The following is a 72,089-nucleotide window of genomic DNA, read 5'->3' on the forward strand; positions in this document are numbered from 1 at the left end:
TTTACTTGTACAAAATGTTGTGTCGATCAAAGTGGCCAAGATGAAGATATAAATGTGAGCCCTTTACCGTGCCGACTTGTGTCTTCTATTTCTTCTATAGAAATTGCCAATAGGATCAATGTTGGTCACTAGCAAACATTGAGTATATCAAAAGGAAGCTGGGTGCTAATGTAGCCTGATAGAAGAAGAAAAAGATGATCAAGCAATATATTTTTGACATCTTGGAAGGGTAAAGTGAAAGATCTTAAAACAAAGAATGAGAAGAAATCAAAAGTAGATATATTGATTCAACATGTGTACATGCACAACGAGCTTGTCTTGTTGGATCATCCAAACTATCTTACATAGCATAAACCAAATTGTAAGTGACTTCCTTGAGAATTTATATAACATAACTCAAAATTTTTACTTTATATTTGTCTAACTTCATTTATTCTTTTCCTACATGGATCCATAGGGGAATAACAATATTCAAGATCTACAATGTAGCTTTCTCACTCAGGTATCTATTTCTATGATCATTTTTACCAAATACTGGACAAGGACAACACACATGCTGTGTTGGGAAACTAGACCTCCCAACATAAAACACCATTGATTGGCCAATCCTTCAAGGTAATATGACAGAGAGCTATAGACCCAAGTTGTTTACACAACTACAACACTCCTTATAGCCAAGAATTGCAACCAGAATTGAAAAATAAATATTTTCATACCAATCACAGTCTTTGTTGGGCTGTTCAGTCATTTGGCAATTAAAATTTGTAAAACAATGCTCACTTATGAGGTCAATGGCACACAAGATATTTTAAACTTCTTGAATGATGGTTGGATAAGATAACATTTGGCTCAATATACTGTGAGGTTGTTCCTAGCTCAATACAACTAAAATACATGATTGCAACTCATAATTTTATATTTTCCTCTTACAAAAAATTGAGTAGTTTGATTCGAAATCAACTTATTCCATTAGATCAAGATCTAAACTCGTTTGGTCCTAACAACAAACCAATTGACATTATGGTTAATGAGAATGGAAACTTAGGGAGTGTTATATCCCTCAGACAAGAGTGTACACTCACACAATTGTGCCATGACATCCATATGGAGACTGAAGGAAGTGTCTCAACAGAATTTGCATTCATGCTTAACAACAAGAATATAAATTTTGGAGTGTTTATTTATGTTGGATTAATCAACTATAGTGATTTGTTAACACTTTCTGTTAATAGGTTCTTCGAAGGAAAGAAAGTACAATTTGATGCAAAGAGATCCATAATGGGATTATTGAGATAAATCAAAATTGAGAATTACAGATACTCAAGACTAATGATTTTGTACATGTAAAAGATAGACAATACTGTGTTTCTAGTCTATTTTGAAAGTCAAATACAATGTTGATTCTCTGTGCTAATTGGCTACTTCTTTTCAACAAGCAGCCCTTGAGGCAACAATTGATGCTATGGGGGTCATGAGATGGAAGCTAATTTGGGGGAATCTACTAAATAGACACTATCACTACTTGGATGCAAGGTGATAGTAGGACACAATGGACTGTTTATTCTTTGTAAACTCTAACGAAGACCAAGAATGGCAAAGATCCCACTGGCACCTGTACAATGACTTTGTTAATATATGGATTAGTTTTAAATCACTCTTTGATTGTGATCTCAGCCATTGTACAATATGTTTCCATATTCATGAGTCAACTCTCTCTCTCTCTCTCTCTCTCTCTCTCTCTCTCTCTCTCTCTCTCTCTCTCTCTGTGTCATGATTTTTTTATTTCTTTAACATATCCTAGCCTCCAAATTTTGTAATATAAGAAAGTGTGCAACAAAATGCGCTTTGGGGGGTTGAGAAGAGCCCAACCCCCCAAATCGCATTCTGTACACACTTTCTTGTATTGCAAATTTTGGAGACCATTTTCTCTTAAAACATATCTACCGCAAATTTTATCCAAACAACTCTGTGTGTGTGTGTGTGTGTGTGTGTGTGTGTGTGTGTGTGTGTGTGTGTGTGTGTGTGTGTGTGTGTGTGTGAGAACGCGCGCATTGACCCTTTCCATCCATAGCCTCCAAAATTGGTATTTAAAAAGAGTGTGCAATAGAATGCAATTTGGTGGCTTAGGAACTTCCCAACCTTCAAAGGTGCATTTGGTTGCACTCTCTGTTGTAATGTAGTTGGGAAACATAACTTGGATTGACTTGTGGGTGTGGGTGTGTGTGTGTATGTGTGTGTGTGTGTGTGTGTGTGTGTGTGTGTGTGTGTGTGTGTGTGTGTGTGTGTGTGTGTGTGTGTGTGTGTGTGTGTGTGTGTGTGTGTGTGTGTGTGTGTGTGTGTGTGTGTGAGAGAGAGAGAGAGAGAGAGGGAGATCCAAAAGCTACTAAATTTCAACACTAGGAAAGTGTGCAACAAAAGACGATTGGAAGGTTGGGAAGTTTCTAGCCTCCCAAACCGCATTCTGTTGCACATTTTGGAAGCAAATATGGAATGAATAGAGAGAGAGAGAGAGAGAGAGAGAGAGAGAGAGAGAGAGAGAGGTTAAAACAAAATGTATACTAAAATATAAAAACCAAACTCCTTTCAAAGTCATGTAACTTTTTCAGGTGTTACCCAAATTTGAAGGTATAAAGATATTTTCAAGTTGTTTTAGTGTATAGCACAATACTACTAATTTGACTAACTTTTACTCATGGCATATTGTTGAATTCATCTCATACACAAAATTGTCATAGGTATTCTTGTTAAAGGGAGCTAGTGCCCTAGGGGTTGGAAACAAAGCTGGGATGAAGGTGGGGGCGAGGGGGACAGAGAGAGAGAGAGAGAGAGAGAGAGAGAGAGAGAGAGAGAGAGAGACAGAGAGAGAGAGAGAGATTGTTGAATTCATCTCATACACAAAATTGTCATAGGTATTCTTGTTAAAGGGAGTTGGTGCCCTAGAGGTTGGAAACAAAGCTGGGATGAAGGTGGGGGCAGGGGAGAGAGAGAGAGAGAGAGAGAGAGAGAGAGAGAGAGAGAGAGAGAAGTTTTTATGCAATAAAATGTGTAGTGAATGTGATTTGGGAGGTTGGAACCTCCCAAATCACATTCTATGTGGTGAACATGTGACAAGTATTGGGCCTTGACATAGAGGGAATATCTGGTGGTGCATGCATAGGGACATCATAGAGAGAGCATGCATAAGTGCACCACACCTCTGGATTAGTGATGGGAATAGGTGGCTTCCGATCCAATAGAATCCGCCATCCAATGGTCAGATCTCCCCCTCAAATTTATATGATAATCTCATCCATCTTGTGTGTGAGAAAAACATGTCTCTTACGGCATGTCAATCGTCGAGATACCCCCGTTGTGCCTCAGATGGTGTCAATTGGTCCACGGCTCGGCTCCCATGTGAGGTGGTCTTCGCCTCCCTGCACTCATCATTGAACCAAGGGTTTTGAGGCATCTTCCCCTCTCAAGCCTATGTGGGAAGGGTCAGGGGGAAGGATCTGATGGTAGCGTCCCGTATCACTGAGACAGGGGTGTCAGAGGCATGGGCGATGTCTATGTCATCTATGAGTAGAGCTAGAAGCTCTCTGGCTAAGTGACTCACGTACACTCGATCGAGGGTAGGGTCAAAGTGGATCTGGGTACGAGACAGTGTGGGGAGCTCTCTCCCTATGGTTGGCATACTAATAGAGATACGGAAGGCAAGATATGAGTGGTCAGATCCAAGTAGGGGAGGGGGTACAATGAAGTTGTGTACCCATGAAACCAAGGCTAATGGGCCGAATAGGTAGTCCAGTGTGCTCGTCCCACTGCCATGTGGAAAACAAGTGAGTCCCCTAGATGATGGCCATCTCTGAAGACCATGCCCCTAGCTCAAGTAGATGCCGCTCGTACCCTGTCACATGTGGGGCATCTGTAGAGTGCCTCAATACCCCGAGTTCTATTGCATCTAGCTCTATAACTATGTGGAGATCTCTCTCATATGCAAAGTTTAGTAGGCCCCCTTGTCTGTCTCATGTTCGTGCATTGAAGTCTCCTAGAAGGAGGGTGTCTCCCTGTCGAGAGAACTCTATGATGCCATCATGTATTGTCTCATAAGGGCTATGTCTCTATGTAGTGAACTCATGTGCATAGGATGATGCATCTAGGGAAAGTAGCACACCACAATAAAGATCGATTGAGAATCAGGTAGCTGGACTCGTATCCACATATGGCATGCATGCTCCTCTCTCCGAACTATAGATATGAGTGGTCTCAGGTGTGATTTGAAAAGGAATGCCACGTCCCCAGAACCTCATATTCCATTGTCTCACCTCAATTCCTTTTTGTGGGTGGAGTCCCATGTATATCCTGTTTTTGTGGGCAGCCCTCTCTCTAGGTTTTCATGAGCCTTGGTGTACATTAGGAGAGAATTGGGGTCTCAAAAGGATCTCATAAGGAATGGATTAAGAAATGGATTAAGCTAAGACCAAGTGAACCCACTATGGTAACCCATGAGCTAAGGGTCCCCTAGAATCTACTCAACTAACATGGGTACCTTTACTTTGAAATTGATCAACTTTGGCCTTGAGATGGAGGTGGATGGTGGTTGGATCAAAGCCCTAGGATGCTCAAATTGGTGGGAGGCACCTTTGGTGGGCTCCAAACTAGAAAAGGCTAACAAAATAGAGGTGTAATAAAGAGGGAGAGGTTGCCATTTGCTGTGGGCCACTAGATCTTGGATAGATCTAATGGTGGAGATCAAAAAATCAGATGAAGGGCCATGATTTAGGCGGATTTCGGAGGGTGGAGATGGAGGCCCTTGAGATGAATGGTTGAGATTCAGATGCATAATGGATGGTGCAGATTTGAGTGCCTTTTGCTTGCATTTCTACCCTTGGATCTCCTTGAGATAAATGGCCCGAATTCTAGCGCCTTTTCCTTGCATCTCCACCCTTGGATCTATTTGTAGATGAATGGCTTAAATTTGAGCCCCCTTCTCTTTTGATCTCATCCATTAAATCATTGCCATTTTCAAGGGCTTAGATTTGATCCCTCTATCCTTTGATGGTATCCATTGGATCTACACCTTGATCTAATGGCTTCGAGGGTTCTACCACAAATTTGAAGATATCCCTTGGATTGTAGATGAGATCAATGGCTAGGAGTGAAGATCATGGGTCTAAACCATGGGTGAGAGGTCTCCCCACCCAGAAATGCTCCACATGTCCTTTTGTACACCTCAATGTACCATTACCCCACACAAAGGAGCACTCTCATTGGTATACTTCAAATCCCTCTCTAATCCCTTGAGATTAGGAAACACTAATTGGAGGCCCTTTTGTGACCCCAAATCTCCCCTAACGGAAGATCATGTCTATATGAGTGTATGTTTCTAGGAATCTGACAAAATATGAAGAGGGGAGAGGAGAAGAGTGGAGATGAGGAGAGAGGGCACAGCTAGAGAGCACACCACAAATGACTAACTGTACACTAGAATTAGTTGAAAAAATAGAATATATACAAACCCTTTTAGGGTTAGGGTTAGGGGATCTAACCCTTTCCTTTATAGCACTCTATAAGGTTAGTGCTATGCACATATGATCACATGATGGTGCTATGCACACATGATCACATGATGTTGAGCATGAACTCTCAACACCTTCCCTCAAGATCAACATCATGAAGTAGGCCTTCCCTCAAGATGATGATTCTGGGGAATCGAAGAAGGACTGAGCATTACATTCCATCACACCCCTTTAATGGGAATGTCCTTCCTCTGCGTCTAGTCGGTGTTTCTCAAATAGCTCTTTACCGAGTGGTTTGGTAAAGATGTCTACAACATTTTCTTTGCTATCACAATGCTGCAGTGTGATGTCACCAAGTAACACTCTTTCTCTGATGAAGTGCTCTTTGACATCAATGTGCTTTGTCCTGGAGTGATATACTAGATTTTTTGCCAATGCTTGAGCCGATTGATTATCACAGTATATTGTTGTTGGCTTTGACTCATCAAAGTAATCTGTTTCTGACAATAGTCTTCTGAGCCATATAGCCTCACATGCACCTGTAGTGAGTGCTCTATATTTTGCTTCAGTCGAAGACAAAGAAACAGTTGGATGTTTGTTTGACAACCATGATATAGCACCTTGACCAAGGAAAAATGCATATCCCTGTTTCGATCTCCTGGTCTCATGATCTCCGACATAGTCACTATCACAGTATCCATGCAACCGTGGATGACTTCCTCTGTATTCTATCCCAAACTATCTTGTACCTCTGATGTATCTCAAGACTCTTTTGGCTGCATTCCAGTGAGACTGTTTTGGATTTGCCATAAACTGTGCTAGTGAGCTTACTGCATAACAAATATCTGGCCGTGTGATTGTCAGATATATAAGAGATCCAATGAGTTGCCTGTAGTATGTGTCATTGACTGTAGGCTTTTCTGAATCTTTAGTAAGTTTCAAACTCTGTTCCATGGGAGTGGCTGCAATCTTGCAATCTGCCATATGAAACTTCTTCAGGAGACTGTCAACATACTTGAGCTGACTCATGAATGTGCTATCTAAATCTCTCCATAACTCAATTCCAAGACAATAGTGCATAAGTCCAAGATCTTTCATGTCGAACTCTGCAGATAAGTCTTGTTTTAGTTTTCTGATGAAGCTATCCTTGCTTCCTGTCACAATCAGATCATCTACATACAAAAGTGCAATAGTAATGTCGCCCTTTGAACTTTGTAGTAGAGAGTATGATCTACATTGGACTTCATGTATCCCAGATCAGCAAAATACTTGTCAATTCTACTGTACCAACTTCTGAGTGCTTGCTTTAAGCCATAGAGACTTTTCTTTAGATGGCAAACCTTGTTCTCCTTTCCTGGTTCAACATAACTGGCTGGTTGTTGCATGTAGACGTCCTCGTCTAGATAACCGTTGAGAAATGCATTCTTGACATCGAGCTGATACACATTCCATTTATTGAGTGTCGCTAGTGATATCAAGAACCGTATGGAATCCATCTTTGCTACTGAGCATAAGTCTCATCATAATCTTGGCCATATTGTTGTGCAAATCCTTTTGCAACTAATCTGGCTTTGTATCTCTGAATACTGCCATCTGGATTGTACTTCACTTTGTATACCCATTTGTTGGCTATGGCCTTCTTTCCTGGTGGAAGGTCGCATAATTCCCAAGTGTTATTTTTATACAAAGCATCCATTTCTTCATTCATAGCAGTTTGCCATTCGGGCTTGTCTACTGCGTCTTCGAAGTACACTGGCTCTTCTGTAGCCATGATGGTAGTCATAAGAGCATAGTTGGTGGTTTCCACCTGAATTGCTTTGCCTTTCTGAGCATATGTCAATCTGGCTGGTGGTCTGCTTTCCCTAGTAGACCGTCGGAGCTGCTGTGGTGCTGCTTGGGGTGTTGCTGGCAATTCTTGCTCTTCTTCATCAACCTGTTCTGTAGATGATTGTGAAGTCGATGCTTCTATCTCCTGTGTAGATGAGGTTTTCCATTCTGATTCCTCATCGAAGATTACATCTCTGGAGATATTGACTTTGCGGTTGATGGGATCATACAATTTGTATGCTTTGCTTTCTTCACTGTAGCCAACCATGATGCATTTGCGTGACTTCGCATCCAATTTCCTGCGATGATCATCATGTATGTGGGCATATGCTATGCAACCAAATATGCGGAGATGCCCAATGCGTGGCTTGTGTCCAGTGAATGCTTCATAAGGAGTCATACCTTGTATCGGTTCGGTAGGAAGCCGATTAAGCAAGTAGTTAGCTGTAGCTATTGCTTCTGCCCAATACTGATTCGGAAGATGCTTTTCACTAAGCATTGCTCTAGCACTGTCTACTAAAGTCCCATTCTTCCTTTCAGCTCTTGCATTTTGCTGAGGAGTATCTGCACATGTGAATTGTCTTCGAATGCCATGACTTTTGCAAAAGTTCATGAATGCTGAAGACATGTATTCACCTCCTCTGTCTGATCTCATGACCTTGATCTTTCTGCCTGTCTGGTTTTCTACCATGGCTTTGAATTCTTGAAATCTGGCAAACACTTCAGATTTCTCTTTCAGAAAGTAGACCCAACAATATCTACTGTAATCGTCGATGAAGGTCAAGTAATAAAGTGAACCATTGATGCTGCGGGTCTGGACATAACCCCATACATCTGTATGAATCAAATCAAGAATACCTCGTGCACGAGAGGTACTTCTGACTTTTGTTTGCCGAAACAGCATGCTTCGCAAACTTTTCCAAGAAACTGTAGCTTCGGAATCCCAATTGCCATATTCTGATTCCTGAGATCTAACAAGTACTTGAAGTTGACATGACCATATCTCTTGTGCCATTTTGCAGATAGTGGCATCTATTGCATTTGAGTTGACATGGCATGCTTATCTGGTACTGTAGCTAGCATCCTGTATAAGCGTCCTTCCTTGACACCTTTTGCTACTAGCTGACCTCTTTTGGATTTGTCTCTGATAGTGCATTCATCACCGTCGAAGATGACTTTGTAGTTGTGTTCCGTCATTTGACCTACTGACAAAAGGTTCTTGCTGAGCTTCGGAACATAGAGCACATCTTTGACTAATCCTTTTGTACCAGTGAAATTGTTCATAGGGATAACACCTGTCCCTTGAACCGGATTCGGTGTATTGTCAGCTGTGTAGATGACATTCTTTTGACCTTCTAATGGCTTCATTTCTGTGAACCATTCCTGATGATTTGTCATATGAGATGATGCACCGCTGTCGATGTACCAAGGATCCTGTTCCACTTGGTCGACTTGATAGTTGAAATCCTCTTTGGGATTGAAATCAGTGTCTAGGTGCATTGTATCAGTCTGATGCAATTCCTCACTTGCAAGAAACATATTGCCATGTTCATTTGCAAAATGACTGTGACTAGAATGTCCACCACGATGATTTCCTCTTCCTCGGGAATTCCCTCGATTACTGCTGGGGATTGACCGCCTTGGTCGTATTGCTTCTTGCGGCAATCTCTTTCATAGTGTCCAAACTTGTGACAGTAGTTGCACTGGATGTTTGACACATTGGTGGATGCATTCCCTCGTCCTTGGAATCTTCCTCGGTTGGAATGATTTCCTCTTTGCTGATTTTGATGTTGCTGAGGATGATGCTGATGCTGATGCTGATTCTGACTTTAATATTGTTGATGATGACCACTTTTCTGATATGATCTACCTCTGTTTCTGCCTTTGCCTCTGCTTCTGTCTGAAGCTGTGAATGCCTGATCATTAGAATGACCTTTACGTGCTTGAATGGCCTGAGTCCTGAGTTCTTCACTAAGTAGAACTGACTGAAGTTCTTCCAGTGTTGGAATTTGCCATTGGATGGCAATACTCTGGACTAGATTCTCATATCCTTCTCCTAGTCCATTCAGGATTACTTGAACCATTTCTACGGGATTCATAGTCTCTCCTGCTGCTGCAAGTTGATTGTTGTAGTCTTTGATGCGGAGTACATAAGCATGACCGGTTTCATTGCTATTGCGGAAACTCTGGTTGATCTGGTTTCTCAAGGTGAGAATCCTGGATGTGTTCTTGGACTCGTAGAGAGCTGCGAACATATCCCATGCTTCTTTTGATGTCTTGATTGTGTTGAGCTGTCCTAGCGTGACATCTTGCACATTCTACTTGATCAGGTGATAGGCAGACTTGTCTTTCTTATCCCATTCTGCTTGAGCTCGGGCAATGGCAGGATCTGCTACTGGTGCGGAAACTGTTTGTGTAGATGTAGATCCCGTTGTAGATTCCGTTGCTGGTGCTGTGACAACAGATGGAGTAGAGCTACTGGTGGCTGGATTGGCCAATGGTCTAGGTATAGATCCATCGACATACTCCCATTTGTCCTGAAGCACAAGAATGGTCTCCATTCGGTATTTCCATGTACCGTAATTGGAGTTGTCTAACTTAGCAGATGCCTCCAGATTGAGGTTGCTAGTCGACATGGTGCAAACAATGTACTCAAAAAATGTCCTGGAAAACTCTGTATGAATCAACTGCAAATACACTGAAGATGCCCAATGAAATCTCTGTACCGTCGGTGAAGATAGAACTGCAGTATATAAGATCTGATCTGTGTTACAAGGCTTGTGGCAATGATGCCGGGAATAGCCAAGAGGCTTTACAAGGCTAAAAAATGATGTGCACGATGCCGTGAGATAGCCAAATAGGCTTTACAATGGTGGCATGTGTGTGTGAAATCAAATGATATCTGCCCACTGAATCAATCTGCAATGCCTCTGAACTCTGACGTCTGCTCACTGAACTGATGAACGTAAGGTTTCAGGTAATGTAATGATGTGAAATCGGATGTGAGCGTATGGACTGACTCCGAGTAGGTACTAGTCGGGAATTTCAGGCATGGTTTAGATGGCAAGGGTAGTCGATTAGGTCCTTTGCACAACTACTTAGCTTCCGCTTCGATGGCCGTCGCAGTGCAGAGCGTCAGTGCAATGGCAATCGATTCTCCTCCCCTCCTCAAGCCCGACGCTACAATTTTATCAGAAATGGAGGAGGAAGACCTTTATACTCGAATGAAGACCCTTGAGCGGCAGCTTGAGTTCCTTGACATACAAGAAGGATGAGCGAAAGAATCTGAAACGGGAGCTTCTACGTGCCCAAGAGGAGGTGAAGCGCATTCAGTCTGTCCCTCTCGTCATCGGACAATTCATGGAAATGGTCGATCAAAGCAATGGGATCGTGGGCTCGACGACTGGCTCCAATTACTACATTAGAATCTTGAGCACCATTGACAGGAAGCAATTCTTCACCCACAACCAGAAATTTGTGACCTCAAAGAACCATAGCACGTCACAAAGCTCAGAGCCTTGTCGACTCGAGGAGAACCTCACAGAATGAATCTCTCTCAACTCAAAAGTAAACGAGACAGAGAAGGTTGAACCTTAGTCTCTGAGAAACTGAAATGAACCTCTCAAGCATGAACTCTCGTAACAGAATGGAACATGAATAGAATTCAACGGAAACTCTCTCAAAGAACTCAAGAATCTCTCTCTCCATAGACGGAAATTCTTCTCAATGAGAAGGAAATTTCTCTCTTTCAATGAACGGAAATCCTTCACTCAACGGAAGTGAATGGAATGAAAGACTACCTCTCAATCTCTCAATCTCACACTCTCAAGAATCTCAATGTCTCAGCGGAAGACAAGGAAGCTCTGATACCATGACAAAATATGAAGAGGGGAGAGGAGAAGAGTGGAGATGAGGAGAGAGGGCACAGCTAGAGAGCACACCACAAATGACTAACTGTACACTAGAATTAGTTGAAAAAATAGAATATATACAAACCCTTTTAGGGTTAGGGTTAGGGGATCTAACCCTTTCCTTTATAGCACTCTATAAGGTTAGTGCTATGCACATATGATCACGTGATGGTGCTATGCACACATGATCACATGATGTTGAGCATGAACTCTCAACAGAATCCTCTCAGATTGGACCAAATCATGCCATTGTAGTTCCTCACTACCATCTTCAATCCATTGTGTGCATTCATCCCATGGGCTTGACACCCTCATAATTCCCCATCTTCTTTCTCCTCTCTGTCTCCTCTCTCTCGGATGACCGCCCTACCATCCCTATATGTAGCCCATTTCCCTGCTTCTCTTGCTACCATTACACGTACCATACCTTCCCTCTAGTGCTCCTATTATAGGAGATTGAGATCATTATCCAAATAGACCTTGGACCCCGTCAAGGTTGCCCTCACGCTCATGAGGGTGGATCTGTCCAAAGCAATTCTGAACTTCATTACTAGTGGCTTGAGTGGTGCATCTACCTTGCCCACTCTCCAGGCTATCTCACAAGTGAAATTGACCCCCATTTTAGTGAATGATATCTTGGGATCTTCCATTGGACTGTCTCCTATCGGTAGTCCCCTTACCAGGACATTTAGTGCCTTGCTAGTCCTTCTCTTTTCCTCCTCAAGTGCTTCAAAGATAAATTCCTTCTTTGGGATTGTTGTGCCCTTTTTAACCACATCTTTCCATTCCAACATCTTAGCTTCCCACTTGTTGATTCCTTGTTTGACCTTAGCATGTGTGCCTTGCATTGTTTCCTACATGGCTACAACATCCTTCCGGAGAGTGACATTCTCTATTTTCAGCTCTTCCATTGCCTTACAATTTGCTTCCTGGGTCACTTTCATGTCCTTCAGCCGATGCACTTTAATCTTCAAAGCATGTACCTTGTCCCGGAGCTTGGTTTTTTTAGATATCCATTTAGCCTTTCCTTTCTTCCTTTCCTCTTTTTTGGCCTTTTCCTTTCTCCATTCCTCTTGCATTTTCCCTCCATGTTTTTTCACCTCAGCTAGTGTTTTATCTCCATGTGCCTTCTTCTAAGGAGGGCCACATTTGTAGATCCCAAGTTCTCAATTTTTTCAATCAATTCAAGGCATATCTTTTGGGTAACGTTTGGAGTTTTCCCTACCATGTAAGCTATCATAGCATTTTCAAGTTCTTGTTTCCCCCAAATGTCCTCTACACATGCTCGTGTAAGCATTTTGCAAAATCACTTTTCTCCCTGTTTGCTTGCAAAAATGTAACAATGCACACACACACACACACACACACACAGAAAGAGAGAGAGAGAGAGAGGAGGAGCTTGCGAAAGGCAAGTTCATCTTATTAGAGAGAGGAAACTACATGCAAGTAAGAGAGGACAGATGAAAAGGAGGCAATTTTCAAAGACATGCCCCTTGCAAAGAAGGCAATCCCGTTCAAGGGAAAGACCTTAAAAGAAGACGAGAAACCATCCGATTTGATGATTTTTTAGTTTCTTGAGAAATGTAATGCTCAACATGACTTTGATATGTGGAACAAAGATTTGGACTATGCTGCCATATTGGAGATGCACATAGATTTTTTAGTAGAGGATTTGGCAGAATTCCAAAAGGTTATAGAGAAGGGTAGCCTACCATTTCGGAGAAGGTTTATATTCACATCAAGGATCTTATTAAGGATCCAAAACTCAGGATTAGTGAAGATTTGATACCCTGACCCAATCACACAAGGCGAATTGCATTGTTCATCCCAGAAGATGTAGGCTCTTGGAAGAGGGCCTTTCTTTTGCTATGTTCCTACATCTTACTGATGGAGCTCATGAATACATGCCAAAAGAGGTTCAAGAAGACCCCCAAGAAGAAACCTGTTTTGTAGCAAAAGACAAATATATTGAAGAGGCACATGAATTAGAAGAGCAAGATATTAATCTTGAGGAAGAGAGTAAAGAGGCTGCAAATTTGGATCTTGTTGCATTCAGAAACACTTAGAGGAGCAGTCTCTACTAAAGGACTTGATTTTGAGAGTAAAGAGGCTGCAAATTTGGATCTTGTTGCATTTAGAGGAGCAACCTCTACTAAAGGACTTGATTTTGAGACATGTACTCTTGCTATCCCTATGCTTCCATTGTTGTAAAGAGGAAATATTATGCCACATTAATTTCTCAAGCTTGTATCCTAGACCGAGATGTTGATATTAAAGATGATGATTTGATGGTCCTAGAAGATAAGTTTGACCCAAAGGAAGCACTATCTATGTGCTTTTATGAAGCTACAAATTTCGAGGAGATGGATGATGAGATATTTAATCAGGTCAAAACACAGATGAATCTACAACCAAAGGTACACGAACGCAGAAAAGAAGAGAGTAGCATAGAAAGAATTAGTGCCTTTGGACACATAACATTATGGAAGATAACAAGAGCATGCAGGTATAAGCTATCACTCTTTTCTTTACTAGATCATTTTTATTGCGAACTGTGTACAACTTTCTCATTACTTTCTATTTGATATTGAAGCTTTATATTGAAGATGACAACTTTCTTTAAAGATCCATTGGGAGCGGAGAAAGGAGACTTGGATGATTGTTTGCCCTTTCACACTATATCAAGAAGATGGCTTCTACCAAGCTCCTTATTCATAGACACTTAAGCAACGATGGAGAAGCTCCAGTCTATTTCTTTCAATGTTTGTCAGAGTTTCTTGGTGGTTATAAAGTGAATTGGTAGAAAGACAAAGTGATATTAATTGAAAAATTATTTGCGTTAGATATTTTTGGGTATTGTCCATGTGAACAATGCTCAAGGGTGGGGTACTTTTTCACCTACACTGCATATGCGCTAGCATATGGTATTCAAAATCCTCTACACCTGAATGGTCATGGGAAGCATCATCTTATAAGGTTTAGAGAGTCATTTTTAACTAAACAAATAGAAGGAGGGAAGCTCAATGGAAAAGAAGCAAAAGAGTAAAATCCAAGTACATCGTGTTTCCATTGTTACAAAGGACTACAACAAAAGATAGTCAACTCTGACTTTGTATTGAGTTTCTTAGACTACATCATATAGTCTCTGCTTTGCTCGAATGATTTGTACACTATTCTATTTCTTCATAAGCTTTTAAGCTTTATCAATCCACTTGTGATCCACAAAGATCTTTGACTCCCTCCATTCCACATGTTTTTGTGTAGCTGTTAAGTTGTCCTCCTTTTCTTTTGTGCCATGTTGAAGGTAAGTTTAACTTGTGATAATGTAACTTTTTTCTTTATATGTAACCTTTGTGATATACCTCTACAGAACCATTGAAATACCTCTTTGAGACTATTTGCCTTTTGTGCTCCTCCAACATGTTGTGTGTGTCGAAAAAATGCATTTCCATTGAAATACTTCTTTATAGTATACCTCTATAGAACCACTGAAATACTTCTTTGAGACTATTTGCCTTTTGTGCTCCTCTGAAATGTTGTGTATCAAAAAAATGCATTTCTTGCAGTATAATGAGACTTATCCATTCCTTGTGTGGACCAAATTGTAGGGCATCCATACTGTTTGACACAGAAAAGATTAAGTCACTATTTTGTGCTAGCAAGTACCAAATATATGTCTAACAAGACAAACTAGTTTTTCTTACCATGTAGTGTCTTATGTTGCAACTTGTCTAAGCTTGTTTCATTGATTTTCCAAAAGTTTTCAGCTCCTCTTCTAAATCATGGTGATCGCTCTTGGTCCATGTCTTTTTGTCCACAAAGTATGAATAGCTTGTCTAACAATTTCCATACTTTGCTTTAACACTTCTAACGACACCATTTGCATCATCATCTTTAGCAACATTATGTACAAGCCTCTGACTCTTGAAACATATCTTAATCATCTGCCAAGCTTTCCTTCTCTTTGTGGTTCTGATAAAAAACTTCTAGCTATGACTCCACCAATTGACGGTTTGATAGAAACATTCTTTCCATTTGTTGACTTCTTAAGATCCGTTGTGATATGAACGTCTCCTCCATGGAGACCCATGTTTGATATTGAAGGATTCAACACTGAGCCTTGAGACAATCAGGGTGTTTATATTGACGCTTCCGGGGCAAGGATCAACTAGACCAAATCTCTTAACTTCTTCATCGACGAAGAGGAGGTCCCAAAGGCCCAAGATTGGGGGTTGTCTTTGGCTTTCAGTGGATTAACGCTATAGAAGCAACATAACTATTATTAAACAAACATCATAGTTAACATACCAAGCATGTGCATCCTTGAATAGGGTAAACGTACTTGCAAACCTTTTCATGCTTTAGTTACAAACTAAAACGACCTCTTGGGGAAAGACAGCGAGGTACCTGGAGTACTAGGTGGGTATTGATAATCTCCACAGAGCAGCAAATTGCCCCGATTCTAGAGAGTGTTCGGTGCAAGCTTCTGTATTGGAGCTCGCCCAAACTCTCCTTAGCAAGAAGGGCATTGGTACCCAACCAGGTGCTTCTTACCACGGTCTGATACATGGCCTCTTGTTCATGCTTTCACAAGGGGTGCATGGGGCAGCTCCAATGCTTGGTATGTAACTTTCTTTAGGTAGGTTCGGATGGCACACAGAACACCAGAGATAGAGTTAATTGGTAGACAGTGATCTTGCTATAGTCATAAGAGGTTTGGGTATCATTAACCCAGAGATGCATAGTAGAGCCCTTCTGGGCAAGCTAGTGGTATGAGGTCTCACCCAAGGTAGAGAGCCATGGAAGCTCCTTCTCCAACAAGGACTCCTCAGGAACACACCCCGCACTGTGGATAGTGGCAACAGTCCCACGAGTAGACCTCTGAGGCCCCTCTCATAGGGAAGCACTCCCCCTAACTGCTGATGAGCCTTTTCAGGGAATAGTTGTGGGTGTCTGGGGAACTCATTTGATCCAGTCCCTCTTGCAAAAAAGAGTGAGAGGTGTGGCACCCAGAGGTTCGGGATGCGGAGGGACGTATGCTTAGTAACGGACGCACATTGGATGGGGACAATGGGACAGTGGCCCAACTCAGTCCTTCGAGGTTTGGAGGTAGCTTCCTCAAGGGATGGAGGCCAAGGCGTAGGCACTTGCTCACCTAAGAGGGATAGGCACTCAGATGGCAAAGATTGATGTAACGATCCTCGTTTCATGGTAGTAGGGATTGCACAGCCCATGGACCCTCACTGTTGGTCCGGTTAATTCTCGCAAATAGGTGTCCCTCTCAAAGTTCAATTTTTTCGATAGTTCCTTGCATCCTAGATTCTACAGAGTGGGGCAAAGGTGGACGCTTTCAGGATGAGACTGAGGGATGAGGTGACCTTGGATGGTTTGGAGTGTAGCAGATTCGGATATTGGGCCGCTTTAGCAGGGAGCGGGACATCAATCTGATCTCGGTCTTATCTTAAGTCACACTTAAGGGAGTGGTTCTACCCAACTTGTGTAGGACTCTTAGACAGGGTGGAGGAGGTACCCTTCTTTTCCTACACGACCCGCCTTGGACTACACATCCAGTCGGAGGCAACCGCCTGGACCCCATCAAGGGGGTGGAGCAAGATGTCCCCTATGAGGTTATTTCCCCCTTCTAGCCTCGTCTTTGGATAGCTTTAGGCTTCTTTTGGATGGTGGCTCATGGGAGCTTGCCCATCGGCCTTTGGCTAGAACAAATGGGGGTGGATGGCAAATGTCACAGTTGTGCAAAGGGAGTGCTAGAGACAATCCCACATGGGCTGTACAACTGCGCAGAGGATATGGTCAACAACCTTTCAGGATTGTGGCAAGCACTCAACAGATGTAGTGGGACTTCAATTGGGGAATGCTGGCGTGGCTCAAAGAGGAGGGGCATCCCTTCTCTATCGATCTACACTGGCCCGCCTACAGGATTCGAGGCCAAGAGATCTCCCAAATTGAGATTTATGACATAGTACCTCCTTCCCGTGCATGTTGCTGCCAGAGGACTGTGTATGGGAGACTATGTCCAACATCGCTGCCTAGAACATCTAGGTTGCCCTGGTGTAGTCATGTTATGGGAGGCCAACAAGTCCCTTCAACGGCTACCTTTGTTTTGACTTCTATCGTGTTTTTCAAGCATTAATAGAATGTTATTTTCTCTGGGGAAAAGAAAAACTAATATTGTTGACAAAGCAACACATCTAGAAGAACTTTTTCCTAAAGTTGTTTCTTTATTTTTACTTTAAAAACATGAAATCTGAATGAGTCCTCACACCCGATAGGATCACAGGAAAGAGCAGTATATTCGATTCAAAATGCTAAGGTTGCTGAAATGGTCACCTCCCCATCTATGAGCCCCCAAATGAGGAGTGCATCGGGGGGGTGAACCATAGGTGGAATGGCCTGCCACATGGACAGCATCTTGGCTGTCATGTGGTCAGGATACTCATGGTGGAGAGGCGGCTGCCACATGGTTAGCAATCACAGGGAAAGGGCTAAAGGGGCTACCACCTGGGCAGCACATGGGCTTGGAAGAGGCACAGCATGGCGTGTATGTATGGGCTGGAACAGGCCCCTGATAGAGGTGCACAAGAGGCGGAACAAAGTCTGAATGTGGCGCAACAATGGGCGCCTGCAAAGGGCACCACAAAGGCCCTTATATAGGGCAGGAGAGCCAGCCAACCAGGCTGACAAGAAGGTTGGTTGGTTAGGGCTGGTCAGACTAGCCAAGTCGAGCAGGCCAAGTCGGCCAGGAAGGAGCTGACTGAGTCGGCTATTGCCCCTTTCCTGGTCGGTAGGTCTGGGGGCTATATAAGGAGGGCCTCCAGGCCCTCATATCTCATCTTCTGGAGCAGCAAAGCAGGAGCAACACATACTAGCACACTTGGAGTGTTAGAAATGACCCAACAGAGGGTACGCACAGCGGAAGACTGATAGAATAGCCCAGGAGCTCACACAGTGTGATGTGGGGTGTGGAATCACAAACTTCTTATGTGCATAAAATAGATGTGCAAACTCATCAATAGACAATGAACCAGCCAGATAGAGAAACCACCAAAACAATATATTTCTGTCCAAAGTTATGGACACAATACAAAAGAGAGAGATCCAAAGTCCCACCAATGGTGTGGTCCTCTGATCTTACCACAAGGTACTTCTCCTATCTGCTGGCTATCTCTAGACTCGAGCCCGCGTGCTCCACCTCGAGCGTCTGTAGACTTTCTGTCCAAAATGGTTCTCTCTACCTTACTGCCTGTAGATCAGCCTAGGTAGGCAGCCCTTTCTCAGCTTTTTCTGCAGCTTCTATGTGCCGCCTCCACCTCCTCGATGTAGGCCCAAGGAAGGTCCTCCTGCTGCTTCAATTTGTTGGTGGTTGGCTGCTCCAGAGAATATGATGATCACTGTTGGTGAACTGAAAGGAAAGCATGAAGTGAACACAAAATGACAATGCTTGCTTATGGAATGAAGAAAGGTGAGGTCCTTAAGTAGGCACCTCTTACATGATCACTGACATCACTGATGACCTCTGAGCTCCACAATCATCTCCTCAATCTGCTCCTAGATTCTCTCAATCATCCTATCACCACCTAACAGTGCTTATGGACACCTAACTGTGCCTCTAGCACACACACATAGAAATCAAGGTGTGCCTGGGGCATACACCTTGAGATATCCCATCATACCCCCCCTCAAGGGAATGCCTCAGGCTATGTCAAGGATACATCTAGTCTCATAGTTTCTCATGCCATCTCATGGTGGTCAAGGATAAATCTATGGCTAGGTTCTCATGCTAGCAAGGGGTTCCCAAGGGTGTGAAGTAAACAAAAGGGATACAAAAGACCTTCCAATGGTTATCTCCCCTGCATGTACATGCACACAATGTCTGCAGGAGGTACCATGGAGCAAAACACATACACATGGCCTACATCATATGGTGACCAGAGGTGTTTACAAAGAACACAATAGTTTATTTCATTCATTTTGGAGGACTATCCAGGCTTAGTACCTTGACTCAACATAAAAAAGAGAGATCTGGAGCGTATATGGAGATGATTCAAAAAGCATAATCTTCATAGGATGCCTCATCTTGTGAAGGCACATCAACTGAAAGAAGATTGGCAGTTTCTGACTCTGTAGTTGCTTCCTTTTTGGCTCTACAAAGCTTTTCATGGTGATTGTTTTTGCCACAGTGTTTGCATGGATTGATCTTGAAGTAGTCTTTTGAGAGATGATTAGTCTTCCCACAATGTTTGCAAGGTGAAAACTTGCCCTTCTTGATTTTTATGGCATAGGCTGTGTCATTGCCTCTCCAGAGTTCCATGTGCCTTTCTTCTTCTTGAAGAGCAGAAATAAGACCTTCAAGATTAGGATTAGGAAGATTTTTCAAAGTGGTAACAATATGATCATAATCTTCACGCATACTCTTGAGCAACACTGCCATTGCATCATCTGTAGTGATTGGAGAGTTGATAGAAGCAAGTTGAGTCATGAGACTCCTCATGTAATTGACATGGATAGCCAAAGGAGTGCCACTAACCATCTTCAATTCAAAGAAAGCAATCTTAAGTAACAATTTTCACATGTGAGAGCTAGCACCAAAAATAATGTCAAGCTTCTGCCAAGCTTCTGAAGGAGACTCTAAGTCAGAGATGTGATGAATATAGTCATCTCCTAAGGCAAGAGCAATGATGCCATATGCTTTCTCCTCTCTAGCAGGATCTCTTGCCGGGCGTGTCGGAGCTGAGGATTCTCCAGATTTGGAGGTTGTTCAAGAAGTTGAAGCCGATTTGACAAGCCCCCAAAGGTTTTCCCTCATCAATGCAAACTTAACCTTCATCTGCCATGTGTGAGTCCTTACCATTGAACTTATCCATATTCAAGATGGTAGCCATGAGAGGGTCTAACCCAAGAATTGGGCAGTGTCTTCTCTCTTACAAGGCTAGAAAAACAACTGAAAAGCTTCAAAGTATAAGCATTTAATGTAGCAAAGACTTGTGACCAAATTTCATACTACAAATCAATGATGCTTTCACTTGCATGCTTCACAGAGGTGGCTAAATGAAAGCTTTCCAAGTAAATCCAAGTGTAGCAGCTTAAAGCAAAGCTGTAGCCACAGTTGTACTGATGCTATTTAACACTTTAAAACATTAGAAATGCTAAAGTAGCATCTAATGTAGCATCACACTCACAACCTTGTCAAAACTGCCCAAAACAGAGGCCTGAACTTGGAGGGCTTATATCTCACTCTCCAAAGCAAAGAAAAAGGGGCTTTCTGAAGCAAAAGAAAGCTCACATAGAGGCGAATTTCTGGTGCAGAGATTAGACAGAATTTCGTGCGATGTTGCTGGCTGAAGCGTCGTCAAAATCGACTGGTTTTTGCTTGTTTTCTCCTTGAATATGCAGCCATTGCTGCTCAGATTTCAGCACAAGATAGCCCAAGGTATGGAGAAGCTTCCCCTGAAAGGAATTAGAGAAGGGTGGAGCAAACACAGAGAAAACGCAGAACAGAGATTTGACGATTTTCGTGGAATGGCAGACCAACAGCGACGTTGATTCTTCAATTCCTTGCAAGTGAAGGTTCGCCCATTCGAGGGGTATCTCCAGCAGGAAGGGCTTGGAGAATGGCGGAGAAATGAGGGAGAACAAGCTCTAGCAAGATTTGGGCAGAAAGGGAAGAAATGGTGAAGATGAAGAAGAAGAAGATGGAGAAGAAGAAGATGATGTGGCACAAATGGGCTCAAGGAGGATCAAAGGGCTCTGATACCGTGTTGGTGAACTGAAAGGAAAGCATGAAGTGAACACAAAATGAGAATGCTTGCTTATGAAATGAAGAAAGGTGAGGTCCTTAAGTAGGCACCTCTTACATGATCACTGACATCACTGATGACCTCTAAGCTCCACAATCATCTCCTCAATCTGCTCCTAGATTCTCTCAATCATCCTATGTGGCTTCTACCACCACCTAACAGTGCTTATGGGCACCTAACTGTGCCTCTAGCACACACACATAGAAATCAAGGTGTGCCTGGGGCATACACCTTGAGATATCCCATCAATCACAACACCTTGCTGCCCTAGAAGACAGCCAAGGTCCAACCTCTAGGGAACTCAGTCTGCAGCTCACCTTCCACTCTCCTTCACCCCCAGTGTGAGGCTCAAGGGAGTGGCTTCTGGCTGCTCCTGTCTGCTCCTTTTCTTGCTGAATGTTGGATATGAAATGAGGCCCAGGGCCTCTCCTTCAATAGGGCTCAAGGCCCCCTTGAACCAACCGACCAGCCAGCCCTAATTGGGCCGACTGGCTGGTCTGTAGCAGCCCTAACCAACCGACCAGTTGGTTGGCTGCTTGGCTGCCTATCCAGCCCTACTTAGGGCCCTTTGCTGGCCCTTTGTTCCATGCAGGGCCCAGCCCCTTTGGACTGCCTACCCCGCCACCTGCCAGCCCTGTTTGCAGGCCATAGACCTGCCCAATACCTGCTGCACCAGTGCGACTCCATGCTGCTACTGATCCGCCTCTGCTCAGCCCTTGTCCGGACCCTGGCGCACCATGCACACCTTCCGTACACTGCCCTGCAGCAGCCCGTACTGATCCGTACAGCGGCTGTCCCCTTTCTCTGGGCATCCTTGCCCTAGGTCTCCCTCCCCCATGCTCTCCTCATTTGGGGGCTTACAGATGGGGAGGTGACCTTTCCAACATGAAGCCTATTCCTGGAGGACCACGAGAGTTGGAAGACTGCAGACCTATGCTGCCCACCTAGGCTGATTTCAAAGGCAGTAAGGTGGAGAAGAACATTCTGCACAGAGTCTACTACGCTCGAGGTGGAGCACGCGGACTCAGGGTTCTAGAGGAGACTAGCAGATAGAGAGGGACCTTTGGTAAGATCAGAGGACCACACCATTGGTGGGACTCTCTTTTGTTGTATCCATAGTTTTGGATGAAAATATATTGTTTTGGTGGATTCTACAGCTGGCTGTCTACTGTCTATTTTCTGATCTGCACATCTATGTGATGCACATTAAGTAAAGAAGTTTGTGATTCCACACCCCCACACACACTGTGTGACCACTGAGCTCCTGGGCTATTCTATCAGTCTTCCGCTGTGCGTACCCTCTGTTGGTTGATTTCTAACAAAGGTAACCTCAAGTCAAGGGAGACTTTCTATTTAACTGCTCAAAAGGAAGGTAACCTCAAGTAAAAGGACAACAGACCGAAGACCTTTAAGATTTCAGTCTATCCTCATGGAAACATAGCAAGGGAAAGAACCTTGTTCTGTATTATGCAGATGCTGAAAACCATAGAACCACCACCAACATCGGGCAAGGACTTTGCCAATGTGCTGGTTCCACAAGGAATTAGAATTCAGTAATGATTCCATCTTATGGGTTTCGCTGGCTTCAGGAAGTGCAAAAAATGGCTGCAAGGATTGAGCCTGTCGACTCCACGTGTATGGCTTCCAGGATTAAGCCTATCAACTCCACCCTCATAAATTTCCTTGGGTTCATGCATAAAAAGAAATTGAGGATGTGCACGATCTTTAAGCTATAGTAAACTTACTTCCAATTTTTAATTTTGTGCTTGGGCCATACATCACGCATGCAGTTGTCATGTCTGACCATCACTCTAGAACATAGAAAAAATAATGAGGCGTTGAATTGGGAGGGTAATTCCAATCAAATTGTTGGAGGTGGTGGCCTTCACCCCTCTCTTGGCGTGTGGAGCGTGGCTTGGTTGATTTGCTCACGGGGAGCCGCAGGCTGCTGACACGTGTAATATGAGGGAAAAATAATCCCATATGCATTGGTGGCCCTTTGGGGGCCTTGGATATAAACGCTTGTATTTCCCCCTCTCTCTCATCCCTCCCGGGACATTTTGGGAGAGAGAGAAGCTCCGCATGGCTAGGAGGCGGGGGATTGGGACCCCCCGCACTCGGCGTCTCCTGTGCTGCCACTTGGCAGCTCAACGCAAATTGCATGAACATAAAGGGACAAAAATATGTGCTTGGAACAGATGAAAATTTGCAGCCTTGCATCAGAGAAACTAGCTCACAACTTGAGTCTTACCAAAGGTGTATCAAATTAAATTTTCCCACATTATTTACTTGTTGCAACTTGCAAACAACTTTTTGATCCACATTCTACATCCATAAAAGGACCATAAGCACACATAATAGTCCAATGAGCTGATTGCCTCCGCCAGAAAAGTACTAAAGACATTGATAGACTTTTCAAACTCCCAACATTTTATTTGTAATAATACATTATGAACATTCCAAAGCTCTGGAATAAAGTACAGGTCATAACCAGGCCAAGAGCCAGAAGAAACACGTCTTTTGAAGAATAGGGTGTCACATCTTTGGAAGATACATATTACTTGCATAAAACTTATTTCTTGAGTTCTTGATAATGGTCTAAAAGCATTTATGTACGAAAACACTGCTATATCTTTTTTAATTTACAATTCCATATCCTGATAGAGAGATATGTGATTGCTATGGACAAGTTACTTCGGGTACCTTAATTATCTGTAACTCTCAAGAACACTCATTTAGAAGATATCAGACCTCATCCAGGCTGCATCTTCATCCTGAGATAAGAGTCATACTAGCTCTTTAAGGGGCCCCATATTTACAAAGCACTGTAGCTGGTCTTCAGATATTCTTCTACAGGTATTGCTTCTGCCCCACCATACCAGTCAATAAGAAATATGTCCTGAATTTTCAATTTGTAAAATTGAAAATTGTGGTCCTTTGGCCAGTCTGTCGAACAAAATCAAATGAAAATTTAGGCCAGGCATCCCCTGAAAAGAATGCCAACCCTAGTCTCTCTCTCTCTCTCTCTCTCTCTCTCTCTCTCTCTCTCTCACATCTTTTGGTGAAATCCATACGTCATTATATTACAAAAAAACAACCCAAAGACACACACATACGCACGCACGCAGAAAGAATACAGAAACAGTCGTACATAAAGATTTGGTGCTATTCGAAGCTCTTCTGGAAAATTTGCATCCCTGGAAACAACTCCGAGGCCGGCCTATCAGATATGAATAAAGGCACATAAGGAGCTGTCTGCAAAGAGATGCAAGGTGACAAGGTTTGGCAGGAAACCATGACCTACAAAACCGCCAAACGTAAGAAAGGACTAGTTTGAGGGAGCTGGTGCGCCATGTCTAACATTTCCTTTAGGCAACTAACATGGAAAGCTGGATGTACCCTCACCTCAGGAGGTAACTCCAGCTCGTAAGCTACGTTAGCAATATGCAGATTATCCAAAATGGATAGCAATAACAAGCTGACAGCTTTTAAACTTCACCAGTTCATAAAGCCCCGGAATCTTTTGGGAATCTAACATAGACAATTTGGCAATCTGCAAAACTCAAGGTGAGCGCTTCTGATTAGCGCAAAACGAAGCTCTATCCTAAGTTGCGTGAACATTCTCCTTCACGGATTGCAACATGTCCTGTTGGAATTATAGAAAATCAGCAGCAGCTCAAACCTTTATGTTCTGTAGAACAAACAGTCCACGAAACTTCAGGCTGGATTCCATGCGAAAAAACAAACATACTCAGATTAGTTAGCTGAATGCTTTGCCTGAATCTGACTCAGGATGTTCAGCTGGACTCATACTCAGATTAGTTAGCTGAATGCTTTGCCTGAATCTGACTCGGATGTTCAGCTGTGCTACAGTCAACTTCAAAAGCGATAGGTCTCAACCACAATGGTTTCCCCAGATCCATAGTATGCAACATCAATGTGTGGTCACCGCATGCTTCAACTCCTTAAAACAAAATCCATCCATAACATAAGCCTATACTTAAATTGCTAGTCTGAAATCCTTCTCTCTCCTCCCTTCAAAAGGTTACAAAGATGTGGCGCAATGTGCACATACTCACGGATGAAAGTTTGCAAGAACTGATTGAATCTTAAAATGAATCTCAATTCCATGGCAGCTCACAAAATTGGCTTATAATTGACTACCTGAGCTTTGCCCAAATCAATACGGATAGTGTTATGGCCCCAACTCATAGCTTGAGCTGTATTAATGATGGAATTAGGTTGTAAGCCCCTAAAACCCACATGTAACATGACGATGAAAAAACGCACGTGGCATCTAGGTCTCTGTTAGAAATGGCCCAACACAGGGTACGCACAGTGGAAGACTGATAGAATTGCCTAGGAGCTCACACAGTGTGGTGTGGGGCATGGAGTCACAAACTTCTTAACTTAATGTGCATAGAATAGATATACAGACTCATCAATAGACAATGAACCAGCCAGATAGAGAAACCACCAAAATAATATCTTTCTGTCCAAAAGCTATGGACACAATACAAAAGAGATAGATCCAGAGTCCCACCAATGGTGTGGTCCTCTGATCTTACCACAAGGTATTCCTCCTATCTGCCGGCTATCTCTAGACTCGAGCCCGTGTGCTCCACCTCGAGCGCCTGTAGACTCTGTCCAGAATGGTTCTCTCTACCTTACTGCCTGTAGATCAGCCTAGGTAGGCAGCACTTACTAGCTCAGTCTGCAGCTCTCTGTAGGTCTCCTTCACCTCCTGGGAGTAGGCCCAAGAAAGCCCTTACTGCTGCTCTTGTCTGCTGTAGGTTTCCTGCTCCAGAAAATGTTTGTATGAGGCACAATGGCCTCCTTTTATAGGCCAAAGAAATTCCCCAAAAAAAACGACCAGCAGCCTCAATCTGGCCAACCCAAACAGGCCGACCAGGCTGCTGCAAAACCGCCTTAAAAGAGCTCTCATAGGAAGGGCCCCTGGCCCATACAACTAGGGCCTTGGCCCTCACTTCAAGGGCAGATGCCCTCCTATATCTACAGGGTCCAGCCCCCCTCTGCCCTGCCATTTTCTAGGCATGGTAGGCTGGCTGGAACCAGCCCTACCAGACCTATACCTGGCCGACCAGGTACTTGCATGGAGTATTCTAAGTTAGTGTCCCAAATAGCTACATTGATTTTGGATGTAGAACTATAAACCCAGGGCACTCCATGGAATCCACCCTCGTGTCAGTGTCAACAACCAAGCACTCTATGCTGTCTGTCACCTTCACAGAGGTCTCTGACTCCTCGTCCCACATCTCAATGTCAGACATCCTCACTGTGGTTTCTAGGTCAACATATATGATCTCAGAAACACACGGAGGTGTCACCAGGAACAACTCTTTAATTACCACATTTTCTTTGGCCTTTGTATCGCCCTCTGAATCTGAGTCGGACCCCTTTCTTTTGTTTTTCTGATCCGCCTTCTTCTTTCTGCAGTCCCTCGCAAAATGTCCTGGCGTGTCACAATAGAAACACTTCTTCTTCTACTTCCTCTTGGAAGTATCCTCGTCATCATAGTCGTCTTTCTTGGACTTGCCACCGTTAGGCTTGCCCTTTCCTTTGCCAGCGTAGTCCTTCGCCGGCAACGCCTTGTCGTCTTTGTCGTTGTTGTAGAGCTTCTCCCTGGCTTCCTCCTGTAGCAGTAATGGACCCAACTCCTATAAAGTCAGAGGTTTGAGGAGCCCTTCACAAAATGTCCTGGCGTGTCACAATAGAAACACTTCTTCTTCTGCTTCCTCTTGGAAGTATCCTCGTTGTCTTCTTTCTGCAGTCCTTCGCAAAATGTCCTGGCGTGTCACAATAGAAACACTTCTTCTGCTTCCTCTTGGAAGTATCCTTGTCATCAAAGTCGTCTTTCTTGGACTTGCCACCGTTAGGCTTGCCCTTTCCTTTGCCAGCATAGTCCTTCGCCGGCAACGCCTTGTCGTCTTTGTCGTTGTTGTAGAGCTTCTCCCTGGCTTCCTCCTATAGCAGTAATGGACCCAACTCCTCAAAAGTCAGAGGTTTGGTCCTCTGTCCTACAGTCACAGTCGTTACAAAGCTTTTGAAACTCCGAGGTAGCCTCCTCAATACCATCAAGGCCAAATGGCACGAGTCCACCTTCTAACCAACTGATGCCAATTAATCCCTCACCACCTTGACCTTCGTCAAGTGGCTATGTACCAAATCTCCCTCATCCATATCAAGATTGTAGAGCTAATGTTAAAGAAGCAAGATCCGTCTTCACCTCCACTCATCCTCCGGCTTCACCTCCACTCCCGTTGTCAGTTTCCATAGCTTCCGAGCCACTAAATGACTCCAGATCTTCACCTTCCATATCGGGTAGTTTGTCCCGTCCAGTTTCCCACACTCTCCAAAGTAAGGGACATGTTGTCTGTCTCATACAGATCCTTCAAAGTGACCCACCCCTCTATTGACGTCTCGGCCATCTGGATGTAAGAAAGCACAGAGTCCGCCGTAGTCCCTATGATCAATGCCAGGGCATGGGCATCTCTCTCTTCCCAAGCTTCCAGCTCCTCTCTATCTACTTCCATGAGTATCTTCCCCTATCTGTCCATGTCCTCCGACTTCACCTCCACTCCCGTTGTCAGTTTCCATAGCTTCTGAGCCACTAAATGACTCCGGATCTTCACCTTCCATATCAGGTAGTTTGTCCCGCCCAGTTTCCCAGACTCTCCAAAGTTAGGGATAGTGAAAGAAAGAAAACTGGGAGAGGAGGAAGGGAGAGCAGGAGCTGAAGAGGCTGTGGTCAACATCTATGCTCCTAATCCACACATCAAAGTCAACCAAACTTAATCTTCAGTAGGCCAAAACTCTGAACGCACCTGACTGAACCTGAATCACCCTCCTTCTCGCAAGGGCACTATCCTCCAGTCGTGGAAGTCCATTCCCAAGAGCTTCTGAATCAAAGTCGTCCTTCAACGAGGTCCCTGCCTTCAAGCTCCCACACCTGTGAGCCTCCTACTTGGGCTCTGATACCAAGTTAGAAATGACCCAACAGAGGGTACACACAACGGAAGACTGATAGAATTACCCAGGAGCTCACACAGTGTGGTGTGGGGCGTGGAATCACAAACTTCTTAACTTAATGTGCATAGAATAGATGTACAGACTCATCAATAGACGGGAACGAGCATTTTTCAAGCGAAATCTTCTGAGCGTTCGAGCAAAGGAAAAAAAACCTTCCAACTATGCAAAAATATGGCGAAAATGGAACGGAAGAAAACATAGTTTCGCTTAGAAATATGCAAAGTATTATAGCAATGCCTATTGTATACAAAAATCTTTATGTGAATCTTTGGAAATGGTGAGAACATAATGGGATGGCTTTTGAAGAAACCCACATGTAGAGTAGACTTCTCTATGAAAATGCCCTTATGATCCTTCTTACAACTTTTACTTAATAGGGAGTGGCATTGAAAAACTCTCTCAACCTATTTTCATGAAAGGGTTTCTCCAAAGAAAACTCATTAAAGCAAGCCATCAAGGTAGTTTCGCTAGCGAAACCCCTTTGAAGTAGGCCTTCCAAGGTAGTTTCACTAGCGAAACTACCTTGGACAGCACTTTTAAAAGTGACATAACTTTCACATCCAATATCTAAATATAGTCATTCAACCACTCAAATTGAACGGAAAACCCCATTTGAGCACATCTAAGGAGTTATATTTTGGGAAATCTTACATATATACCATTAAATATTACGTGTATTTTATGAGAGTGATATATAAGCCCAATTTAATACTAGTAATTTAAACTTCTTTAGAAACATGTCCATAAATATCTTGTTATTTATGCTATAAAAATACTAGAAAGATATTGCCATATGATGTAAATATGTTTAATAAGTAATTACATATGTATAATATTATTACATTGAGAGTGATTATGAGGAATGTTTCTTAAAGGAATTATTTTTCAGCACTTTTTTTAGGTAATAACAGGGGTACAAAGGAATGTCTATGAATAAGAAAATTTATGTTATGTAAAAATGAATGAGTGACTAGTCTATATATTTTTATGATAAAGGAATCTAGTTCTAGTGAAAATAAACGTGTAAAAACAATGTTTCCTAAAGAAATACAATTTTTTAAATCTCTTGGAAAACACGCTCGGATAAATCTGCTCATAGGTTTTTGCTCGTAAAATTGACACATCCTAGAATAGACAATGAACCATCCAAATAGAGAAACCACCAAAATAATATATTTCCATCCAAAAGCTATGGACACAATACAAAAGAGATAGATCCAGAGTCCCACCAATGGTGTGGTCCTCTGATCTTACCACAAGGTATTCCTCCTATCTGCCAGCTATCTCTAGACTCGAGCCCGCGTGCTCCACCTTGAGCGTCCGTAGACTTTTTGTCCAGAATGGTTCTCTCTACCTTACTGCCTGTAGATCAGCCTAGGTCGGCAGCACTTACTAGCTCAGTCTGCAGCTCTTTCTAGGTCTCCTTCACCTCCTGGGAGTAGGCCCAGGAAAGCCCTAACTGCTGCTCCTGTCTGCTGTAGGTTTGCTGCTCCATCAGCCTAGGTCGGCAGCACTTACTAGCTCAGTCTGCAGCTCTTTCTAGGTCTCCTTCACCTCCTGGGAGTAGGCCCAGGAAAGCCCTAACTGCTGCTCCTGTCTGCTGTAGGTTTGCTGCTCCAGGGAATATTTGTATGAGGCACAATGGCCTCCTTTTATAGGCCAAAGGCCTTCCCCAAAAAAAACGACCAGCAGCCTCAATCTGGCCGACCCAAACAGGCCGACCAGGCTGCTGCAAAACCGCCGTAAAAGAGCTCTCATAACAAGGGCCCCTGGCCCATAAAACTAGGGCTTTGGCCCTCACTTCAAGGGCAGATGCCCTCCGATATCTACAGGGTCCAGCCCCCCTTTGCCCTGCCATTTTCTAGGCATGGTAGGCTGGCTGGAACCAGCCCTACCAGCTCTATACCTGGCCGACCAGGCTGCTGGTAACCCCAGCCATGTTGTGCCTCTGCCAGGCCCTTCTCCAGCACTGTACAGATCTGTAAACCCTGCAGATGTCAGCGTCATGTCATCGCTCTTAGATATCAATGCTCCACTCTCGTGTAACTACGTGGGAACCAGCTAACTCTACTTGTAAGCCCCCCATATGAGGAGAAGGCATTTGAGTAGCTTGGTTATCCAGTAGGGCCTAGTTTGGACACCAGATGGGGGCCATGTGTGGCCTGATCGCTGGACGGCTTCAGATAGAGTTGGCACACTGCCAACTAGGCTACATGCAAGTGCGGGAAGGCATCTCATGACTGACGCACTGAGGGTAGACGGAGCATTTCCCGGGGCAGCCCACTCTCGGGCTGCGGGACCCGTTTGGAACCCCAGATGATCCCGGGTGGCTCTGGGCCGAACGGGGACCGTAGGCTAGTTGCTCTATTCTGCGCCACGGTTCTAACGTGTGGTCGGTGGCCTATTTCAGGACCGACCTCCAGTCGGCCGTTTTGGGCCGACTGGGTCGGTCTCCCAATTGGGTCTAACCGACTACGACTGGTGGCTATATAAGAGCAAGCCCGTGAAGCCCATAATCATCACTGGCTACAGCAACCCTGATTCCTTAGCATCCAGCCTCCGTCCTCTACTGTTTCCAGCACACCATCGAAGCTTCGCACACAGGAGCGCACGGCTGGGAGGCAGCGCCATCTATTGTATCAGTTTTACAATAATCAAATTTTTTATTCTCCATACTATCTGCTTTTCTCTCTTGCATACAAGATCCTGTTATCTGTTGAGCACAGACGTTGTATTGTTTTCTTACATGGTATCAGAGCTTGGGCTCTAGCAAGAAGATTTGGTAGTGTGTTTCTGTTTGCGAGCAAATTGTAAGAGATGGCCCAGCCCGCAAGACTGCGAATCCCACCGTTCGGCGAAAGCGGAAAGTTGGACGGCACTAACTATCCACTCTGGAAGTTAAAGATGAAGACCATCCTAAGCGCATACGAGCTTTGGGATACTGCTACTGGGGTGGACGTGAAGCCGGTTGCGAGACCGAATCCAACCAATGCATGACAATAGATAGTACCAACTGCGGATCAGATTCTCGCGTGGACAAGAAGAAATGCAGATGCGCTGTGTTCTATTGTCTGCAGTGTAAGTGATTCTGTCATGGCGTTAATTCAACATGTCACCACAGCGGAGGAGGCATGGACGGTCTTGAAAAATTAGTACGAGACCACGAATCAGACGCGGATTCAGAGACTCAACTCGCGAACGAGAAACTGTCTGAGTCTGAAATGATAGAGAAGTTCATCACCAGGGTGAAGAATCTGCGCGATCAGATGACTGCGATTGGCATCACCATCACCAGTGAGAATCTAGCACGAAGGTGCATACGGATTCTCCCACCAAAGTACAACGGTCTTGTTATGGCGCTGAATACGCAGAATAGAAATCCGTCCCTCAACTTTGAGGATTTCAACGCAATGCTTCTGGAGGAGGAGATGCGTCAAAAGACGAGGACTGAAGAAGATTCGGCTTTCTCGGCTGGATCAAAGAAAGGTAAGGATAAGGACTCTGGTAACCCATCTTCTGATGATAATAAAAAGAGAAAGAAGAAGATCAAGTGCTTCTATTGCAACAAGGCAGGACACAAGCAGAATGAGTGCCGGAAGAACACTGCAGATGACAAGAACGGATTCGGATTTCTCGACTGGATCAAAGAAAGGTAAGGGTAAGGACTCTGGTAACCCATCTTCTTCTAATAATAAAAAGAGAAAGAAGAAGATCAAGTGCTTCTATTGCACAAAGGCAGGGCACAAGCAGATTGAGTGCCGGAAGAAGATTGCAGATGAGAAGAACGGAGGAAAGAAAGAGTCCAGCAACAACGCGCAGGTAGTACCAGTAGAGCTGTTCGTAGCAATTGAGGAGATTTGCACAGAGGCAATTCATGTACCTGCAGATGAACCTTGGAGCTGAAATACATCAAAGGCACACTTGATTATGGCATCACCTATACCAAGAGCAACATCTTGACCGGATTCTGTGACTCGGATTGGGCAAGAGACGTGGACAGCAGGAGATCAGTGACAGGTTACTGTTTCTCACTTGGATCTGGAGCTGTGTCATGGGTCAGCAAGAAGCAACCTACAGTTGCTCTTTCTTCTACCGAGGCTGAGTACAAATCAGCATGTTTTGCTTCTTGTGAGGCAATGTGGTTTAGGAGGATTTTAGGAGACATGGGTGCAGTGCAGAACAAGCCTATGCACTTATCATGTAACAAGCAGAGTTGCATGGCAATTGCAAAGAACCCTGTGTTCCACGCTCGCACAAAACACATTGAGATTCAATATCACTTTGTACGCGAGCTCATCATGGATGGAGAGGTCGACTTGGTGTACTCTCCGACTACAAAGAATGTTGCGGACATCTTCACGAAGGCTCTTGGAAGAGACTTGCCGGAGAGGCATCTTCATCGACTTGGCATTGGGCCGAAAAAGTAAGTTCACTTGTGGGTGAACATTTAGGGGGGGTGTTAGATATCAATGCTCCACTCGGAAGCCAGCTAACTCTACTTGTAAGCCCCCCATATGAGGAGAAGGCATTTGAGTAGCTCGGTTATCCGGTAGGTCCTGGTTTGGACACCAGATGGGGGCCATGTGTGGCCTGATGGCTAGACGGCTTCAGATAGAGTTGGCACACTGCCAACTAGTGTGGGAAGGCATCCCATGATTGACCGCACTGAGGGTAGACGGAGCATTTCTCGGGGCAGCCCACTCTCGGGCTACGGGGCCCGTTTGGAGCCCCAGAGATCCCAGATGGCTCTGGGCCGAACGGGGACCGTAGGCTACTTGCTCTATTCTGCGCCACGGTTCTAACGTGTGATCGGTGGCCTATTTCGGGACTGACCTCCAGTCGGCCGTTTTGGGCCGACTGGGTCGGTCTCCCAATTGGGTCTAACCGACTGGTGGGTATATAAGAGCAAGCCCATGAAGCCCATACTCATCACTGGCTACAGCAACCCTGATTCCTTAGCATCCAGCCTCCGTCCTCTACTGTTTCCAGCACACCATCGAAGCTTCGCACACAGGAGCGCACGACTAGGAGGCAGCGCCATCTATTGTATCAGTTTTACAATAATCAAATTTTTTATTCTCCATACTATCTGCTTTTCTCTCTTGCATACGAGATCCTGTTATCTGTTGAGCACAGACGTATTATTTTCTTACAATCGCATCCAAGGATCTGCAATCCCATACAACCATGCATCATCACCCATACTAGAGACGCTACTGTTCCGCATTGTTCCTTCACGGATCCTCCTCTCTTGGCTATGAAGTGCTGCCCATGTGGCAGCCCCCCCCCTCTCTCTTCTATGGACATCTTCTGCCCTAGGTCTCGCTCCCCCCCCCTCTCCTCATCATTTCAAGGGACAGGCACGAACCATCGTGCACCTTTGAAGTGGATTGTTTATCGCCTGCATGAATAGAATGCCATTCACAACTCTATAATACTATTTTGTCTCACTTCTTGATAATTGCATCAAATGTTTCGTCCATAGTTTCAGGGCTGGCACGGATAGTTGTTGATGGATTCACTATAGCGCTTGCTCATTTCCCTAGTAGCACAAACGATAGAGTTTGGTTGATGGCTCTCCCTTCCCTTGTCTGCCAACACACAATGTCCAATAAATTGGAGGTCCAATTTGTAAAGTTTGCACACGCATAAGAGCAAGGTGGGGGAGAGCTAAAAATACGACATTTGGCGATCACTTTAAGAACACTGGTATGTGCTGAGCGAACGCACATATATCCCTTGCCATGCTATCCAGGCACAAGACGTGCCTTCTGCTAAGATTCATTTGCTACTTCAGAAATTTTGCTCCAGCGCCAGCTCAAGCCTCAAGAGGTGCATGTTCTTACCAAGTATGTCATCACTAGTACTTTGAATCAGAGTGCCAATCAGCAGCAAAGAATGTGACCACTGCACAAGCGAACGTCCGTGTAACAGGGAGATAGCCTAACTCACTCTTTCTCCTACTCACTACTATCTGAACTGAAAGAATGATGCACTCAACACACAAGTGGAACTGTGGAGTGAGTGTGAGAATCAGAGGGAGAGAATATAGGCTCAAAAGAGGGAAAATAAATACTGAACAATGTCCGGCACAGAGGGCTGAGTACAACTGTAAAGAAACAAGTACTGTACGGAGGGGTAACCCTCACTACAAAAGTGAGAACTAAAGACTGCTGTACCAGACTGAACCAAATGAGGACTAACTGGGCTGGAAGGGGCTGCTGCCCTGGTGCAGACTCTCCTGCCCTAATCCTGATCCTTGGAGCTGCTGCTGCTAAGGGCTAGAGCACTAGAAGACTTGGATGAAGAATGAGGCCAAGGGGCTGGCCTTATATAGGCTTTTAGGGCATATTGACCCACCTGGTCCGCTGGTCAACGCCGCCCATTGACCAGGTCATCCAAAAGTCAACATGACCAAAAAGTCCAACCTGTGCTGTCTTCTGAGGCTTCTTGGCAGATTCGATGGCACTGCAGCCTGTAGGAAGCATGCCACCGGCTGTGGATGACCGTGACATCCCCTTCTCCTGAAACTCGAACTAGTGTATGGAGAGAACCACCTGGGATGCTGCATGGCGGAAATAACCTGTGAAAAGGACTTCTGCAACATCCATATACCTGGCTCATGGATCCTAATTTGATCGAACTGAATACTTGGCTCACAAACCCTGATCTCACGGAACTGAATCCCGAGGTCTTCTGCTGACTTGTGGTGAGCATACTGTAGTACTGTGTCCTGCTAAGTCTTGACTTGAGCGCTTTGAACCATGGAAATCAAGGTCAAGGCAGAACACCTTTAAGCCAAGTAATGAACTTGGACCTAGGGTCTCAGAGACCTTGACATGCAAGCATTGGTTCTGATTCGAACTGGTGCCACTATCATGCCCCCAAGATGACATCCGTTGCCTGAGGAGGTGCGACCCTGAGTGGCCGACTGTCTACCCACCCTGAGATCTTTAGAGTGGCTGAGGATACCTGCATGTTGCTCTGTACCTACAGCCCCGGAAATGTGCCATTCAAGGCAATGGTATCCGTCGGCGTAAGAGTCAATTGGGCCTTCTTACCTTCTTTGGTGGAAATGATGTCCTCACATATAATAAACTTACCTATGTTACAATTTAAAATGGATGTTCCAAAAAAAAAGTTTGAAGATTAAAAAATAGATTGTATCAGCACCTATCTCTGGTTCACACAGCCACGTGGATTTGCAAGGACAGCAGTATGACTATGCCCCGGCACATGATAATGGAAGCATTGGTTCTCTTTGGCATGCATCCAAGTACCCGGCATGGCTGTTGCTACCCTTAGCCATCCAGGCCCATTCCCACCGTCACCTGGCATAGAATCCAGGGACTTCTTACTGTTGACCTGCTTGGATGACGGTAAGCAAGAACCTTTAGTGTGGACTTCGTGGCTCAATCACTTTGAAATTTACTTTTCAATTGTGCCTATGAACGGCAATGAGTAGTGCATCCTAGCGTCCATGCACCTCACAAGGGAGGTGGTCACCTTGTGGCTCAAGTGGCAGAACAATCCCTATAATGCAAACGAGGAGGCACCTCTTTATAGATGGACAAAATTCGTGAAGGACCTCCGATCATAGTTCCAACCACCCCAATATCTGGATAGGCTTCACAGTCAGTTCTTCGAGCTACACTAGGGGGACACCAAGACGATGAACCATTACGCCAACCAGTTCATTCGGATGTCTGTACAATTGCAGCTAGAGGAAAGCCAGAAGCTGAGCAAGTTTCTCCATGGGCTGTGCTTAGAGATCCAGTGGTACATAAGTAGTTTTCGGCCATGGGATTACGAGAGTGCATACGAGCTTGCTCAGAACTTCGAGCCAGAAAAGAATTTTTGATGGGCAGATTGACTCGCTCTCTTTCCTCCCCATCTGGTCAAAGTAGAGAAATGAGGAGTTGCTAGTCCCGAGCAGTACGCTCTCTGAGCTCCCTGGCCTCTTGAGCCTCCCGATCATGTTCTTCTTTTGTCTCCCGAGCTGCTCTATTGCGTTCTCTAGCGGCCCGCTCACGATCTTCCCGCATTTCTTGGAGCTTAACCATGCGGTTGAAGAGACTCTTGGTCTACTGTTGCTGCATCTACATCATGGCCATCATGGCAGACATCGGAGCTTCTGTAGGGTTATGTGGTGGTAGGGTTTGGGAAGCGGATCCCTCATCCCCACCAGTGTTGGACTTCTCATTGATCTCATGGTGTCCTTTTCGGATCTTGTCTGTACCATAAAATAGTGGGGCTGTCCCTAAACTAACCCTCCCTATCTCAGGAAAGAAAATATGAAGCTCTGATATCAATATAACAGGGAGATAGCCTAACTCACTCTCTCTACTATCTAAATTGAAAGAATGATGCACTCAAAACACAAGTGGAACTATGGAGTGAGTGTGAGAATCAAAACGAGAGAATATAGCGGCCTCCAAACAATGTCTGGCCCAGAAGGCTGAATACAACTGTAAAGAAACAAGTATTGTACAAAGGGAGAACCCTCACTACAAAGAGAGAACTAAAGAATGTTGTGCGGGACTAAACCGAGGATGAGGACTGACTAAATGAGAGCTAGAAGGGGTTGCTAGGCTGGAACTTGGTGCAAACTCTCCTGCTCTGGTGCTAATCCCTGGAGCTACTGTTGCTGAGGGCTGGAGCACTAGAAGACTAGGATGAAGAATGAGGCCAAAGGGGCTGGCATATAGGCTTTTAGGGCAGACTAACCGACCTGGTCGTTTGGTCAACTCCAACCATTGACCAGGTCGACCAAAAAATCAAACTTGTGTTTTTTTAACCTGCCTTGTCGTCTAAGGCTTTATGGCAATATTTGAAGGTGTTGTAGACCGTAGGAAGCATGCCACAGGCTGTGGATGCTCGTGACAGTCCGACAAGTGAGCTAAAAGACTCCAATAGTATATGGCTCGGCGCATGGCGCACTTGGAGCATGGCCGAGCAGCAATGTAAGACCAAGAGCATGAATGGCAAGCAACACTCTAGGAAACTAGCATAGAAGAACTCCAAAGCCAATTGGGAGATACTGATAATTGCGCAAATACAAGTGTACTACGAGGCACAAAGAGGTCTGAGGCGACTCCAATTGAGGGTACAACCTCAAAATCCTGTGTGTGTGATCCTATACCAGTAAGCTTCAGCTCAAGGTAGCTCAAGGAGCCCCAACAAGAAAGACCTAGAAAGCCCTCGAGACAACTTCGGATGTGCAAGTCGTCCGCGGAGGAGCACCACACAATGAGAACGACTTTGTCACATCAGATTCCACCCCAATATGTCAAAACTGACAACGCCCTAAACTACGAGCATGGATGCACAAGCCAAAGACCGATAAGCCCAAACAATCAAAGTCAAACTTCGGCGAGTAACAAATGCCACCGCAATAGACGAATGGCATCCTCGCCAAGAATCAAATAGATTTTCAAGGGCTAGAGGATGAAAATTCTTTTGCCACGTCCAAAGTTTCCTTCGAGTTTGCACCATCAATGGGTGTAATATCCAGGATGACTTCATGAATTATTGTCCTTGCACCTCAAGGAGAACAGCTCAAATGTGGTTCAAGGGGTTTCGAATGGGGCGTTTCCGAGACTAGGAAACAAATGAAAGATGACTTCCTATGACGGTTTTACCAAGAAATCAGCGAGGAAGATGTCAAAACAAAACTCAAAGCAAAAGAAAACAGAGCCAATCCAAGAATTTGTGCTGCAAACCTGAGCACTCATTAATCAGCTTGGCAGCATTCCAAACGACAAAACTATGAGAACTTGTCTTTTGAGCGGCTCGTTGATAGATCGTTGGTCAATGGAGAACATGAATCCCACTAGAACCTACAATGGACTGCTCAATAGAGCCATTGCTTTGAGAATAAAGAATGTGACCAAGATCAAAGGTAGAAAGAAGATGAAAGATAGTGATGAAGAAGAAGAGGTAGCTTCCCCAAAGTTCAAGAAAAAAGCATTGATGACCCAGCTGAAGAAGGCTTTTCAAGAGCTCGGATATATTGGAAAGGTCACCTCCCCATCTGTAAGCCCCCAAATGAGGAGAGTGTGGGGGAGGGAGACCTAGGGCAGGATGTGCCCAAGAGGAAAAGAAGAGCGGGGGCTGCCACATGGGCAGCACCTCACATCAAAGAACATGGAAGGTACCCGGAGCTAGGATGGATCTGCATAGCGCTGACATCAGCAGTGTACGGAATTGTACGGCGCTGGAGAAGAGCCTGGCCGAGGGCAGAACCAGCAGGACAGAAAGGCGCTGACATGGCAGGTCAGGAGCAGCAAATGGGGGTTGCCAGTGGGCAGTGGCATGCCTTATATAGGCTGGGCCCTTGCCTTGATTGGAGGGCCACAAGCCCTAAAAGTGTGGGCCATAAAAGGCCTAGTTTTGTGAGCCCTTAAAGGGCCGGTTGGGCTGAGCCAACCAGGTCGGTTGGGCCAGCCAACCTGGTCTGTCCAGTCGGCCCAGATTGGGACAGACTGGTCGGGTTTTTTGACAGGCCCCTAGGCCTATAAAAGGAGGGGCTTCATGCCCCATTATTCATCCAACATCCAGCAGAAAGTGGCACTAGGCACTTACTTAAAGTCACATTGGAAGGCTCCCCCGGCCTAACACTGTCCTATTTGTCAAGTCATGCTATGAACTTGGGGTCATAACAATTATGGTAAGCTTTATGACGGCAAAGGTATTTGAGTCACTATTATGAAGCAGAAACTTTGTGAATGGGCAGAAAAGAATGGAGCTAGCAACCCTTTCCAAGCGGGGTTTGGGCCTAAGGACTCCACAATAAACCATCTGGTTGTCTCAAGGTCTGTCTCGAGATCATCAATAGAAGGGTTGAAAGATAAAGGAAGCTTCCATTTTTTGTTGCTTATGGAATTCAGAAACAGTCTGCCCCTTCATCCAACTGCATAACCAAAAAGGGTTCTTTTTAAATAGGCTGAGCTTTATGGTCCATGTGTGTGTGTGTGTGTGTGTGTGTGTGTGAAGAGGGGGAGGGGGGGGGGGCATGCGCGTGCACACGCATATACAAATGGAATGTCCAGCACTTGTACACGATACTCTCTTCTAGCAGCCAGCTTATTTACTAGGGCACTATATTTGATACACAGGAACCAGCTTCTAGAAGATTCAAAGGCACACCATTATTGATGGTGTCATTTTTGGCATCTTAAACCTCAAGTTACTGAATCCCATGGAACAACAGCTGACAGATCATGCTTATTCTGCAGGTCTCATAGATCTCCATGGGTTTCCTGAGAACATTAACAAGCTAATCCCAAGCATGTGCATGCACACACAAATACAATAGACTCCTCCTGAACCTCACAGACACGCACACAAGCTCAGGAATTCCATACCTTGCATCTCAGGATGTCTTGAGAACAGAGATTCTCTTGCAAAATTCACCTCCCACTCTCCGTCATCAAGAAGCTGCATCTGCATAAACTTTGTACAAACGTTGTTAGGTGTATAAATGAGGGCAGTGCTTTGCCATGTATACTGCATAAGCGTCTGGTTGCATTTCAGAAAAAAGGCTAAGGATTCATAAGAGACCTGTCCGGAGAGCGTGATCTTAGCACAGGTGGGATTTTCAACATCCCTAGTGCCACAGGTGCCAAGAGGAGACTCACTAACTGTCAAGGAACAATAGGGAATGACAGCTAAGTCTCTTGGAGTAGGGTCAAGGTTCGATAAGTAAAAATAGGGAACACCGGTTGAATTTTCAACAGGTCCATCACTGTACGATGCTACATTCCTGCAAGGTGAAAACCGTGGTGTCACATTTGTGATGCAACAAACAGACTTCTCGATCAAAACCGTATAGCAGTTTTAGGACTTACCCAAAAGGAATTCCATTTAGGTGGATCGAAACAGTGCTGCGATTCATTTCACAATCAAAATAACCATTAGTTCCCATTAAACTGCCATCAGAATGATACTTCCCGTTTTTGACTTCATCATCACACAATCAAATAGTGTATTAAAAAGCGACAGCAGCTGTAGGTTTGGGCCTACATATCGGCAAACACACGCAGGCAAACCTTATCACGCCCCAATTGTTGGCTTTAACGAGCCAACGCGCAACGCTCCAAGCATCCTCAGGATCTGGTCGTTTCAGTAACGGCCCACTTGCAAGCACTGCTCCCAACTCTACTAGAAAGAAAAACAAGACACGGATAGCGTGTTGCATAATGAAAGCTTCGGACGCGGTGCACTCGCCAAAGAAAAGACGAATCTCACAGAATTGATACTCTGTAAAAAATTTCAAGAACTCCCAACAATCTGAATTCCAGAAGCTCCTCCCTTGATTGTGAAGCATGTGATTTAGAGCCAGCTTGCGAGTCAAACAACGATGTGTTTGACTTGTAAGCCCCAAAATTTTATTCCTCCCAATATATATAGTATAGGAAATTGTTAATAAAATTTCATAACTCCACATATGGGACTCAAAATAATTTATCATCATAATAGAATTGCAAATAAAAGTGTGCTTCTTTACTAGCACTGCCGTTAGGGGCAGAGGCCCTTTGAAAGCGGATCAACTTGAGTTATACTCCCCCACTTGGGGGCAATGCACTAGGCACGTGTGTGCCCCGCGTTTAAAACATTGTATTAGTGAAGTCAAAGGAAAAAAAGAAAAAAAAGGAAAAAAGAGAAAAAGAAAACAAGAGGAGATCCGAGCTTGGAAAGAGCGCACTGCATGAGCTATCTCCAAGGGTGAACTGATGAGGAGTGTGAACTCCGAGACTATGCCCAAGGGTGAGAGTTGTGCTCTAGATGGGGAGGGATGTGAGATGAGTGTAGAGGGGTCGGTGGACAAGGAGGGGAAGAAACCTAAAGTGTAGGAGGAGTTGTGCTCCAGATGGGGAGGAATATCAGATGAGTGTAGAGGGGTCGGTGGACAAGGAGGGGAAGGAACCCAAACTGCCCTCCTACACAAATGTTGTGGCTATTAGGCTTTAAGGGGGGCTCTCTCCCTTTGTTGCAAAAGAAGAGGGTAGAAGTTGCATGGCGTACAAAAGATGCAGATGGAAGGGTTTATTAGAGTTGAGGAAGAAACATGCTACCCCCCCCCCACCCCGGCAACAAGACTATAAGCTTGGAAACTCAATCCACATGGGACAATAATGAAATATAAACTTATCAACACCAAAAGATGGACTCGAGGATTAACCAACATCACGACTCTTGCAAAGAAGAACGACCTTCCACACCAACTCATCAAGAACTCATCTTCGAGATCTTCAAAAGCATAATGAAGAAGAAAAAAAACATTTGTCGAGGAACCTTGTGGCATACCCATTCGAGGGAATTTCACACTCATAATGCTCAAGCTCAAGCATTGAGGGTATCCTTCCCATGAAGAAGAGATAGACGCACCCTTTGCCCCTGCTTGATGACCTCCATTGGGATCTCACATACGGTAGGGTATCAAGTGGCTAGCTAGCTCTTTGGGAAATGTTATCCTCATCACTCTGTCTACGAGAAATGTTTTTGGTCTCATAAAAGCTTGGATTCTGGATTTTGTGTAAATTATGTTGCCAAATTGGCTTGGTGCTTGCTCCATTTGTTCTCTTTGGTCCATGCCCAACTCTAGTTTTGTCTACAAGAAAACGGGTCATTTTGCATAGAATTGTCCAAATAAACCTTAGAACACTAGCTTTGCAAGGGGCGATAAGTCTCCTAGCATGCAAGAGGATCAAGTCGATCGATTGGAGCCTGTACACATCTCAATTGGTTTGAGAGCATCATGATCTTGCCGTGGAATCTAAGAAGACAGATGGAGGTGCGAAGGATGTGCCATGGAATAATGTTAGGAAGAGCAGTGGAAAACTATGGGGAAGAAAAGAAAAGCCAAAGTGGAGCTCTATGATGGACGACCATTCCTAACCTCTTTGAAGGAAGCTTCCCTCTTGGCAGATAAGGTTGTGGAAGGGGATGTGCGTTTAGGGAGGTCTTAGGTCAAGTGGCTCGAGAAGCAACTTCACATGGGGAAAGTCAAGAGGCAACTCTAGAACGTCATGAAGAAGTTATGCCAAGTGCCAACCACAAGAAGCAAGTGCATGACAACAAGATCCGTCAGAGAATGCCATTACGAATGCAAGGCCTAATGTGAATGCATAGTCAAATTGTGGTGTGTCAAAACACATCAAGGATATTGCTAGGAATGATGGTTCAGGTAAAGAAAACAAATCAAAGGTAATCAAGGTGTTGGAGGCTTGGGAAAGGCTATAGGAAGTACACTGGAATGTATGTGGTGGTTGTTGCAATAAAGTAAAGCAAAAAGGATGTGTCATAGGTGTGCAAGAGAAAAAAGGTGATGTAATTCTTTTGTAAGAGCTGAAGTATGGGAAGGGGATAAGTTTTTGGTTTCCCTTTTGTTAGATGGTTTTGATGTCTTTGTTAACTCTGCTAGTGAAGGGAAAAGGTGTTATGCTATTCTGGTTCAAATTCCCTTGGGTGCTAGAGAGTTATTTCAACATACTGAAGGTTGGTTTATCACTATAGCTATTATTGTGAGTGGATTTCAATTAAATGTTGCAAGTAGCTATGTGTTGAATAGACATTAAAGTTATATAAATCAAAATGACTGACCTTGCTACTCAAACAAATCTCAACATGATCTGTATGCTTCTCTTTCTTCTCCCTGCCATACATCTCAAAGACAAAAGTGAAACTCCCAAGTACATCCTACAAATGATAATTAGCATTAATGTTAAGAAAATATTCAACAACCTGACTTCGATAAATTGCCCTTGTTGAGATCTTCTGTAGATAACAATAAAGCCTTACGATTGAATGCAATTTGAAGGTCAATCCTCCAAAACATGATGCAACATAGCCATTGATTAACAAGCCAGCCTTATAATTCAATGCAATTTAAGTGCCAATCATCCAAATCCTGCCTGCAACATAGCCCCAAGATGAACCACCTCCCACTCAGTATGTGGGAACTTATTCCTAAACACATCCAAGGCCTTCTAATATGTCTTATTTGCATCCCATATGTGGGTCCACATACGAACAGCCCTTCTTTTGCAAAGTGCAAGCATGAGGTAATCAATTATTGCCTAGGGTTTCCCATCCGCAGTCACAGCTAAACTCCACCATATGTCTTCATTCAAGATTGCATCACTCTAAGACTACTTCTTCCTTTCCATGTCGACGTTTAACTACACATCTTCCATGCATCCACAAGCCTAGCAAATAAATTTGACCCATAGATAAGGAGACCTTAACATTGTCTATCCTACCAAGTCAAACCCCACCTAGGAACCATTGGCTTTACCTCTACCATTTTCAATGTACCATTTGACAAACTCCACCAATGGGCTTGAAACTCAAAGAGCCTAGATAGACATTTATATAGAATCATTGTATTCCAAAAAACAATGTCAAGTTGGACCAAACCACCCCTCAAGTTTAGAGCTTTTAAAGCCTCCCGCATAATATCATTGTATCCTGTGGCATCCTCCATCTTTAGCCCATTACAAAAAGCCTTGAACAACTTCTCAATCTTGTCCCCGTGGCACCTCTTGAAATTCCAAACATAAGCAACGTAAGTCGTGGCTATTGCCAATATATGATGGATAACCAAAAGCTTATCATTCCATCCCAGAGCCATCCCATGCCAGAAACACATATTCAATTTCATTTTCTCTTTGAAGCACTTAAACCTTAGACAAAGAGGGAGAAGCCCACAAACCCAAGAGGAGCACCAAGATACAACATAATTTCTCCCCTATGGACACACTGCATTGGTAGAGACCCAATCCACCACCCGCATAAGGAGACTAATCTACCCTAATGGAAAAAGTATTTACCTAGCTACATTTAGAACCAAAAGCCTCACAAAACCTATGGGGAGCTACAAACAAGTTCTCCACACCACCTTTATCCTAATTGAAAAATGCCACAATGTTGTCTCCAAAGAGTTGAGAGCATAACTGTTTACCAGAAGGGAGACCACCCCTTAAATTCATCCAGCTGCTACCCCCTTCTTGAATAAGGTAATTAGAGGAATTGAGAAGAAAGCAAACAACAAAGGCACACTCGAGCACCCCTGTCTCACAAATATTTTCAACTCAAACCTCCCAACCACTTCTCTGTTTAGACAAAGTATTGCAAAGGCATTACCAAAAAGAGTGCACATCACCCGAAGAAACATTACCCAAACCCCAACCACTCTAGCACCACCAAGATGAAGCCCCATCTTACCGTATCATCAATATTATGCAACTCAAATCCAAAAAAGAGACTCTTTTGTCCAATTGAGAAAGAAAAATCCAACGTTGCTAATACTTTGACTACATTTTTGAAGATGTCTCTAGACTGAATCTTCTATAATCTCATGCATGAACCATGCATACTTGGAAGCCCTTCGCATTTTGTGGAGGGGGAATTCCATGAGTAGTAAAATCATTTTGTTCACGATCCACAAGAGACACATAGATCTCCTGGATCCTAAGAGCTAAGGATTTCATTATCATTACCTTATACAAAGTCTTGAGCATCACGATAGGCCTACAATCCTCAACATGCAACCTAGACTACCGATTCAAAAATAGTTTCACCAAACTAGCATTCACATCCTTTAACAAATAGCCCTAAAGTACTTAGATGTTAGCCATGGCCACCAAGTCCCTACTGGCGACATCCTGAAATGCAATAAAGAAGTTAGCTATCCACCCACCTGAGCCAAGTGACTTATCCTTCTCCATTATAGATAGTGCCTCCCATAGTTCTTACAAAGTGAAGGGTGTTACCCCTGCATATCACTAATCTTCAACAGGACCTTGTATACACTAGCATTCCAAGCATCATCTTGTACTCCAGCCTTACCCACAATCCCATTGAGTTCAGATTAAAACTTCTAAATAGTGCCTCTCATAATTCTTGCAAACTGAAGTGCCTAGCCAAGTTCTAGCCCTACATTTTACTGATCCTACAATCAAGAACTGATAGGACCTCAGATACACTAGAATGCCAGGCATCATCTTGTACTCCTGGCTTACTCACAATCCCATTGAGTTCATATATGAGATCCCCATGGTATCCAACACCCTATGAGTAGTTTCTCACATGTGCTTCCTTTTCACCACTTGAAAGGATATCTTGGAAGGACAATCTCCAACCAATAGCCAGAACTAACTTGATTCATCATCTTCCTCAAATTTATGTAACTATAAAGCCTATTCTAATTCTACCAGAAGGGTGATAAGAATGGAACCATTCGGAGTCAAGTCCAATGCCATCCTTAAATCCTCTCGAGCCTCTATCATTAATCCAAACAGGGATCCACGAATCCTTTCACAAGTTCCTTCCATGAAGCATGTATCATCTTGCAACACTACTTATTAAATAAGTATCCAAGGATCACATATTCTCCATCGACAAGTAGAACCACGAGCACACCAAGACATGATCAAAGAGATTGGTTGACAACAAAATTTCCCCCATGGGAGCAATCATCCACCACCCCTCATTAGATGCATAAAACCTATCAGTTCTACCACTCTCTAAAATCATCCCCCTTTCGCCTATTATTCCACGAAAACCCTCCCAAACACTCAGCATTTTCCCTTCCATCTTTGAACTTTTTCTTCAGCATAAGTCCAAAGAAAATAGCATAAGTACTTGGATTATCTTCAACCTTGAAGATTTTGTTCTAGTCTCTCAAAATTTGAGGCTTGGAGGAGAAAATCTTGATTGTAGGCCATGGCTTGGGTCTTGATTTGGGCCCCAAATCATAGGTGCATTTGCCTTTGTGAGCTAGAACAAGGGAAAGAGGATCTCTTGAATATCCTTGATGCGCTTTCTATAGCAATCCCAAAAATATTCTCAGCTTTGAAATATTAGTGGGAGTAGACCAAGCCACAATTGCTCAGATCTTCTATTCCTAGAGGACAAGGGATACTACAAGAGGGACAAGTGGAGCAAACTTTATTAATTCAACTTGGATGAGTTCATTGTATGATACAAGATAACCAAGAAAATTTGAGGATGCTCAAGACAATGAGCATTGGATGAGGGCCATGCAGGTAGTATTGGATTTTATCATGAAGAACAAATCATAAGAATGTTGGACATGCCCATAGGGGAAGAAACTTGTGAACATGCAATACATTTGTACTGCCTAAGATCTCTAACCTATACTTTATTCAGTGTCAGATGAGCATGGCTGAGCTTGACAGACAACTGCATATAGGCACTCAGGATGTGTTTGAAGGGTTGCTTCCATTGGTACTTATAGGCTCTTTAGAGTAGCTAAAAGAAGATGAGATTATTCAGCCTACACTTGCCAATGCACAACCACCTTTTCAGGCTCTAGATTAGGTCCAACATCATCCTATCACACTTGAGGATGTGAGCTAGAACAAAGGAAAGAGACTCTCTTCAAAATCCTTGATGTTCTTTCTATAGTAGCGGGCCAATCCCAAAAATATTCTCATCTTTGAAGTATTAGTGGGAGTAGACCAAATCATGATTGCTTGGACCTTATCACTATTCCAATAGGACAAGGAAGGCTTCAAGAGGGACAAGTGGAGAATATTTTTTTGATCTAGCTTGGATGAGTCAATATATGATAAAAAAGGACCAAACAATTTTGAGGATGTTCAAGACAATGAGCATTGGAGTGAGGGCCATGTAGGTAGAATTGGATTCTATCATGAAGAATAATTCGTGGGAGCTTGTGGATTTTCCAAGAAGGAAAGGATGCCGTTAACATGCAACACATTTCTTCTACTCAAGCCTAAGGTCTTTGACCTCTACATGGATTGTGCAGTGCCATCCTCATGATTTGTGCAGTGTCAGATCAGAGTCTCTGACTGAGCTTGATAGATAGTTGCATTTAGGCACTCAAGTAGTGTTCAAAAAGTTTCTTCCATTGGCCATTGTACGCGATTTAGAGTAGCCAAAAGAAGATTAAAATATTCAGCCTACACATGCTAATGTGTAGAGGCCTTTGCATGCTCACCTATCACACTTGAGGATGTGAGTTGGAACAAGAGAAATGAGCTAGAATCTTTAAAATCCTAATGTGATTTCTGTAAGATTGGGCCAATCCTAGAAAGACTCTTAGCTTAGAAATATTATTGGGAGTAGACCAAGTGATCATTTCTTAGATCTTATCACTGTTTCAATAGGACAAGGGATGATTCATCTTGGATGAGTTCATTATATGATACAAAAGAACTAAAATTTTTTGAGCCTACTCAAGACCATGAGCATTGGATGAGGGCCATCCATGTAGAATTGGATTCTATCGTGAAGGACAAATCATGGGAACTAATGGATTTCCACATTTGTGACATCGACTTGGTCTTTGTAGTAACCACTTGCTTGGACATTTCAAGGTGACCCCCTTGAAATAGTCTTCTTGGCCTACCCTAAAAGTAGGACATTGCACTTGAAAACTACTACAGGTTTACACGTAGTAGCTTCATGATGTTCTAGAACTACATTTCCAACCATGGATGATTTTTTCAAGCTAGTTTCGTTAAGAAGCGAAACTTTTATAGTAGTGTTAAAAGTTTGTATGCCCCATTAAAACTAAATATTTGAAATATTCGCCAAGATTTTAAACTTTTATGAAAAAAAAAAAAGTTTTGCAAGAATTTACATCTTTCACTTGAGAATTCAAAAGGAAATATATAAAAGCATACTATGTACAATCAATATTGTAAAACTAAAAAGATTAGCTCGATATAAGTATAGCAAGTTCGATAAAAACATCCATGTTTCCAACCGGATTGGGACTCAAATGTACCATTCAAATTCCCTAAAAAACTAAAACCTATGACCAATGCTACACTAAAAATACGATTTTGGAATTGAAAACTACTGCATGTTAACACATAGTAGATTTCAAGGATTCATGCCTAAGATATGTGACTTCCTCCAATTTACTTGAACATTTCCAGGTGACCTTCTAGAAATGTTCTTCCTAATCTGTGGTCATTGTACTTGACAACTACTACATAACAATAGGTAGTTGTTTCATGGTGATTTCTAGGATTGGTTTCTAGCCAGATTTTGAATGAAATATACAATTTGAATTCTCAAAAAGACTGCAATCTGTGACCAATGTAACACCAAAAAATAGGGTTCTAGACTTGAAATCTACTACGTGTTGGCACACAATAGTATTCGAGTATTCAAGCCTAAGAACTGCACTGGGTCTAGTGCAGTGTCATCCTACTTAGACATTTCTAGGTGATCATTATGGCTTAATCAGATAGACAACTTGCTTATTGTATGTTTCACCCATGTTTCACAAGCTAAATAATGACCACACGAGAGATCAATTATTTATAGCACAATGAGAAGGACTAGGGATGTGTAGAATGTGCTAAAGTTTCAAAACTACTTGCAGATTACTTAATCTTCTTTGTTGATGACTAGGCTTTATTGTATCTTATTAATAAGACTATCATCCATTTAGGATATATTGTGCATTGGATTCTTCTATATTGGAGTTCATTTTTCAAATCATATACAAGCCTACAAAGACCATGTTAATGTGGATTGGATGTCCAAGGTACAAACATCAATAGAGAATTGAAAAGTCTCCATAGTGCTATCTAATACAGATTTATTTATAGTATATGTTCCCAAGTCTGAGTATGATGTGCTACTATATTACTCATCCACAACTACATTTCCTAAGAGCATGCCCCAAGAATGGCAATGGCAATTACAATTAAAAGTCTTAGTATGGTTTAATGGAAGGGAAACTCTACATACAGAGGACAAATGGGTGTTAAGCCCTCTATAGAGAATTGAGAAGTCTCCATAGTACTATCTAATACCCATTTATTTGCAGTACATGTCCCCAAGTCTGAGTATGATGTGCTACCTAAGTAGAAAAATTCAAATTCATGATTTGAAAAAATCAAAAAAATCGCTTGAATGATTCGAATGGAAGAAAAAATCGGTTTAAAAAGCGGTGACACGTCATGTTTTTGAGATAAATTGCCACATCATCCCCACATATTCGTACAAATAAACCTGTATTAGGATGAATATGTTACTGCATTTCTGCATATAAGCTCATTGTTTGCCAATGTCTCTTATCACACTTGGTTCCCCAGCCGAGCATAAGAGATCAAACAAGGAAAAGAAGAAGAAAAGTCCTCACGATTGTGAAAGAAATCTAGAAGGTCTGAAATAAGATGGATTTTTTATTAGCGAGCTTTAGGATCTCATTTTGAGTTCTTGAGATCTCTTGTGAGGTTTTTGGTTTTGGTCTTTGTTCTTTTGTTTGTGGGAGTTCTAGGTTCTCTTTATTGAGTTCCTTCGATCTCTTGTGATAAAAATATTTTAGATATTTATGTCTGAAATTTGTTTGTGGGAGTTCTAGGATCTCCTTGTTGAGTTCCTTAGATCTCTTGTGAGATAAACTTATTTGTGGGAGTTTGAGGACTTACTTGTTGAGTTCCTTAGATCTCTTGTGAGAAATGTGCTTGTTTTCGTGTCTATGAAATTTGTTTATCACGGGAGTTTTAGGATCTTCTTATTGAGTTTCTTAGATCTCATGTGGATAGATTTTTGTACATGGGAGTTTTAGGATCTCCTTAGTGACTTCCTTAGATCTCTTGTGAGAAATGGGCTTGTTTTTGTGTCTATGAAATTATGAAATTTGTTTGTGGGAGTTCTAGGATCTCCTTGTTGAGTTCCTTAGATCTCTTGTGAGAAATGGGCTTGTTTTCATGTCTATGAATTTATGACATTTGTTTGTGGGAGTTCTAGGATCTCCTTGTTGAGTTCCTTAGATCTCTTGTGAGAATTTTGTATGTGGGACTTCTAGGATCTCCTCATTGAGTTCCTTAGATCTCTTGTGAGAAATATGATTTTATTTTGTGTTTGTATTCTCACACTTTCTTTGAATGAATATTTGATATTCTTTCAATAGAACGTGAAAGAATACAAAGAGTTTTAAAGTGTATGAATTGAAAGTTTTAAAAGTTATTAGAAGAGTTCTCTCATTCTTACACTTTCTTTTGAATGAATATTAAATATTCTTTTAATAAAATGTGAATGAAATTTTCAATTTGAGTGTATTCTTAAAAAAAAAAGAATCCATATCTTTTTTTATTACTCAATTCTTTCACTTTCTTTTGAATGAATATGTAATATTCTTTCAATAGAATGTGACTGAATAATTTTCAATTTGAGTATATTCTTTCAATAGAAATGAATCAATGTCTTAATTTTTATTACTTATTCTTATAGTTTCTTTTAAATGAATATTTTATATTCTTTTAATAGAGTGTGATTGAATGACAATTAATATATTGCATGCTTGAACGTGTTTTTTGAAGGATATGTGTTGTTTTTCATAAAATGTGTATTGTAGTATGTTTCTATTGTATACTCAAATTAGTTTTTTTGCATTTTGTTTTTGGCAACTTCAAAAGCATGGTGCATAACAAGATTTGGTCATACGTGACGGAGATATAAAAAGTACATGCGTCAGTTTCTTTCTTGCAGTGTAAATATTGTGGACATAAGTTCACGGGCAGTTCTACTTGCATCAAACAACATTTTCTCGAAATAGGTAGTGATGTTGGAGCTTGCACATGCACTCCATTTGATGTTCTTCCATTATGCAAATTGTATTTAGAGAAAGTAAAAAAAGTGGTTAGTCCGACCCTAATAAGAAATTGTTCAAATCAACAAGATGTGAGTGCTGAGGTTGAGATGGTTGAAGGAGAAGCACCAATAAATGCAAGGAGTGTATCCATACATGAAGGTGATGTAGATATGCTAGCAAGCAGGCCGTAGGTGAGTTTTGATGCGATTAATGCCTGTTAGGTAAAGAAGAGAAAAAAGGGAGAACAATCTTCTATGAAGGATGGATTTCTTTGACAACCAGGGCATGAAGAGCACTTAAGATAGACAGAAGCATTTGTTAAAAATGGTATACCATTCAATGTCATGAGAGATGACACGTTTTGTAATGCCTTGAAATCATGTGCTAGACCAGGATTTATTTTGCCAAATTATAATAAAATGCATACGGATCATCTTGATAGAGTCAAACAAACTATGGCGGATTGGTTGATTGTTGGAAGTGCGTCAAGCTTTAGTTGAGACTATTGCTGATAGACGATGGGCGAATTGGCTTGAGAAAAAGACGAAGTATGCAATATCAGGCTCTAAATGTGTGCATCTTGTACAATCATCTCTATTATGGAAAAATGCCGAAAGAATAAAAGAAGGTGTAGAGCCATTTGTAACAGTATTGAGGATGGTTGATGCTGATGCCTTTGTTATGGGTAAAGTGTATTGGAAGATGTCAGAAGCAATATGACAAGTTAAAGAATTTGTGCGCTTTGCACCTAGGGAGAAGCAACAAGTGGTATATTTGGCCAATAAGAGATGGAAGAAAATGCATACCCCTTTGCATGGAGCTGTGTTTGCAGTACATCCACAATATCGAATGCATGCTTAATCACAGAATCCTGAAGTCATAAGTAACTTTCGAGAGGTTTGTAAAAACTTACTTTTGGGAGATCAAGGAAAACTGGCATACCAGTAATGAGTGAGGTATACGAATTGCGAAGGTTCTTTTGGAGATCCTTGGAATCTTGATGCTATTAAGACAGCTATTGCACCTACTTGGTGGAAGGAATATGGTGGAGAGACATTGGAGTTGCAACATGTTGCAACTCGTGTGTTCTCTATTGCTGCATCATCAAGTGCATGTGAGCAAAATTGGAGTGCATACGATTTTATTCATTCTAAGAGACACAATTGCTTAAAGACATCAAGAGCTATAGATTTGGTATTTTGCTTTGGAAATCTATGATTATTGAAAGGATTCAATGTTGTGGCTAGGGCAGCAAGTGAAGCTACTGTAATGAGAATTGCTGGACAATGATTGACTATAGAAGTAGTTGCTGAGGGTGCATTCAGTGAAGAGGAAGATGGCGGATTGGTTGATTGTTGGAAGTGCGTCAAGCTTTAGTTGAGACTATTGCTGATAGACGATGGGCGAATTGGCTTGAGAAAAAGACGCAGTATGCAATATTAGGCTCTAAATGTGTGCATCTTGTACAATCATCTCTATTCTGGAAAAATGCCGAAAGAATAAAAGAAGGTGTAGAGCCATTTGTAACAGTATTGAGGATGGTCGATGCTGATGCCTTTGTTATGGGTAAAGTGTATTGGAAGATGTCAGAAGCAATATGACAAGTTAAAGAATTTGTGCGCTTTGCACCTAGGGAGAAGCAACAAGTGGTATATTTGGCCAATAAGAGATGGAAGAAAATGCATACCCCTTTGCATGGAGCTGTGTTTGCAGTACATCCACAATATCGAATGCATGCTTAATCACAGAATCCTGAAGTCATAAGTAACTTTCGAAAGGTTTGTAAAAACTTACTTTTGGGAGATCAAGGAAAACTGGCATACCAGCAATGAGTGAGGTATACGAATTGCGAAGGTTCTTTTGGAGATCCTTGGAATCTTGATGCTATTAAGACAGCTATTGCACCTACTTGGTGGAAGGAACATGGTGGAGAGACATTGGAGTTGCAACATGTTGCAACTCGTGTGTTCTCTATTGCTGCATCATCAAGTGCATGTGAGCAAAATTGGAGTGCATACGATTTTATTCATTCTAAGAGACACAATTGCTTAAAGACATCAAGAGCTATAGATTTGGTATTTTGCTTTGGAAATCTATGATTATTGAAAGGATTCAATGTTGTGGCTAGGGCAGCAAGTGAAGCTACTGTAATGAGAATTGCTGGACAATGATTGACTATAGAAGTAGTTGCTGAGGGTGCATTCAGTGAAGAGGAAGATGAGCTTGAGCTACTCAGTGTGACAATAGTGAAGTCGAAGAGATAGACGATATTGTACCTATGTTGAATGGATAGAGTGTAGAAGAATATGATAGGTGATAGAAGTGGTGGATGAAGCTCTAATTATATTGGATATAATGTTGTACGTGAGGGGATGGATGGGAGAATATATTAAGCGATGGAAGAATGCATATGCTCGTATTTATCTCGTCTCCTTTTGTACTTGAGAGCTAGAACCTTGTGGGCTACAAGTGATGTTGTGTTGTAATTATTGAGATTGTGGATGATTTTTGGTTTACATAATAGTTAGAGACAACCTTGTGACTTGCAAATACTTTCAAGGCAACATCGGAAAGTTGGAAAGAATAATCGAATATGCATAGTCGAATTTTATATTTTTGAGTCTCAAGGGTTGATCTAGCTATTATGTGCACTAATTCATGTCGATATATTTCAATATTTCTGCATTAACTTTACAAGTCCACCTAATCCATTGAAACCACTTAAATTAGTTAGACATCGCTTAGTCCACTTAGATCACTTAAGTCACTTAAATCACTTAAATCACTTAGTCCACTTAAATCACTTAGTCCACTTAAATCACTTAAGTCACTTATATCACTTAGTCCACTTGACCTTGTTTCTTCGTTCAGGAAATACTAGGAATAAATATGCACATCCCAAGTTGTCAGACTTGTGGCACAAAACTGTAGCCCACATCCTTCTCCAACAATTCATAGAGGTGGAAGGAAGCATCCCTAACAACTAGCAAATACCCATGTATTTCATTTAGTAGGTGTATGTCTACATCTTGCATCGACGTGTGGATTGGAATGACAAGCATCACTTGTTAGGGACAGAGGACAGGGACATCCTGCAGAGTGCAAGTGAGCAAGGATAGAGAACAAAGAGCCCGTGTCTAAGAGACCTCGTGTGCTAACTCCCCAGGCACACAACAGTGATCTTGTTGACTTGGCCACATCTGCCATATCTCTTCGTTAACAAGGTGTTATTACTGAGGAGTTACAAGATCGTGTTGCATCACAAGCCAAAGAGATTGAGGACCTGCAAGCATGTGTACAGACATTGGAGTCTGAGCTTGCACACTACAAACATACCTTTGGAGATTTGGATGCAGCTGAGGATACCAAGATTTTTTATTTTGAGGACCTCACTAATATAGATTCTCAAGGTGCAGGACCAAGCACTCAGGGAACAACAGATGTGGATCCTACTGCATAATTATGTACATTGTAAAGTTCATATATAACTTTATAATACTCTTCTTTGAATATAATGATCTGGTTTAAGTGCATTTGTTTCATTGTACAATTTTTATCATTCTCCAACTTCTTATGCAATGATGGTTCAAGTGATATAAAGTGAGTGACTGTTCCTTTTGTGCCTGTGCCCACAGCTGTACTAGGTGTGAATCGGATGTCTCGTCGTTGAAGCTGTATGGACCGCATGGGTCTTGACACTGCTACACGATCAAACAAGCCATGAGATGTGCGTGGTGCTAGTGCAAGCAAGAATGAAGGAGATGGGAATGTATCTACTTGTGTTCTGGTAGAAGAGAGATATTTGCAGATTTTCTTGTTGAGTCCGATTATGCAATGGCACCCATGTTTTGAGGCATCTCAAGTTCTATTTTCAGTAGCACTCATTACCGTGGGACCATGATTTCTTGAGCATACCTTATGCAGATCACTCTGGTTGTAGTTTGAGTTTCTTATGAACAGTGATGGACATAGTCTTTGTACTTGTTGAAGAGAAACCGGGTCGCCTTGCATGGTATCGACATCCACTGGACCAAGATACCTAGCCCCTCTCTTCCTAGCATCTCTCTTTGTGCTTGTAAGATAGCCTGACCCTCGACATGATTTAGCTGGTCTGCTAAATCAGCCTCTTGAGGCACAAAAGCACCTTGTGGACCCTCTTGGATTGGAGGTTGCTCTGGTTGGGGAGGATCCTATGGCAGAATGTTCTCTAAGTTCTCTCCCTCCATGCTCATACTTAGCCTAAAAAATGACAACAAGATAGAATTAATTTGTAACCATAAATAATATTAAACAATTAAACAATATTAAACCTATACAAACAATATTTAAATATTTATTGTCACATCATTTATCATATTTTAAAATTGGACCATCATTTTTATTGCATCATTCACTTATACAAATAATATTTAAACAATAAATATTGCATCATTTATCATATTTGACAATTGGATCATCATTTTTATTGCATCATTTACTTATGCAAATAATATTTAAACATTACTTATCGCATCATTTATCATGTCATTGTAAATATACAAACTTGAACAATGGAGTGGATCCAGACTTGAATGATATATTAAAATAACAATGTTACAAGTATTCACGATCGGTCACTCATGTTACATCCCATCCAAGAAAGACTCAATCATTTGCTGGTCTAAGTCCTTGGTTTCGATTGAGCTGTATACCACATCTTGGAGCAATGTCAAAAACCCCACAAAAATCTACAATACTTGGATGCCTATTTAGTTTGACTGACTTTCCTAGAATCGCAAATCATCGTAGATGTCTGATTAGAGCTTTTGTAGGTCCTGTACTTGGTGATGGTGCACAAATGTCCAAGATCTTTAGGATGTGATGAGACATGGCTACACATCTTGTGCAACATCGAAAGGTGGGGGATTGGTGCAAAGGACTCTGGAGCAATGTGACAAAATCTAGCAATGAAACTCCGCACAATGTTGGGGCTATCATTTGACATTGAGTAATGCGGGATAGTGCTTTCTAGTGCTACATGGGGTCATCATTCCTTCCCAATCACAAATGTCCAGATACACCTCCTCGGATGACTCCGATAAGTGTAGCATAATGTTTTGTGCATGCAAATCATTATGGAGGACATTGTGTTGGTGCATGTAATGAATGCGAACTAGTGCATTTAAAATATTAAATACATGCTGACAAACCTGTGGAGCTGTAGTAGGCATTTCCACATCATCTCTGTGAAACATCGGAGATGGTCGTTTTCCATCATGTCTGAGGTAGGTCAGCCATCTTTCCAAATTATTTCCATTCCAGAAGGGAAATAGTATCATTGGGTTATCGTCATGGACTAGACCTATTACTTGGATGATGCTCGAATGTATGACATCGACCAAGCACGTGGCTTCTTCCAATGCTCTAGCCTTCAATGCATCAGTTGGCACAGAAACCCTCAGCAACTTACATGCATAAATCTTGTGTGGATCAAAGGGAATGACAAGAATAATGCATATGTTGATTGTTCCTTTCATGCCTGTGCCCACAGCTGCACTAGGCATGAATCGGATGTCTTGTCTCGCTGAAGCAGTATGGGCCGCATGGGTCTTGGCACTGCTACATGATCACACAAGCCATGTGATATCCATGGTGCTTATGCAGGCGAGAATGAAGGAGATGGGAATGTATCTGCTTGTGTAGATAGATTGTGCATTTGTGGTGCAGGTGAGTATGCGAGAGATGGAAACTGGTCTACATGTGCAGTAGGAGGCACAAATGGAGAAGCAAAAGATGTGGCGAAATGTGATCATGCATGTGGTGGGAGATGTGGACTAGGAGGAGGAACTTCTTTTGGGTATGGAAGATCTTGGAAAAAAGGGATATGGGGGAAGACATGTTGTGGTCGATGCACTAGTGCATACGCATGGCATGGTTGCAGTGGTGCTTGTAGCTATGTTGGGTGGAATGTGGCATGTGATTGGGGATGTGGGTGCATTGGTGCTTGTGGTTGCAATGGATGCAATGCGGCATTTGACGAGGGGTGTGGGTGCATTGGTGCTTGTGGTTGCGGCTGTGCTTGGGGGCATGGGTGCATTGATGGAAGGGAGGTCGATGCAGCTCTTTTGCCTTTGTAACCTCGCCACGCATTCTTTATGTACGTGACCCTGACATCTATAGTAGGACCCTCCCACTTTGGGTCACATGAGTTTATGTCTTGATCTATTTGATTCAGGCATCGTCGACCCTCCATCATTAAGTGGTACAAATACTAGTCTATAGACTCTACTGTGAAAACATTTGGAAATTGGTCATGCAAGGTGCTCCCTCCACGCTCTGCCATTGTACTCACCAAATTCTGTACACCGCTTTCACCATTTTGGAAAGTTGTCTCAATGATGTCCTGATCAACATTCATTAAGAAGTGTACATTCTCATTTTTTAGCACCTTCCTCTGAAACTTAGTGAGATCAGGTTGCTTTGACACTTCCTCTTCTCACTTGCATGAGCCATCTCATATGCAGCAAGTTGTAACATAGAATTCAAAAAAGAATTTAGTGCCAGGTGCAATAAGAAACTCATTAAGCCATAACAATTAACAATGCAAGCAGTCTAAGAAATTACCTAGATATAACCTCTCAACTCAAGCTCACATCATGTAACAGATTACAAAAAATTAAAACACAAAAAATAGGCATGTAACCTGCACAAAAGATGACCTAGATATAACCTAATTGTGGACTTCACCATCTAACACTAGGCTTCAACTGCAACACACAACTATCAAGGGACAGTTGAGTGCTAGACTAAGTCTCTAATAGCACATTGCATAATATCTAACTTAGACTATAACACACAACTATCAAGGGACAGTTGAGTGCCAAACTAAGTGTTTAAGAGCACATCACATGATATCTATCTTAGACCAGAACACAAAACTATCAAGGGACAGTTGAGTACAAGACTAAGTACTTGAAAACATCTCTAAACTTAGACTATAACACACAACTCTCAAGGGAGAGATGAGTGCCAGAATAAGCATCTATGAAAACATCACTAAGCTTGGACTACAACACACAACTCTCTTAAGAGAGATGAGTGCTAGCCTCAGGTAAAAAACAATTATTTATATTATAATTAAAATTGCAACACATGACAAAAACAGACTGCAACACACAACTCTTACAAGAGAGATGCTGTCTACACACTTAAATACAATACAAAATAAATATTAAACAATTTAAAAAGACTACAACACACAACTCTCCTAAGAGAGATGAATGCTAGTCCTAAACAAAACAAAACAAAAGAAACATTAATTTTTACTATAATGAAAGACTGCAACACAAGCAAGGGTGCAATAAGGTACCTATGATGAGAGCTGGTAGGTATGGAAGCAAGCAAGAGGTAGCAGGTTGGCAAGTAGGAGGTGGCAGGGCTGGCAAGCAAGTGGTTAAGGTGGAAAGGAAGATAGGTGGATGTATTCATATGAATACCAAAAATGGTAGTGGTTGCAAGTTTATACTATGTATATTCATATGAATAAACTAAGCTATTCATACGAATAGCTATTTCGTACGAATATGTTATTCATATGAATAGGTTATTCATGAGAATAATATATAAAAAATGTTTGAAACGTTTTAAATGGCAAAAAATGCGTATTCGTGCGTTTGTTTTGAATTAAAAAAAAAGCAACTTAGCGTGCTACAATATTTCTCATCCACAACTACATTTCCTAGGGGCATGCCCTGAGAATGGCAATGGCAATTAGCATTAAAAGACTAGTAGTATGGTTTGATGAAAGGGAAACTCTACAAACAAGGGACATTTCCTAAGGGCATGCCCTGAGAATGGCAATGGCAATTAGCATTAAAAGATTGGTAGTATGGTTTGATGGAAGGGAAACTCTACAACAAGGGACATATCCTAAGGGCATGCCCTGAGAATGACAATGGCAATTACCATTAAAATACTAGTAGTATGGTTTGAGGGAAGGGAAACTCTACAAACAAGGGATAAATAGTGGGAAATCCAAGCCCAAGGGGATACCATGTAGTAAGTTCCCCTTGAGGATCCCACATATATTGTGGGCTAGTGATATGGGAAGAATATAATGCCTAGGGAGATCAAGGATGATCTCACGTGGTACTATTTTGGGGTTTGAGAGGTCTCTAGAGTGGCTAGGAAGCTAAGTGTAGGTACCCTCAACACTCTTGTAAGGACACATGGCACCATTTCATAGGTTACCACATGAGTTCCTTAACATGGTATCAAAGCATAGTGTAGGCACAATGGTTCTAAAGACTATGCACAAGGACAAGTTGATTGTATGACTCCATGTTGTGAAGAGTAGACACATTAGCCTTGACAAATCCCCCCAACCCTATGAATGTGCAAGGTGCCCCTCTAGACAATCTAGGGAAATATAGGGCACAACAGGCTCCCTTACCGCCACCCATACTTGGTCCGTAACCTCCTCCACCTCATATAACTCCAGTCAAACAAGTATTAGTGGAGGAACTACCCAGTGATTGGGAGGAGCTAGAACAAGATCACAGACATCCTGACTATTTTGCTTGCAAGGAGGGAAGCGGCATCATAAGTCACTACTTCCTACATGAGGATCTACATGTCCTAGTGTTCTAGACAGCTCCCATGGCCATGATGGCAAGAGACATGAACTCACTGGCACAAAGGCCCCCAATCTAATGCTATACTTGCCAAGGTCCACACAAGGCAAGTGACTACTCGGGCTCTCAGTGAACCCTCCAATGTCATGCTTTCAATGCCAAGGGCACACTTTCTAAAGGACTGTCCATATAGGGATCTTACTAGGGTGGTTCCACCCATAACACGCCCCATGCACTTGTGTGTTGGGTGCAGAGTGGAGCATTTATTCAAGGATTTCCTCCTAAGGAGACTAGCGACTCCAGCCACCCCACCCAAGAGCACTAGCATCAATTTGCTAAGTATTGAATAGGGTCAAGTAGTGGCAGTGCCCTTGAAGGTCATCACGAGGATGTAGGTGGGGCCATAGGAAAGGAAATAGAAGCAGGCAAGGAAGGACAAAATGCCCATGCTACAAAATCCCAAGGCGCCCCAATCCCCCCAGACTAGGTCCAAGAGGGTCACTTGGGTGGGTGAAGGAATGAACCAAGTGCTCATCCAAGATGGTTCAAATGAGGAGATAGCCACCCTTGCCACCTCCTCTACCTTTGGACAAGCCCTCTCCCAGGATGACCTAAGTATGCCTCCATACCTAGATCTAAACAGGCCACTGCTGGCCCAAGGCCTCACATCACCTTTGTATAAAGAAACATATCCAAACCCAGCCTTGGAAAAACAACAGACACTCAAAACTTGGTACAAAAATGCTAGGAGAAATTTGAGCATAGGCTCAAGGCTAATAGAGGGTTGGATAAAGGGCAAGGGCACTTAGGGTTCCAAAGAGGGTGGAAGAAGAGGGAACTATCCAGCTCTAAAAAATCAGAGGCTCCAGACTTGATACAATGAATGTTACAAGAGGACCCCATGCTACAGAACCTATGAGAGGAAGGAGACATCTATGGTCTCAAGGATCTGTTATCACTAGGCAGAGAGATCTTCATATTGATTTAGCTGAAGAATATGCACCTCTTCCAAAACGACAACACATTGGCGCCATGCAAAGAGAAAACATGAGAAGAGAAGGTTTACAACATATTGACTTATGGTGTGATGGTAAGATTTATCCAAAATGTCTTATCTAAAGTTCTACACCACCATTCTCAAATCTGACAACATTGTTGAAATTTGTGGGCAACGGAACAAAAGGTATGCATGGATACATCACGACTCAGTATCAAGTTGCGCACATATATAAGCCTTTATATGAGCAAGAGGCGAACACAAAAATACAGCAGACAGCTAAAAGCCCCAGATTGAAAGAGCAGTTACATAATGAAATTGAAGAACATACAAAGAAGAGGGAGAAGTTATGTAAAGCAAGATCAAAAGTGACCCCTTTGGGAGATAGGCTTACAAGAAGAAACTTCACAACCTTGCAGAATTGAAAGTAAGAAGTGGAGGGGGTTTCCATTTTCCAAGCAGAAATCCCCGAGTGGCGAGTGGCATGTCAGAGAATATGGCCAAAAACACTGTTCTTGAACCTAAATGTAGTACATCACGTCACCAATATTATTCCAAGGAATATGTATATTTAGAATTTAATTATTCAATGTGAGGGAGACTCTCATCGCAATATGTTTAAAACACATGTACTAAACCCAACAATATTACAAGATAACAAAAATATAAAAGAACCAGTAGTTAAAAATGTTAGGGAATCTTTTATTGTTATGCGTTTAAAACACATTTACCAAATCGAGCTATATTATAAAATGACAAAATGGTCAAAAATTACAGCATGTAGACACTAACTCAGTTGCACCATTTACATAGTGACAATTTGAGGTGCACCATATAGCCACAAAATGGTAGCACAAAACTACAGCAGAGCGAAAGACCCATGTAGACATGTCATGACCACAAAGAGTACACAAAACCACAATGTAGTGAGCAGTGCCTCGGCACAAATTGTTTTCTATCTATAGAAGACTACATCAGCAGGTACGTATGTCCACATCACGGGATTCCTGAAAGTGCATTGTAAAGCTCTTGTTTTGTCATTAATGCTTGGTGGACCTCTTTGTGATTTTTTGCATCTAGACCCAAGTACTGCAATAGTATGTAGTAAATGTGCTTGCAAGGAATGTAATGATCCAATCTTCCAGACCTAAATAGGAAGTCTTTGCAAGTGCAAGGTGGAAAAATAGATATGGTCATTGTATATTGAAGCCCCCTCATGCGAGACCCAGTTGTACCAACAATAAACTCCACGTGATCCTTAGGCTCCACCTCATTCACATGAAGCACCTCACATTCCATAGCCCTTGCTGAATATATCTTTGCCTGCATATCTTTAGTTATTTTTTTTCTAAAGACAACTCTCTGGCCCTCTCAAAATTCAGGTCTTGCTTGATTCTCTAAACATTTTTTATGGCCCTACCCAAATTTCCTTGACCCTTTTTGAAGTGGTTCTTCCAGAACAAATCCTCCTTTAATAAGAATATGCAACTCTTCCAAGCTGATATTAGTTCCTTCAGTAACCTTCCACTTTGCTGGTGCTAGTTCTTGCAATGCCTCAATTGCTATTGTTGGATTCCAAAAGTGGTCCATGCTATCCCCACATAATTAGATCATTTGTGAATTTACACCTATTGGTGTTCTAATCCTCTCAAAAAATGAAGGTGCAGGGACTCCCAAAACTCCTTTTCTTCCCTTTGAGTCAATTAACTTATTACACTTCCCCCCCTTTGATGTAGATACCCTTGGCAGTGAATTTGACTCCTACCTGCATACGTCGAATTGCCCACTTTGTCAGATGTATTTGCACCTCTGCCACACCCTATTCACAACCATCAAGATTGTTATTGTCAATCACAATTGAACTTGAATGTCTTCTTCTTGGCACTGGTGTGCTAAGTGTTTGATACTCAGGTCTATGGGAGTCATCTTTATGGATTGCAGGCAGAGGACATGGATTTTGGTCTTTTCTTCTGTACTGTTCTAATATCTCCAAGGTCAATCCCACCTTTGTGTGCCACTCCAAGTTCTGTAGCACATCATTTGTAAGGTTAATGAAATTTCTTTTCGAATAGGATATTTTACTCCACATAGATTCTCTTCTTCTCATTTTTTGCACTATCTGACCTTCAGCAATATGTTTGTCTCTCATGTAGGATCCTTGTTTACTAAGAGTCTCTATGGTCTTAAGCAATCACCTAGAGAATGGTATCAAAAGTTTGATGCTTTCATTCGGTCCTAGGGTTTTAGAAGGAGTGAAATTGATCACTGCCTCTACACTAAAAGAGCTAAGGATAATAGCCTGATAATCTTGGCACTATATGTGGATGATATGCTATTGGTTAGCAAGAATACTTATGAGCTAGATGCATTAAAGGCCAAGTTGCATGAGGCCTTTGATATGAAGGATTTGGGACTTGCAGGTCATATTCTTGGTATGCGCATCACGCGTGATCGGAGTAGGAAACTCCTTTGGCTTTCACAAAAAGAGTATGTTACAAAAGTATTGCAACATTTCAATATGGAGGGGGGGAAGGCAGTGAGTACTCCATTGCCTCCATATGTGAAACTGAGTCATACAGATAGTCCCAAATCAGATGAGGAGAGGGCCATGATGGCCAAGGTTCCTTATGCATCAGCAGTTGGGAGTCTTATGTATGCTATGATAGCTACTAGACCAGACATTGCATTTGCAGTGGGAGTTGTTAGCCGGTGTATGGCTAATCTAGGAAAGAGGCATTGGGAGGCAGTTAAGTGCATCATGAGGTACATGAAGGGTACCAAGGAGATGTGCATTTGCTTTGGTAAAGGAGACATGCGTGTACTTGGGTACACAGATTCAGACTATGCAGGGCATGTGGATAGTAGGAGATCCACTTCTGGTTATGTGTTCACCTTTGCAGGTGGTGCAGTGTCGTGGATGTCTCGCACACAGAAGTGCGTTGCTTTGTCTACCACAGAGGCTGAGTATGTTGCAGCCACAGAGGGTTGCAAGGAGGATATATGGCTTGATCGGCTAGTGGGAGATTTGGGGATTCATACAGGTGTACCGACATTGCATGGTGATTCCATGAGTGCTATTCAGCTAGCACGGAATCCAGTCTTTCATGCAAAGACCAAACACATTGAGGTCAGGTACCATTTCATCAAGGAGGTACTTGAGGACAAGCGCATAGAGCTTGTCAAGGTTCATACAGATGATAACCCTGCAGATATGCTGACGAAGAGTCTACCTAGTCAGCGGTTTGAGTATTGTCATGTATTGATGGGCATTGGATAGTATGCTCACTAGTTGTTCTCTCTTAAAGGCACATTGTCCTTTAAGTGGGAGGTTGTGGGGGTTAAAGGTCACTGTGCCTTAACCCCGGTTATGTACAATACTCAAACACATATATAAATGAATGAAAAAGAAGATTAGGGTGGTTCTGCACCCACCAAACTTGTGTGGCTCTCTGTCTCTCTCTCTCCTTCTTCCGTTCTTGCTTCTGTTGAGAGCACTCTCATACCAGAGCTAGATACCCTGTGGATAGGCTGAAATATGACGGATTTACAGCCATTCACTATGCCTATATGGTCAAAGTGATACAGGAACCAGAACCCACTTCCTTTGAGCAAGCCATGGGAAAAGAAAAATGGGAGAAAGCCATGGATGAAGAAATGGATGCCTTGGAAGCAAATGCTACATGGGAATTGGTGCCTTTGCCTAAAGACAAGAATGCAATTGGCTGTAAGTGGGTTTATAAGGTGGAGCACAATGCAGATGGTCTGTGAACAGATACAAGGCAAGATTAGTTGTCAAGGGGTATGCACAAACATATGGGATTGATTATGAAGAAACATTCAGTCCGGTTGCAAGGATGGCAACCGTAAGAGCAGTCATTGCTATGGCTGCATCAAAGGGATGGTCTTTACATCAGATGGATGTAAAGAATGCCTTCTTGCATGGTGATTTACAAGAAGAGGTCATTATGGAGCAGCCACCAGGTTATGTTCATGCTGTTTATCCTGAGTTTGTTTGTAGGTTGAAGAAAGCCTTGTATGGCTTGAAGCAAGCACCTAGAGCATGGTCTGATAAGATAGGACAGTATCTTGTCATATTGGCTTTTAGATTTCCAAGGCATATTTCTCACTTTATGTGAGAAAAACAAAGAAAGGTATTATGCTGCTTGTCATTTATGTTGATGATTTGATCATCACAGGTGATAGTGATGAACATATCCTTCATGTGAAAATGCTATTGAAGCAGAAGTTTGAGATGAAGGATTTGGAAGAGCTGCGTTATTTCTTGGGCATTGAGGTGATTAGATCACCAAGTGGGATACAGCTCTTGTAGAGGAAGTATGGATTGGAAATGCTGTCCAAATATAGGATGACAGGCTGTAAGCCTATTTCAATTCCTTTGGAGTAGAATGTGAAGCTGAGCGCAGATGTAGGTGAGCTTCTGGAAGACCCTACTATGTAAAGATGCATAGTAGGAAGTTTAATTTATATGACTATTACCAGGCCAGATTTGAGCTATGCTGTTGGATTGGTAAGTCAGTTTATGCAGGCTCCAAGGAAACTGCATTTGGATGTGGCTAGATGCATACTCAGGTATGTGAAGTCCACATTGCAGTATGGACTATTTTATGATGCTCGAGTTCAGATATAGTTGCATGGATACACTAATGCTGATTGGGCTGGTAGTATTTCTAATAGATGATCTACCAGTGGATATGTGTTCTCTTTTGGGAGTGCTGCAGCCACTTGGAGCAGCAAGAAACAGCCTACAGTTGCCTTGTCGAGCACAGAGGCTGAGTACAGGGATGCAGCAATGGCTGCATGTGAGGTAGCTTGGTTGCATAAGCTACTCTATGATATGCATCAGTCTACAGATGGGCTAGTTGTCATTTATTGTGACAACATGAGCAGTATACACTTGGCAAATAACCCAGTCTATCATGCTAGAACAAAGCACATTGAGGTGCATTATCACTATGTGCAGGAGAAGGTTTTACTAGGTCTTATTGATCTAGTTTATGTCAGCACAGAGGATCAGGTAGCTGACATATTCACAAAGGCATTGGGTGCAGAGAAGCTATGCAAGTTCAGAGACCTACTTGGTGTGCAGGAATTGGGATTGAGCTCGAGGGGGAGTGTTGAGATATCTCTAGCTCCACTCGTGATATGCTAGGGTGACCGTTGTGCATTTATGTCACCAACTTGTTAGCTGCAGATGCGGTTGGTACACCACCCATGAATAATAGCTGGATGACAGCTATCCTTATGTACTCTAGTTTGTGGCTTAGTTAGAATGCCACCTTAGCTAGTTGAGTTTGGTTTGAGACCCACATATAGGGTTCTTCTATTTCTTTGTACTAGAGTTCTTTTGGCTTTCACAACTAAGAAGAGGAAAATTGTTTTCAGCCTCCACCTTTGTCTGTATTCCCCCATTGTGTATGTGAGAAAGCGGCAAGTGAGACTCCTTCCCTCTCTCCCACTATTTTCACAATAGGCACTCAGAAGACTTAGTTCAAGGGCATTATTGGAGGTCTCCTTACATTGTAGAGGTAGCATTGTTTGTAGATTGCATCTTAGCCATCTGTGCTTTGTGTATGAAGAAGCCTGTGAGCATTGGAGCAAGCACACTATGAGTCACATACGTTTGAAGATGAAGAGGCTTGCAAAAACTATCTTTCCCATGGATGACTAGTCGATGGAGCTGGACCTCTTTTGTTTGTAGCTGTGCTAATCTGGGAGCTTTGCTCGATGGTCACCTTGGGAGGTAGCTTATGCACCGAGTCTGCATAGCAGCCACTTTGATCTCTGAGTTGAGGTCTTGGAAGACAAGAGCTTTAGGCCTTCTCACACACTCTTTTACCATAGGACTTTGAAGCTATCTCTGTGAAGACTAACTCTCTCAGACAGGAATGAAGAACCACTCACTCTCATGGAAGAATGAATGGAATAGAAAACTCAATGAATAGAAATGTCTCTCTCAACGGAAGTGAACTTGCTCGAAGAACACTCAAGAGGAACTCTCGATCTCACAATCTCTCAATCACTCTCAATTCGTCTCTCAATAGAAATCTCTCAAATCATAATAAATGGAAACAAATGAGATTCACGGAAATCTCATGAACATAAGTCTCTCTCTCCCTCATAAGAAACTATCATAAGCACTCAAGCAATGAATGGAAGTATGGACAGAAACTATTCAAATGGATGGAAATTTCTTACAAAGAAAACATAAGTTCTCTCAATGGAAGAGAACACTCGAGTACTCTCTATCACTCTCTCACACTCTCACAAGGATCTCAATGCCTCAGCGGAAGGCAAGGGAGCTCTGATACCATGACAAAATATGAAGAGGGGAGAGGAGAAGAGTGGAGATGAGGAGAGAGGGCACAACTAGAGAGCACACCACAAATGACTAACTGTATACTAGATTTAGTTGAAAAAATAGAATATATACAAACCCTTTTAGGGTTAGGGTTAGGGGATCTAACCCTTTCCTTTATAGCACTCTATAAGGTTAGTGCTATGCACATATGATCACATGATGGTGCTATGCACACCTGATCACATGATGTTGTCAATGCTCTGTTCTGAGCCACTGGATTCACCATCCACATAAGAGTGACCTGCATTCACATCAAACATGGGCTGATCTACCTTCTCTTTTCCTTTTCGTGGTGATACCTGCATACCACTATCTGCATTGCTTTGAGGAGATTCTCCTGATCTCAATCTACCTGTCCATGGCAAAGTATGTGAACCACTGCTAGAGGACACTCCAGGTCCCCTAATATTTTGTGATTGCTGCTGTGAATTCTGTGCAGCATTAGCATTTTCTGCATCTACATCATCAATCACAATTACTGGTTTATTCCAGCTGCTCATCTCATCAAAAACATCTATACTCACTGTAAACTTTACGAGTAGAAGCGTTATAGCATCTATACCCTTTCTACTGCAGAGAATAACCAATAAAGATGCACTTCTCAGCTTTTGGATCCAACTTGGACCTCAACTCATCTGGCACATGAACATAGGCAATGCAACCAAAAATTTTCAAATGAGAAATATCTGGTTTCCTACTAGTATACATCTCCTCAGGCATCATGCCATGTATTGCTGCAGTGGGAGTCCTGTTCATTATGTAAACTGTTGTAGCAACTACTTCAGCCCAATAATAATCTGGTAGGTCTTTTTCATTTAGCATGGCCTGAGATACCTCTCCAATATGCCTGTTTTTCCTTTCTGCAAGTCCATTTTGCTGTGGGGTATGATTGCATGAATATTGCTGCTTTATGCCATGCTCCTGCAAAAAACTTGCAAACTCATTTGAGAGGTACTCTCCCCCTCCATCTGACCTTAGGCATTTTATTTGCATCCCTGTTTCTTTTTCAACCATAGCTTTAAAAGCTTTGAAATAAACACTTTACTTTTCTTTTTCATAAATACACCCAAACTTTTCTGCTATAGTCATCAATAAAAGTGACAAAATAATGACAGCCTCCAATAGATGCAGCTTTAGTAGTCCACACATCAGAGTGGATTAATTCCAATGGCTTCTTACTCTCTTAAACATGTCTAGTAAATGGTTTCCTTGCTTGTATTCCAAATTTACAGGCTTCATATACCTTATGCATTTTTGCAACCTTGAATTTAGGCAATCCTGCAATAATATTTTGGGCCTGCATTGATTTAAGTCACTGTACATTAACATGACCAATGCGTTTATGCCAGATATCAATATTTATGCCAGATATCAATATCTGCAACTACACTGGTCCCATGTGCAAACATTGATGCACTCAATTCAGGCATGTCTGCATCCATCGTAAACATCCTGCCCTTCTTCTTTTCTTTTGCTATCAAGCGATCGTTATTTTTCATATCCTCAACAAAGCATCCATGAGGATTAAATCTAACCTGCAAGCCTTGCTCAACCATTTGACCAAAAGAAACCAGGTTCTTGGTGATATTCATGACATGAAATACATCAGACAGGTATTTCTTTTTCCCATCCTGCATAGACAAAGGAATTTTACCAATCTGCACAATAGGATGTGTAGTATCATCACCAGTCTCCACAAATCCTGGTTTTTCCTTTTTTTTTTTTGCATCCTGCATCCATTCTGCATGACCTGTCATGTGGTTTGACGCACCTGAGTCAACATACCACACATCATTGCTTTCTTCTACACTTGTCACAGAATTGGTCATGTGCTGCACCATAAACAAATGCTCATTTCTGTCATCACCCTGTCTACTAAAAGATGCATAATTCCCTTGCTGCAATTTTCCATTCATGATGTCATTCTACTTTTTATAGCAGTCTTTAGCCATACGACCCATTTTACCATAGTAGTAGCATTCAACATTGTTGTTTGCATTTTGGCCTCTCTGCCATCCACCATGACCTCTTTGGCTCCCCCTGCCTCTAGAGTTACCATGTCCTCCTCCATAGGACTGGTTTTCTTGAGTTTGCTACATATTCTGATTTCTAGCATGGCCTCCAGATCGGCCTCCTCTACCTCTGCCTCTACCTCTTCTAGCATTTGAGTAGAAGACAGTTTCTTTTGAAGTTTCTCCTGAAGAAGATGCACCACCATTTCTCTGCTCTTCACAAATTAGAAGAGCAAACAACTCCTCAAAATCAGGAAATTTTTCATGGACGGCAATGGATGTCTGAAACTATGCATAATCCTTTCCTAGACCATTCAAGGTCACAAAAACTAAATCATCATCTTCCACTGGCGACCCAATGGAAGCAAGTGCATCTGCAATTTTCTTCACCTTCATGTGGTAGTCATTGATGCTCATATTTTCTCTCTGCACATTGTGCAACTCCTGCCTAAGCTGCATTTTCCTGGCTTGCATATTTGTGCTGTATATTTTTGCCAAAGTATCCCATGCCTCCTTTAGCGTACTTGCATCCTGAATATGCACAATCATAGAATCTAAAATACTGATAGACAGCCAGTACATAACTTTTCTAGCTCTCTCATGCCATCCTTTAAATGCCTGCATTTCTTGTTGATTGGGAACATTAGGAAGAACTGGTTCTTCTTCATTTCCTGTAATGAACTCCCAATAGCCTTTTCCCATAAGGAAATTCATCATTCTAAACTTCCATGCTTGGAAGTTGTTCTTGTCAAGCTTTTCAGTGACAATCTGTGAAAGAGAATCAGATGCCATTACAGAACACTACAAAATATACTGTCACTACAAAAAACACAGCTTTTGCCTCACAAGGGCAAATCTGCAAAACTGACAAAAGTGGTATTTGACCACACAGTCACTTCCTAGTGACGATTTTGCATCAACAGGCAATAAGGATGATTCTGTAACTCCCAATATCTCTGCGCATAGGCATACAATGCAATTTTTGCGGCAACTTTTCACTAACCTGCAGAGCAGTGGTCGCACAACAAAAATAGGGCCTTTTTCTCAGTGCTTGCAGAGAACTTCCGCCTCCAAAACGGGCCCCAAAATGGCCTCGAATCAAAAAAATAAAGTCATCAAGGGCTTTGCCCTTGCCCGCAACATATACTGCCCTCTCGCCACACCACGAAGGGCATCTTAATCTAAGACAATGCAGTCAATTTTTTAGGCTCTCTCATGCCATCCTTTAAATGCCTGCAACTCCTGTTGATTGGGAGCATTAGGAATAACTGGTTCTTGTTTAGCTCCAATAATGAACTCCCAATAGCCTTTTCCCTTAAGGAAATTTGTCATTCTAAACTTCCATGCTTGGAAGTTGTTCTTGTCAAGCTTTTCAGTGACTATCTGTGAAAGAGCCTCAGACGCCATTATAGAACACTGCAAAAATATTATGTCACTACAAAAAACACAACTTCTGCCTCACAAGGGCAAATCTGCAAAACTGACGAAAGTGGTATTTGACAACACAGTCACTTCCTAGTGACGATTTTGCATCAACAGGCAATAAAAATGATTTTGTCACCCCCAATATCTCTGTGCACAGGCATACGATGCAATTTCTACGGTAACTTTTCATCGGCCTGCAGAATAGTGGTCCCACAGCAAAAATAAGGCACTTTTCTGAGTGCCTGCGAAAAACTTATGCCACCAAAACGGGCCCCAAACTGGCCTCGAATCAAAAAAATAATGTCACCGAGGGCTTTGCCTAATCTCGTAGCATATACTGCCCTCTTGCCACACCGCGAAGGGCATCCCAATCTGAGACAATGCACTCTTGCACTTTGCTACCTGCAGAGATTTGCTCCCAAACTCAAAAAAGGAAAGCAACACTGATCCTCTGACCAAGACACCGTGAACTTGGTTTGCTTTCTTGAGCTCCTTACCACAAACCAAGCTCTGATACCATGTGAAGAGAGTGGGAGAGAAGGAAGGAGTCTCACTTGTAGCTTTCTCACATACACAATGGGGGAATATACACAAAGGTGGAGGCTGAAAACAGTTTTCCTCTTCTTAGTTGTGAAATCTAAAACAACTCTCTTAGTACAAAAGAATAGGTGAACCCCTATATGTGGGTCTCAAACCAAACTCAGCTAACTAAGGTGGCATACTAACTGAGCCACTAACTAGAGTACATAAAGATAGCTATCATCTAGCTATTATTAATGGGTGGTATACCAACCGCATCTATAGCTAACAAGTCGGTGACATAAATGCACAACAGTCACCTTGGCATATCACAAGTGGAGCTCGATATCTCAACATGGTCAACCATGGTTTGCCATGTTTACAACTCTCATCTTCAAGAACTCCAAACAATAGACATTAGGGATTTCAAAGGTGAGGACACAGAGAGTCAGGTGATTTTTTGGGAATTGTTGAACCAAGTCATGGGGAAAGAGGGTTTTCATAAAGCACAGTTTCATGGTTTCATGGTGGATGTGAAGCTCAGGCAAATTGGAGGGCTATTAGGATTGCCTTTAATGGGGGCCCAGAGAATGGGATGCTGGTAAAGGAGCACACTTGTTTGTGGCATTGGGAGAATAATCTTCATAAGCATGCTACAAAATGCATCCCACCTCATGACCAAGACGAGTTCAAGATGAGATGTAGACAATGGAAGAATTCTCCAACCAAGGAGGCTGCCATGCATGCATTCAAATCATTGTGTGAATCGCTTGAAAATGGCCATGCAATCAAGGGCAACATCCACTTTATTTAGACATGGCTCATGTGGTGGCACTCAAGAGTTTACCACTGGGGAGAATACATTTTGAATGCGAGTGACTTGAAAATTTTAACATTGTTAATCCATTAAAATCTTGCATCACTGCTTCCTCCTTACCAAAGTTGATTTCTTATTCTTGTGTAGGAGATGGAGGTTGAAGAACGTTACCTTGTTCCTAGGACTAACCTATCTAAATCAATCCATGGTAGTTGGTTGAGCACAAACAATGGCATCAAGTATGTGTCATTGTATGATGCATGCATCACTGGCATGATTGTAGCAATCTTGCAAAGTATATGAACCCCAGCCTCATAAAATAGTCCATACTGCAATGTGGACTTCACGTACCTGAGTATGCGTCTAGCTGCATCCAAATGCGGTTTCCTTGGAGCTTGCATAAACTGACTTACCAATCCAACAGCATAGCTCAAATCTGGTCTGGTAATAGTCATATAAATAAAACTTCCTACTATGCGTTTGTACATAGTAGGGTCTTCCAGAAGCTCACTTGCATCTGCGCTCAGCTTCACATTCTGCTCCAAAGGAACTGAAATAGGCTTACAGCCTGTCATCCCATATTTGGATAGCATGTCTAATCCATACTGCCTCTGCAAGAGT

At 42.6% G+C, this 72,089-nt stretch overlaps 1 protein-coding gene across 1 annotated transcript; it reads right to left on the reverse strand.

Annotated features, from left to right (window-relative positions):
• Positions 1 to 23,382: 23,382 nt before the first annotated feature.
• LOC147893157 (uncharacterized) lies at positions 23,383 to 40,448 on the reverse strand. The gene is made up of 5 exons (XM_087387322.1): positions 40,152 to 40,448; positions 39,951 to 39,986; positions 39,664 to 39,865; positions 39,468 to 39,546; positions 23,383 to 23,997 (listed from the first exon to the last, which is right to left on the reverse strand). Exons 1-5 carry the CDS (start codon positions 40,427 to 40,429, stop codon positions 23,867 to 23,869), a joined length of 726 nt encoding a protein of 241 aa, XP_087243448.1. The 5' UTR covers positions 40,430 to 40,448; the 3' UTR covers positions 23,383 to 23,866.
• Between the last annotated feature and the right edge of the window lie 31,641 nt (positions 40,449 to 72,089).

The sequence above is a fragment of the Dipteris shenzhenensis genome, chromosome 16 (assembly GCF_047967505.1).
Source record: "Dipteris shenzhenensis isolate YYH24624 ecotype China chromosome 16, Dip_SZ_1.0, whole genome shotgun sequence".
NCBI classification, from domain to species: Eukaryota; Viridiplantae; Streptophyta; class Polypodiopsida; order Gleicheniales; family Dipteridaceae; genus Dipteris; species Dipteris shenzhenensis.

Excerpts from the sequence above, each read along its gene's own strand:
- LOC147893157 (XM_087387322.1), bottom strand. The coding sequence starts at position 40,429 with ATGCTTCACAATCAAGGGAGGAGCTTCTGGAATTCAGATTGTTGGGAG. Across the intron at positions 39,987-40,151 it reads AACAATTGGGGCGTGATAAG|CACTGTTTCGATCCACCTAA; the intron begins GTTTGCCTGCGT and ends AATGAATCGCAG. Across the intron at positions 39,547-39,663 it reads AGATCACGCTCTCCGGACAG|ATGCAGCTTCTTGATGACGG; the intron begins GTCTCTTATGAA and ends AAGTTTATGCAG.